The 68923-nt window shown below is 44.3% G+C and overlaps 1 protein-coding gene across 1 annotated transcript; it reads left to right on the top strand.

Annotated features, from left to right (window-relative positions):
* Nucleotides 1-18539: 18539 nt before the first annotated feature.
* Nucleotides 18540-39127, top strand: LOC119445310 (uncharacterized). The gene is made up of 5 exons (XM_049660560.1): nt 18540-18649; nt 19098-19219; nt 21599-21744; nt 38166-38728; nt 38849-39127. The coding sequence occupies exons 1-5, from the start codon at nt 18553-18555 to the stop codon at nt 38992-38994; spliced, it is 1074 nt and encodes a 357-aa protein (XP_049516517.1). The 5' UTR covers nt 18540-18552; the 3' UTR covers nt 38995-39127.
* Nucleotides 39128-68923: the final 29796 nt, after the last annotated feature.

The following is a 68923-nucleotide window of genomic DNA, read 5'->3' as shown; positions in this document are numbered from 1 at the left end:
GATGGGATGATGAAGTCAGGAAATTTGCAGGCGCAAGTTGGAAAGCGCTAGCGCAAGACAAGCGTAATTGGAGATCACAGGGAGAGGCCTTCATCCTGCAGTGGACATAAAATATAGGCTGATGATGATGATGATAACCTTCTTGACCAGGACACGAGCTCCACAAATCAAGTAGTACTCTCTGATCTGGGTAAGAGTTTCTTGTAGATCTCCGTGCAAGACTTGGTTATGAGCTCTTATGGCCACCAGAGAGGAGTAATGGTGATTTGTGGGAAAAATTATCTGATGCTTCACTGCTAGCGGTAACTTCAGAAGTGATAGACATCCACCAACTGTGAGGATTCCGTCGGCGTCCAAAAACGGGCAGAGATCGGCAATGCGCGACGTGGGTTCTAGTGGTCATCTTCGTGTTATGCAGTTGAGGTCTGCATAAAATTCTTGTTTTTGGACGTATTTAACCAAGTAGTGCTCGGCCCAAATTACTTCTGTCACTTTCAGGTGGCCAATTTCTTCTGTGGATCTGAACGGTCTGTGAATCTTAACACCCAAGCTGTTATTCTCAATAGGTGTTGAAGCTTGCTGAAATTCTCAATTCATATAACTGGACTGTGTACTTTTGCTTCCATTACTACTTGAACTGTTGCTATCTCACTTCTGCGTCGTCAAAGTCCGACGAAATGGACGGTTGGAGAGGCCACTTGTCCATCGATCCGTGTAGCCAGTCGGGACCATGCCACTATCTTGAGCACGAAGTCACTTTGTCTAATGTCACTCCCCGTGTTAGCAAATCACATGGGTTCTCCGATCCTGGGCAATATCTCCCCTGGGATGCTTCTGTTCTGCCCTAATTTCCGGGATACGTTTAGCCATAAACTGTTTTCATCTTGTGCAGGATCCTCGTATCCATGACAATACAATAGTAGAGTCGGTCCACATAATGTACTCAATACGAATGTTATTTAGGGCACTCTTCACGTATGTCAGCAGTCCTGCGCCAACCAATGCACCTAAAAGCTCCAAGCAAGGCACCATTGTTTTCTTTATAGGAGCCACACATGCCTTGGAGATCAGCAACAAGAGTCGTTCATCTCTGCCCGTAACCGTGTAAATCACTGCTCCGTATGCAGCTGGGCTGGCCTTGCAAAAGACATCCAGGTGCATCTCACTTGGCAACTTCCTTCCTCTGCCAAGGTAACGAGGAACTGCTATTTCCTGCAGTTGCGGGAGCTGTCGTACCCAACCTTGCCATCCTTCTCAAAGGTCATTGGGTATTTTCTCATCCCAGCGTATTCTTCGTGTCCACAATCTCTGGAACAATATACGTATCAATCGTGTACAGTCCAACGAGTCCGAGTGGATTGAATATTCTCGAGGTTGCTCGTAAAATAAACCGTTTAGTGTCTAGATTATCTTTCATGAACTATAACAGGCTCTCAACAGAAAAAGTGAATGCATCCTTTGCAGCATTCCAAACGATGCCGAGAACTTTTACCGACTTCTCATGCAGAACCACCATTTCGTGACTGGCAGATTCCTGCTGGCATTCCAAGGCAACCATTAGGTTGGTAGAATTTGTGATCAATTTGTGTACGACCATGCCTACCTCTTTCATAATTTCTTGCGCTTCACAACAAAACTTTTTTCTGCCTCTTCTTCCGTGTCGGCGCCTGTGACTAGGTCATCTATGTAAAACGACTCAGTCAGTTTGTTCGTAGTTTGTGCTTTGATCTTATGTGCTCTCTTCAAATGGTACAGGATGGTCGCTGTGAGCAGGAATGGGTTGCACGTAGCTCCAAAGGGAACATGCGTCATCCTCCATTCTTGGAGCGGAGTACCCATTAAGTTGCCTTCGGCAAACCACAGGAACCAAAAGGAGTCTTAGTCTTCCTCCCGTATTGATATCTGCAGGAACGCCTTTTCAATATCAGCGATTACCGCTATGGGGTGTGTCCTGAAGCGCAGTAGCATTTTCTCGAGGTCTTGGTACAGATTGTCCCCCTTTTCAAGACACTCATTGAGACCTATTATCTTTTTCATGTGATGATGCATCAAAAACCACCCGAACTTTCGTGGTCAATGCCTATTTTCTGATGACTTCTTTGTGTGGCATGTAATACACCTTGCCTTGCTCAGGAGCGAGGTCATCGACAATTTCGGCGTGTCCAGCTCGTACGTACTCACGTATGGTGTCATCGTATATCTGCAGCAGCCCTTTCTGCCTCCTTAGTCGATTAAGAAGCTTCTGCAGCCTTGTGACAGCAACCTGTTTGTTGTCCGAAAGCTCAAATCCATCCTTCTAAGGCAGTGCCACTTCATACCTTCCGTTGCAATACGTGATGGTGCTCTCAAAACATTGCATCACTTTGCTGACTTCATTGGTTCTGTCACCTGCACCAGAAATTACAAGGTGATCAAGTTCCCAAAATGTCCGTAAGAACTCGTGCGACTCGTATACTTGAGTTTTCAAAACGCAAACCATCATGCCCGTTGTTGCTGGCAGTGATGTAAAACAGGTGGTGCGTCCTTGAAAAGTTCAACCAAGCTTAGAATTCATGGCAATCAGCGATTCATTGCCTTCGCAACGTAGAACGTCGCCCGTCAAGACTCTCCACATTTTATCAGAGCCGATCAGCACGCTGATTCCGCTTTGCGTGATGACTGATGCCTGTGTCAGTTCATCGGCTACGTCTCTTCCCAGTTTCTTAAATGAAGCAACAAAAGACACTTCTATTTTAGTTTCTTCGATGTCTTGGCATATATGCAGAACCTCAATGGCGCTTAGCATAACCTCGATGTCAGAAAACTGACTTCGGAATCACAGCTCCACTATTCGTCAGTTTTCTGCCACCTGGTCTGAGGCGCTGGCAAATGTGTTGAGAGCTATCTTTATAGATCCAAAACACTTGAGACCCAGGTGTCTTGACAAGTCTTCAGTAACAAATGTGCGCTGACTGCCGCCCTCGAAGACACCTCGCACGTAGCGGCAAGTGTTGTCACTGACCGCCCAGGCTCGAAATGTTAGTAGGAAGAGGCAAGTGGATCCATCATTGCTTTGTCGTCATCCCCCTAACATTGCGCAAACTGTCGTACTTGCTCTGTCATTCTTCAGGCCTTGGTGCGAGTTCTGAGGGATCCTTTGTGGGTCGCACATACTTGAGGCATGGCGACCTTTGCACCTCGAGCAAGAGATCCTCCGTTTGAAGTCATGTGCCCTATGACCTTTGGTGGTGCATCAGAAGCACCGTTTATCATTTGATAGCACTTCCTTCTTCTGCGTCAGGGGAATACCCGCATGACACGCTTCTGTTGAGTGCTGTCATGATGTGCAGAACACACATCTCTTTGCCTGGTTGAAACCCACGATGCGAGTTCGTGTGAAGAACAGATGATGCAGGCTGCTTCCAGTAGCGACTGTGGGATGGCTGGTTTGATTGATTGATGGATATTGTTTTGTGGCGCAAGGGCCAGAAATGACCAAAGAGCATCATGACACTTGGTGATGAATGACAATGAGAAAAGTTGAATATGGTGGAAATCGAGTGGCTGTATATTGGCCAAAAATATTCACTGTACATTGTGTAAGATATGTATCTATTAAAATAATGTCAATGAAAAGTGAGTCCTATGGGTATAAAAGTACTTTATGAAGAATTAGATACTAAAACGTGGTAATTATAGCAGCACTAGTGCCTTTGCAGAGCCCTTTAGCATAAGGGCTGCGAGGCATGTGCTCGGTAAGTGACTGCATTGCAGCTACAGCCTCCAAGGAGAGGCTGTGCTACAAATAGCCTAGCCAAATGATTTCTATGGTATTCGTTTCTGCTAAGAACTTGAATACTGATTTAAAATTAAATAGAGGCTCATTGCTTAAAAAGAACACTGGGTGCAAAGGTATATTATGACGGTATAAGGAAAGGAACTTTTTTCTCTCCTCTTCTAATAATTTGACCCTGATCAGGCTCGATGGTGATCAAATGTGGACCATGCAACACCTGTATAAAAACTTTGTAGCATTGAAAGTTGTGGTGGCACACTGAAGTAATGCATGCTGGTGTTGAAATTTGTATTGTTATTGGAACTAAATCACATTTGGCTTTGATAGGGTTCTGGGTGCCAATTCATTCAATTTGGAAGTAACTGGATGAGCAATGCCATGGAACAACAAGACAGATAATAATATTAGCATGACTAGTTTTTTTTTTGTGAGCCATTGTTCTTTTGTACTGGGTCATTGATTGTCAGCAAGCAAATAGACTATTGGTTGTTCTTATAAAGCAACTTAGCGGGCTAATAGCGTATTAGTTGTTGATAACTTTTTAGAATATTTGCTTTTTTTACTGAGTTTTCTCTTGAGTGTGGATTGAAGATCGAAGCAATGCGGTGTTTTAAATGGGTGTTCTGACTACCTAAATGTTTCTTCTGGGTTACTACAAGGCTCACTGGTGGCACCTTTCCTATTCACAGTTAAAAATAATAATGTCCAGTTCTTTATGTGTCTGTCCAAATGTGCTTACTTGGTGATGATGCATAGTTTATGCAAGATTTATAAGAAGACCAACTCAAACTTCACAATTCAGTGAACTCCATGAAGAGAAGAATGAAATTGGATGCAGCAAAAATCTAAAACCTGCCGACAATGTCACACTTAGAAAATCTGGTGTTTTTATGTAATTCTTATACAAAGCTACATTGCCGTAGAAGGGGGCAGTGGGCTTACTCGCTGGCGGAGGCTATCGGGTGCGGCGGCTCTGTTACACGCCTGGGTGCCAAACAAACTACATTTACGTGAAGGATGGGCCGAAGTTGGCTTTGTTTGGCATCACGAAAAATTAAAGTAGGCAGAAAGAGTGGGAGAAGACCACAACCAGCACGTGGCCAGAAGCGACTCAAAGATTACTTACCACTTTGTGGACTGTGTTGCGTGGAAGTGTGTTGTCAATGCCAGTACAATATGCCAAGAAGGCATCAAGCTGCCTACTTACAACTGCACCAGGTGAAAGTTTTCAGCTTGCCCGGCTAACAAACTACTGCAACTGAGGAGGCCTCCTTTATCCCTCCAGTCAGTTGTACAGCTTCGTGAAAAAACTCCAGGATCTCTTTACAGAATGCTTCTGTCAGAGTGAGCTAAACTCTGACTGCATTACGGATATGCTGGCAGTTGTCCAGAGCAGAATGTCCGTCCAAGTTAGTTGCAATACACACGCCTTACCCTCACAGCTAAAATAATGAGTTTTTACGCTATCACACGTCTTCATTTTTATGGGAAAGGACGTAACAGTGACAAGGCAGGAAAGCGGCAGAGGGCCAAGCAGCTGAAGTTGAGCCATTACACATGAATTCCAGCGCATGAACCAATGGCTGAAAATTGTATTTCAGTTCTTGGAAATGAAAGCTTCGTGTCAGCAACAGCCCTGTTGTCATCATTTAGTTTATGCTTATATTGCTGTAGATAAGCATAACAAAAGTGTAACTGCATAATGATGGATAATAATAAAAGCAGAAGGCTACTGCCACACGTGAAACAACTAAAATGGTACAAGGAAATAGTTAGGCCATATATACAATTTTATTTTAGCTAAGCAAAGGCACAAATGTGGCTAGCATACCTGAATTTTTTTAGCTCGGCTATAAAGTATGTGCTGACTGTTTTCCGACTAATTAATTGGTGGACTACTGGACATAATCTTGATACAAAATCATTTCAGCTTAGGTCGACAAGGCATGAAACCGTGTATTTGGTCACCGACCCTCTAATTCAACAAGGTTTTTGTTAATTATTTTTTTTACAATTTCCCGATAATTCGGAAAATTTTAGGGCCCCTTCCACTTAAGCAAAATCCGTCGGCGACGACTTCTTTGAATAAAAAGTCTTGCAGTTAGGATAGGCAGCAGATTGCCCAAGTGTTGCCATCGACCTTTTTATACAAGGTACTATTGTGGCAAATATCATGTGGCCTCAACAAATATAGTGCTTGCTAAAGATATGCAAAGAATCTCAAGTATTCTAAAATTAAAAACAAATGAGACTGAACTGCTTTGAACTGAAATCATGAGAAGCAAATGGAAAATGACAGCTTCTGCAAGCAAAGAAAGCAAAGCTTCCATTGAAGTTGCTTGTGGCGCCACCTCTTGATGCAACGTTAACTGCATCAGAGGAGCAGCCGAGTAAGCCTACTGCCCCCTTCTAGAACCCGCCGTGGTTGCTTAGTGGTTGTGGTGTTGGGCTGCTATGCACAAAGTCGCGGGATCGAAACTAGTCCACGGCGCCGGCATTTCGATGGGGGCGAAATGCAAAAAACACCCCTGTGCTTAGATTTAGGTGCACGTTAAAGAACCCCAGGGGGTCCAAATTATTCCAGAGTCCCCCACTATGGTGTGCCTCATAATCAGATGTAGTTTTGACTCGTAAAACCCCATAATTAATTTTTTTTGCCCTTCTAGGGCACAGTCACAAACCCTAACTGGGAACCTTGTATAAATTACATCTGTGTCGCAGTATAACAAATTCTTTTCTGGGAAGCTTTGGAAACATCCCTTCTTAAGTAATGTTTAATGCCTACAGATCTCTTGCTTAGCCTGCCTCAGAGTATGCAAATATAATATCCTCCTGTGACCCTAACATAGCTACGGGATACAATCACTCTTTAAGGTGGGTTTTATTGTCTACTGTTATGTTATGAACTTGAAAAACAATTTAAAAATTTTAAATACCACAGTTAGATGCCAAAAACTGCATCTCCATGTACATCATCTTCTCATGTTTGCTATGGTAAAAACTGCATTGCATTGCCTAAAGGCAGAGATGAAGATGGAACTATGCGTAGTACATTACCATGTGGCTGCCACATCCGGTATTTTCACGTAATATCAGTGATTTCGAAGCACACCTCAAGGTTCCTTGTGGCCGTCTGGGACAACACAGAGGTCTAGATCAAATGAGTGTGAAATTATTCGAAAGCGGATGTCAAGAATATAAGTAAACCACTTCTTTACAGTTACACATGCACCATACTTCATACCCACAATGAATATTTTGCGTAATCGCTTCAGAGTGAATTTAGAAAAAAATTTGAAGGCAATGTGCAATGTATTGTACAAGGGGTCTTTGAAGGATATGGTTGCAGCAACAGAAGCCCTTAATCTAAAAATGAGACAAAATAAAAGAATTAGCATTCGCACTCTTGTGCTCATACCAGTCAAGCTTACAATACTTTGTACTAGGGCACATATAGTCATTTTCTCAGTGCTGAACAGTGTCCAAACTGAAAATCTTATACTGACTTTCCCGTTGCTACTTCAGCTTTTTTATGGTGGCAATGGTGAGCATCAGTTCTGCTAAGTTTGACATAGTGTTGTGATATTGTGACAAAAACTTTGCAAGTATTTTATTACCTATTACTGCATGCATTTCTCACATGCTAGGAAGTCCCTCTATCGGAAGTTTTGCAACATTCTATAGCATGACTTGAATATGATGTTGATATTGGTGGTGTCACAAATTGTTGCTTCTGAATACGAAGAAGCACCTTTAATCGTTAACTTTGAGTTCCATGCCAAAGTATACTGCTCTGGCTGCCGATGCACACCCTTGAGTATGGCCAGCACAATTTGTGAATGGTGAAACAGCCGTAGACTGCTTGCACCATCTACGCAGCAGTTTGTTAAAGTAAACTGTTACGGTAGATTTTGTTTTTGTAAGACTTATGGAGCAACAAAGATTCCCGACTGCTAGTGTTGCTCACATCTCCCCTTTTCCTACATGGCACAGTGGCACAAGAAGCCTGTGGGTTTTTCAAACGATGCAGAAATTCAAGAACTTCTTGTAAACCCTAATTCAGAGGACCTCAATGTTGATTATAAGGTTTATTCAAGGGACAATGACAGCGACTAAAGGGCGTCTTGCCTCATGAACAGCAGCCATCCTTATTCAAAAAGATTTAATAGCGTTAAGTCTTAAATTTTGTTTGAACTTCTAGATTAAGAAGTTTGTAATACGTTCGGCAACATATTGGCAGCAAATAGCATTTCAATTTCTTAGAAGCAGTTGAAATTTTTCCTTTTGTAATACCACTCGGGAACCAAATGGCTAAGGAATGTCCAATATTGTTAGTTCCAACAGAAAACGTCGTGGGCATGTCTGTTCATCTGTGAAAGAAAATTTTGCCACTGGCGTGGTTTGACAGTTCGTTTGTTTACCTCATAGAACAGATTTGATCTGTTTATGAATAAGTCAAGGCACCATCTTTATCCATTAAAGGGAAGTGTATTCTTCAGTAAATTTTCCTTGGCTCCATGATGAACATATGAAGTCTCAACATTTAGACTTGCTGTGGTAATTTTGTGGGTCATTTCTTTTTCTTTGGATGTAACCCAAGATTATTTAGTAGAAATTTTTCGTGCGATACAGATTGGTGAAGGTCATGCAGTTAAGGTGTTCTGAAAGATTCCTTTTGTAAGTGCACTTTTCTTTTCACACAACTTTCCCAGCACTCGTGTCACAGTAAGCCATGGTGGCAGCTGGCAGTACCTGCTGGGTGGTTCTTGTGGTGACCCCCATTATGCGCCAGGCCCAGGAGCTTCAGCTTGCAAGGGACAGCATGTTTGTGAATTCCACGGCCTCTTGTGATGCGACCAAGTACACTCTCTCGGTGGTGCTGTCCCTGTCGCAGTACTGATCCACAATGAGCACAGCGCCGATGGCTACCTGGCAGCATTCAAGCTCCTCAAGGACACCCCCATCCACTCTGCTTTCGAGGTCAACCTATGTGTGAGGTGTAAGATAAACAAATGTTTGTAAATTTTTGGTACAACAACTAGCTATCCAGCGACTACATGACAAGAAAATCCGCACTTATCTGTCATCTATGTTACACATTTAACACACACTTGCCATTAACCAGACCAGTAGAAAAAGGTGCGTAGGCCATTGCTTAATATGAAACTACACTCTAGTATAGCACATGAAACTGCTAAGCACTGAAACTTCAGAGAAATGAACTCTCCTTTGAAACTTCCAATATTGCTTTCAAACAAACCTTTGTTTTAGCATGCTCTCAGTAAAGGTGGATTCTGGACTTCATAAATGCACCGTCAGGGTTCCCATAGAACTAATGCATTTTCACGACCAATTTTTCGGACCAATTTAGGTGCCAGAGTTCGATTTTCCGGATTAAATTGCTCGTTTCGAGCTACGCTACCCGATTCAGCAGACCGCCAAGTTGGATTACCCACTGGCTCAGCCAGGCTTGGCTTCCAGTGGCCCTCTCTGTAGCCTCCAAGATTGGGAGGCGCACGCTATCAAAGAGCACACCATTCTTCGATCTTGAAGGCCATGCCTGCTCTTCCTTAGCTGACAAAATGCTCTAGGGGACCCCACTTTTTCGTTATTTCTTCGGTCAGCTCTATCATCATTATCACTTAGTGAGGGATAAGTTTCTTTTTCGGCACGCCTTCTTTTTCTCTTGGTGTTTCAGCAGTTTCAGTTGTTTTGCGTGTGGTGTCCACAGAGCAGGTATGTCTCGGAGACATTGTTGCATCTTTGTTTCAGATTTCAATTTCAGCCACTCTGCTATACTCACTGTATGTTACTGCCTGAGCATTACAGGTATAGTGAAAAAAAAAATTAAATTATGGGGGTTGTACATACCAAAACCACAATCTGATAATGAGGCACCCAGTTTAGTTTTCACCACCTGGAGTTCTTTAACGTGCACCTAAATAGAAGTACACGAGTCTTTTTTCATTTCATTCCCATCGAATTCCGCAACCTGGATTGAACCTGCGAGCTCCAGTTCAGCAGCGCCATGCCATATCCTCTAGAGATGGGTCGCTCAGGAGCGAGCCGGATCTTATGAGCCGCTCTTTTTAAAGAGCGAGTAGCCGTGGTTCGATAACTGAGCGGCGGTTGTTTCGGGTGTGCACGGGTGTTTTTGCATTTTGCCCCTGCCGAAATGCGGCCGCCGTGGCCGAGATTCGACTCCGCGACCTCGTACTTAGCAGCCCAACACTATAGTGAAAAACTGTCCAGGTGAATATTAAAATATTACCATGGCTGCCTGATGTGTGTCTGATTTCAGAAGAGTCAACTCATTTTCTTTTTGACTTCAGAAAAATGACAGTATTAGTAAATGAAGTCATCGGTGTCATAGTTGCTGCAAAGTTTACTGTGTATGAGCCTTAACCATGCTGAAAATACAAAAAGGAACTCCTCATTTGCTTCAACTTACCTCCACGTCTGAACCGTTGCCTGGACACAAGTGACAGCAAAAGAAATTTGCAGTTTTTGTTGGTGTGAAGTATACTGGGGTTAATCTGTTTTATTTCAACACCTTTTGTGCAGGTTTAAGAAGGTGCCTACGAGAGTCTGGAAATCTGTTCATGGACTGTGTGCACCATAAATGAACACAATCCTGCTCACCTTGATATCGTACAGGGCCAGCCTTGCATATGAGCTGGACCGTGTGCTGAACGGAGTCGATGCAGCTCGGCTTATGCAGGCCTTCAATTCGCAACTGCTGCTGCTAGGAGGCGCAACGTACGTCAAATACATGTGCAACCAATGAGCATTGTCAGACATCGACCAGGGCTCACGAGAGGCTCCAGAAGGGTGCCTGCAGGATGCCCATCAGCTGAGTCATTTAGCAAGAGCCAAGTAAAAAACCCCACTCCCTCCAGTACTTAGTGTAAGGCTCCACTGAACGGTCCCAGCTTCCAGCTTGGAGGGTTCTATGACCGACCTCAGAACATCATCAGTACCCCCCTGCCTACGTCAGCTGAGTTCAGAGTCAAGCGCCTCCTCGCTTGCTTCCCTCCATATGAACGAAGCAAGGCTACATCAATGTACTGCTTAATTGGACAAAAAGCTTCCTTTGCATCGCAACTTAAAATGCAGCACCAGAGCATTTGAATGAGCATAAGGCTTAAGACATCAGCATAAAACTGTAATAGCTCCCCTGCTGAAGTTACTGAAAAGCAACAATTTTACAATTGTTCAGATAGCTACATCCCTAAACATTGTAGTAGGTCATCCTCAGTGTTGATTGTGATGGAATCAGCACGAGCTCTTGCAAGGTGCATCGATTCCTGCCCCGACAAGTGTGCTGTGCTGCTCTTGAATGTGAGATTCTTCAAACGCTTGAGCTCCAGTCATTGTGAACACAAGGTATTTAGAAGAGCTATGAATTGGATTAGTTGGTGTGCATTCATTTTTTTTGCGCTAAGTACTGTAGGACGTAATAGGGATAAAACGAACACTGGATATGAAGCAGACACAAAGTGACACAGGGGAGCGTAAATTACAAACTGGTTTATTGTCAGATCATACCACAGTATTTAAAGCACACGACGCATTGCAACTCCATGAACTATGGTTATAGCAGGTCCTCTCAGATTGCGTTCTCACATGTGTATCTGGCTGTTATTATTCTATCGGTGCGTTATGTGTGTGTATGCATTCCTTGCATAAGTGACATCAGCTTTAGTAACCATGACTGAAGGTGTGCTCATGCAGTTGTCTTTTTATTCTTTTATTTCTAAAGCCCCTCGAATTTCCCTAGTCATTTTTTTTATCGACGACTGTCGTCTTGTCAAAGTCACTAATAACTTCCAGATAAGTGAGAATGCAATACGAGAGGACCTGCTATAACCATAGTTCATGCAGCTGCAATGTGTCGTGTGCTTTAAATACTGTGGTATGATCTGACAATAAACCAGTTGGTAGTTTGCGCTCCCCTGGGTCACTTTGTGTCACTCCGTGTCCGCTTCATATCCAGTGTTTGTTCCGTCCCTGTTGAGTCCTAGAGTACCTGGCGCCAAAAAATTAACATAGGGTAGCTCAAGATAAGCCTTTTCTGGAGCTCTAGGATTTTGATTAAAAGAAAGTGGGCTTCTAAGTGCCTAATGATACCAGTGATCTGGCAGTCACTACACAGGGAAATGGCATAGTAGAAATAAAAGCTGGGTTAATTGTTGCATGTTGTACATCTTACAAAAAACGGCACAAACTATACGACACACAAAGAGGAACAAATTAGAATGGCGCTAACATAGCAAGAGTAGATATACACAAATACCTAGAAGTATTGATGAAACATAGTATTTGTTATTTGGGATGACAGACATATAATGAAATTCAAAGGTAAGTGAAGCCCACTCATAACGTAACATAGGGTTACGGTGAAAGACAGCTACGAGGTAGTGTAAAAAGTGCAGAAAGTTTACTTGAACACTTGTTCTTGTATTTAAAGTGCAACTAGGACTGATGATTGTTCACAGGGCTGATGCAAGATTAGCATAATCTGCGCATAGGAAAATTACAAATGAAGCACTCCCGGGAGGCAAGCCAGGCAATGCTTTGAAGTATAGATACTCTGAGCAAGATATGCTTTGACAAACAAATGAAGAATACATAAAAAAAATCAGATAACTGGCTAGGGTAAGTACATGTACAGGAGAAACAACTCGCAGTGAACAAAGAGTTAAAAATTAATTGGCAATTAGTATGCAAATGACATGGACTGAATTGGCACCATTTAGAGGGCACTAACCCTTGAATTGTGTTGAAGAGCAAAGAATAGCGAAATGTTTTTCACCTTCTAAGCGAGGTAGCATTCTTCGACAATGCCCAAACGTGACAGCAGACCTGGCTAAGGTCCCTGTATGTTCCAAAGGTAGCGCAAACCATTGTTCGAATAGGAAAGGAGAATTTCCTCCTCGCTTTCTACCCCTCTCCTGACTTCTTCGCCGTTTTCCGCTCTTCCATTGGACGAGGCTTGACACGTGACGAATAAACCGCGCGGCTTTCGTTATGTCGCGAAAACGGCACCATTAGTGAGCGTAGAAACACCGGGACACACGTGCGCTGCACGTGAGCGTAGGCTTTTTACATTTTTGAAGACGCGCTTGGCTGCAGCACGATGCCGATTTGCTGTGCTCTTGGATGTTCGAATAGCATTGGCAAGGGGGGAAGCATTTTGCGGTTAATCGTGGCAAACGAAGCCTCAAATGGCAAGCAATATGGCTCCACCATATCGGAAGAAAGAAATTTGACTGCCACCGAGGGAGGTCATTACTGAGGGAAGTTCTGATCACTGTTCTCATCCAGTTAGTGATGAACTCGGGAAGGTGGGTGCGCTCACGAGTTCACCATCAGCCAACAACTGAGTAAAAAAAAAAAGTCCTGGTTTATGCTCTGCGGCGAACAAAAGGGTGCATTTTGGCAATATGAATACCAGCATGACTTCTAATAAAATGAGCATAATGAAAGAGTCGACAATTAAAGAGCAAAACGCAAAAGCGCGCACACACGGGAACCAAGGCATATAACTGACGGGGAAAGAAAAGTGCGCGGATGCATTTGAAAACAAAAAAAAACATGTTGAGGGTATTTAGCACATAAATGTATCCGCCTTGTTGTGTGTGCATAGTTTGATGTACCTGTTTGTTTTCGTAAATGCGTCAGGTAAACAGAACACCATTCAATTTCGAGTAACAATCAGCAGTGGTAAAGACTGCTTCGGATTGCGTTTAACTTGTTCTACCTTTCATTTTCCTCGTCCGAGCGATGCAGATTCTACTAACAATTGAAGGTACTACATATCTTACGCAGAAATCTCATGTACGAACAGCCTTGTGAAAATTCACCCAGAACAGTCGCGTTTCAAGCAAGCGCTTCAACGCGCCGCATGCGATACGAAATGAAGCGGGCGGCAGCGGCCGCGCGCTTCGCTCACTGGGCGAGGAGGAAACGGCGCGCAGAGGAGGAGTTTGCGCTACCTTTGAAAAATACAGGGACCTTAGACCTGGCAAGTTGACCTCCCCGATGTATGTACTGGGAGACGATTAGGACGATATACCTAGTTCCTTTGTTGGGTATGCGGAATGGTGCAGTAAATATATATTATGTTCAACATGTCATTGTCCAAAGCAGATGTTCCCTTTGATTGGAAATGCAGCATAATTGTACCCACACCTAAAGCAGATGACTCATCGTTACTTTCGTCTTATAGACCAGTATCATTGTTGTGCAGATGTTCTAATGTCCTTGAGCATATTATCAATCATATTTCATCATTTATTGAAAATAATTACATAATCGACAACAGGCAACATGGTTCCCAAAAAGGGTTTTAACTGCGACGATGCTCCTAGAGCTAATTCACGAGTTCTCGGCAGCAAGTGACATTCAAAGCCAAATCGACATTATATTTCTAGATTTCGAAAAAGCCTTCAATCGCATCTCACACCCTAAGCTTCTTTCAAAACTACAACCACTGTTAAAAAATAATTTGCTCCTTTCATGGATAGAAGCTTATCTGTTTGGTTGAAGCCAGTGTGTGAGAACTGAACAGTGCCCTGCTCCTGCACCTGTTATGTTGGACATCCCACAAGGATTTGTTCTCAGGCCTCTGTTCTTTTTAATTTTTATTAATGACATAGTTCACAACCTAACTGTCAAAATTTGGCTATATGCTGACTGCATAATCTATCATGACATTCACAATTCCAGCAACCAGGCTGTACTCAAAATTGCAAAAGCATTATTAAGATTGCAACATGATGCTCAGATTGGCAAATGACAATAAACATTCAGAAATCAGGTGCGATGATCATAACACTGAAGCGACAGCCGTTCAGTTTCTCATACTGCATAGGTAGCAACCCTCTAGCAGTGGTAAACAGCTATAAATATCTGGGTGTAATTATAACAGCGGATTTAAGTTGCAATGAGAACATATTGGAAGTTGTGAAGAGGGCCATGGGGAAACTTCGTTACTTAAGAAGAACCCTGCAACAGTGCACACACGAGGTTAAATTAATAGCATATAAATGTTTACTATGCCCTGTAATAGAATATGGATGAATCGTTTAGGATCTGTACATTCAAGGCAACATACACCATCTACAATCTTTGCAAAAGAAAGCGGTTAGGTTTGTATACCGTTCATATAGTTGGCATACTTCAGCGAGTGCTCTGGTAAAAAAAGCAGGTCTACATTGTTTACAAAAGTGGTACGTACCAACGTGACCAATTAAAGCACATGCACTTGCTATTCCACGATAAACTTGGTATACACAAACACATATATAGAGCCAGTGTCCTGACGAGCCACAGATTGCACCATAAAAAAAAACAATATTTCTGCCTTAATGAAACATTTGCAAATTCTTTCTTTCTGAAGACAATTCTTGAATGGAACCGAACATCAGCCAGCATTGTCGAATGCCCGACTACTGATACATTTGTGCGAGCACTTAAATTCTAAACATTTTTGCAATCAGTTGCAATTATCAAGTGTTTCAAATGCTGCGCATGTGCTTTACTTGCTCTTTTTTGCTCAGAATCTTGTAGCAGGTGTTTTTTGCGAGTGCATTTTCTAACTTCTTTTTGTCGGTTTGTGTAACGTGCTTGTTGTGTCTTGATTTCTTTTATGCATGAAGATTTTGTTCTGTTTTTTATGTCACCCACTCCTGCTTACAGTCTCATCTGGAGGCTAGCAGCACTGTGTAAATAAATAAAATAATGAAGCTAGCATAGCTTATGACGCAAAGCCAGAATCACTTGCCTTATCACTGGTGGAAAGTATGCAGAGCCCACTTTCACAGCAGCACAGGCAAACTGGCATTGAGGAAGCCAAATTTGCAGAGCGCTATCCTGCTGCTGTGCATTTTAAATGCTTTGTAATCATGGGCCAAACACTACCAGTGATGTGTGATGTCAATCTGCAGTCACCGTCTTGGGTTAATGCTTGCTTATTCCTCCTCTCATGCGTTTTTCTTTTGAAACTGTGTGTGTGTGAACTGGAATAAAGTTTTATTGAAACATATTTGTTATGTTTTTATATGTGCTAAGATCCATTTGGAGTCATCTGTGAGATAGGACCAACTGTTTGCTCTGTGCTGGTCTGCTCTGAAATTGCCTCAATGGCACTACAGTCCTGCACTATGAATTCACAGTACATGAGCCCGTCTCTGTCGAGTGGCAATTCCTATTGATGACTCCTTGAACGCCAGAGCACCACAGGTTCAGCACGGGGGTAAGCTTGACCAGGTGTAATTAATGCTGTTAACTAACCTTCAGGACAACAATCGTGCACCGTCTTTGACAGTCTCACACTGTCAAAACAAGCCCTAGCCAAGAATTCAGAAACAACAGCTTCAAAACGAAGCATGGCAATTATTCATACAAATGTCTTGCGCAACAGAATGGGGCCTTTGCCAAAAAGCTAATCTGTATTGCTATGCAGCAAGGATCTCTGACATTGCGTCTGGCCGAATCCTCTCATGACAAGAAGCCAACTTGTTGGTTACTTGACGCTAAAAGATTTTGTTTTCTTTGTTACTTGGAAAAATAAAGCTGCTAAGATGAGAAGGCTCTCATTTATGTGGATCACGTATACGTCACAAATCATTCAAGAACTTGAGGCTACAATATCGGTTAACTGTCTTGCACCACTTTTTTGGGATAGCTTTTTTTTCAGTGCATATTTTTCTCTCTGCTAAAAAACATTTCCCAATATTCCTATGCACTACAGTAGTGTCGACAAGAATGATCTACTGGGCCAGCTGGAAGAGATTCATGTCTTACAGCGCAAAGACACTCTCATGTCACCCCTTGCTTTTCTTTTTGTACGCCTTTTTACACTAAATCGGGAAGTAGGCTTGATGGCACAATAACAACATGCAAGTGTACTGTTGCTCGTGAGGACAACGCTCTGCAACATACTTTTGAATGAAAGCATTTTCATTTACCACGCTTCTGCATGCACATACAATGAATTCAAGCTTATTTCAGCATCTCTTGAGAATTAAGAGCAAATTAAGTACTGCTTCCCTGTTGGTACAGTTTCTCCTAGGCGAGTTGACTGATCTCCAAGTTATAAGACGAAGTGTACAAACTTTATGCTACTATTATTTCGATAACCTCTCCACTTGCTTTGTTTTGCAAGGTGGTTTATCTGAGGACTGTTGTTAGCCTACCAGATGTGGGTCAAGTATTTCCACTTGTGCTCGTAACCACAGGTCATTACAGAATCCTCTACACACTTTTTCAAATCATATGCCTTGTTTGACTAAGCATTGCTTTCAAACAATTGTATCTTAAACAATGCCAATAAAACCAAGACATATCCATATATCTACAAGATGAGGGATGATTCTGGAGACTACGCTCCTGTGCCTGCTACCATTTCATGGACGCCTTTTGGCATCATATTTGATCTGGTAGGTATTGTTCTTGCTCTTTTTTTTTCTTTTCTGGGAGGGGGGGAGGGTTATACGCATTTCATGATGGTGAATGCGCTGTAAAAAGCTTCTCTTCAATACTTATATGTATTGCGCTGAAATTGTATAGCAAGCTAAAATACAAATAAAACCAGCAGACGGAGACCTCAGGTGTGCACCTGAGAAAATAAAGGCGAGAACCGTGGCCAAATGGGGTTTCCAGTTTTTATAACAAGCTGCTTACACTTAGTACACGCTCAAATTCTCACTCCGCTTCACTACAACTATGTGTCACCGCCGAGGCCTCAGGTGAGCACCTGAGATAGCAAAGGCGAGAACGGTGGCCCAGTGAGGTTTAGAGCCTTTATAATAACGCGTTGTTTACACTGCAAACGCGACGCAAATTCTCACTTGGCTTCACTGCAATACACCTATTCTTCGCCGCATTACTTTAATGCATTGCGTTGAAGCCATGAGAAATTGCCGTTTTCTTGTCAAGTTCCGGGTTTCAGTAGAGTTTCCCCCTTGGCCTATGTTTATTTTAATAAGAGACGATACAATAACGTGTTGGCCGCGCGCTTTTCCTTTAATGATATGCATTATTATTGCCGCGTGAAATCATATCACATGCAGAATGAGGGGTCAGAGCTAAAAGCCGCACACGTGGCAGCAGCAAAGTGCTTATGTTTTGAAGCATGCTTTGAAGGCTTATGGTCGTACCTCTGCAAATATATTCGTGCTTCTCATTCCACATCGCATGTGCTCAGTCCCTCTGGTGTGTCACCGAATTATTTTAAACAAGTGCGCGCAATGTACGTCTGCGGCGTCTTACCAGCTGGTCGTTCTAGCGTTCTCGGAAATATGCACTTTGACCTGCAACGAAAACGTACGTGGAAGTGGCCTCTGCGCCCCCCTTCTGCGTGGGATATGTTTTTCTTATACGCGCCGGCCGGCGCGCGGGAGCGCTCATTAGTTCACGTCAAGGCGACGGTGGCGCCACCGGCGCCGCCAACCACAGAGTTTCTCCGTACAGTTTCTCATTATAACACGGTAATATAGTGAGAAACTCTATGCCACCAAGCCTTCAGTCAGGAGGAATGCCTTTAGTAGAAAACGACTCAGCGGGAAGCCCGCACTCTACTATCCCTCCTCAGAGTAGATGGGGCGCTGACTAGACCAACGTTTATAGATACTTTTTCAAACGTTGGACTGGACCTACTTGCCCACTCCCCCCATCCCCGGTATGGACGCTACTAGAACGCACACTGGTGCGCGCAAGTAGCGTCCGTTATAGTAGTGTCCGTTGGCAGACCGTCCGTTTGGCGATCGTTCATGGATTCTATTTCCGAAAAGCCAGCGGAAACTTTGGATTGGAATGCCGATACGGAGGTGCAGTTATTTCGCGCAATGAAAGGACATAAGCCAATAGGTAAGTGTAATCTTGCGACTTTCTGACATGTTTGTGCGAGTGTTGTCGTCCGTGAGCCAAGTGAAACTTATACAAAGAAACAGCGCCTTTGAACAAGAGGGAAGGGGGGGGGGGGGGGGGAGAAAAAAAAGCGACAGACTCGGCGCTTGCGTATGTCGTATACTATTTGTCCCGCTCAAAAAACGTGTTTCTTCGCATAACTATGTAACACTTAACCGACCTAATTTAGCACACTGTTGAAACAAGCTATATGCTTCCAGGTATTTTTTACTAGTTTTTATAACATTTGCTGGCGTGGTTGGAGTATGATTGACATTACCGATATATTGTCGTGCGCGTTTCATTGCCTGTAAATCGAAATTGGTACTAATTCCAATTGGTACCCAAGCAAGGCGCCACGATTTGCTGTGTTCGCACCGTGATAAATGCCTTTTCCCGCGTTACGCAGGCGTCAACAGGTACTTCCAAATGGCTTGCATCCACGAGAAGTTCAGCGCATCTCTTAACAAGGATATCTCATCACAAATAATATGGGACCGCCTCGACACATTGTATGACATGGCGGCTTTGGTGAGTGGCCTCCTTGTGCTCATGCGGAAGCATTCGGTAAAAGCATTTCTCGCGTTTTAGGTGGCTGACAAGGTGCCTAGCAGGCTACCTAGTTGTTCAAGAGTCCAGCTCGCATGGATTTAAAATGTACTTCTTTCTGGGGTTTTACGTGCCGAAACCAGTTCCGATTATGTGTCATGCCGTAGTGGAGGGCTCCGGATTAATTTTGACTACCTGGGGTTCTTTAACGTGCACTACAACGCAAGCACACGGGCGTTTTTGCATTTCGCCTTTATCGAAATGCGGCCGCCGCGGCCGCGATTCGATCCCGCGATCTCGTGCTCAGCAGCGCAGCGCCTTAGCTGACTGAGCCACCGCGGCGGGTAGGATATAAAATGTATCATTTGTTGGCAAATCACATCATTGTATGCAATCAAACATGTGCCATTGAGACCTTACACAGAATTGCATGTGCATGCTGTTGGCTTTAAGCAAGGTACTTGGCAATGTTCTCAAGCAATATGATCCCAAAGTGGAGTCATGTAGCTGCTGCAATGACTTAACCAACGATAACATATTTACAGCACCATCATCAGTATGAAGTGAAAATTGACAGTTTTTCAAAAGAAGCTGCAAATTTGGTTGTATTGGTATTCTAGACATCATTTCAAGCTGGTGACTAATTCTTGTAATGTGATTAGAATCTTAGACCAGACAGGGCACTAATAAATTGCATAGTCCAGTTTCGCAGGCATCCAATACGGGTTCATCTTGGATGCTTATCCTGGCTTTGTAATCAATGTTCTGTGAATGTTCATGAGCACTGCAGTACCGGCATTCAACAGATATGGTTATTCTTATATCCGTATCCATATGGATTACATAGGATATGGGTCAGATGGATCATATCCATGTCATCAATCAGGTAATCGAGAAATCTGCGGAGTACAATCAACCTATCTATATGGCTTTCATAGATAATGAAAATGCATTTGATTCAGTAGAGATACCAGCAGCCATAGAGGCATTGCGTAATCAAGGAGTACAGGAGGCATACATAAAGATCTTGGCAAATATACAAGGATTCCCCAGCTACCTTGGCTCTCCAAAAGTAGTAAGTTACCTATCAAGGAAGGGGTCAGGCAAGGAGACAATCTCTCTGATGCTATTCACTGCATGCTTAGAAGTATTTAAGTTCTTAGACTGGAAAGGCTTAGGAGTGAGAATCAATGATGAATATCTCAGCAGCCCTCAGTTTGCAGATGATATTGCCCTATTCAGCAACAATGGGGACTGATTACAACAAATGATTGAGAACCTTAACCAAGAAAGTGCATGTGTGGGGTTGAAGAATAATATGCAGAAAACAAAGATAATGTTCAATATAGCCTGGCAAGGGAACAAGAATTCAGAATCGCCAGTCAGCCTCTAGAGTCTGTAAAGGAATCGTTTATCTAGGTTATCCAATTACTCACAGGGGACCCTGATCATCAGAAGGAAATTTACAGAAGAATAAAATTTGGTTGGAGTTCATACAGCAGGCATTGCCAAATCCTGACTGGGAGCTTACCACTGTCATTGAAAATAAAAGTGTACAATCATTGCATTCTACCGGTGCTAACATATGGGGCAGAAACTTGGAGGTTAACAAAGAATCTTGAGAACAAGTTAAGGACCGCACAAAGAGCGATGGAACGAAAAATGTTAGGCCATACGTTAGGAGACGGGAAGAGAGTGCTGTGGATCAGAGAGCAAATGGGGTTGGCCGATATTCTAGTTGACATTCACAGGAAAAAATAGAACTGGGCAGGCCATGTAATACGTAGGATGGATAAGCAGTGGACCATTAGAGTTACAGAATGGATCCCAAGAGAATGGACGTGCAGTCGAGGACGGCAGAAAACTAGGTGGGCGGATGAAGTTAGGAAATTTGCAGGTGCAAGTTGGAATCAGCTAGCGCAAAACAGGGGTAATTGGAGATCGCGGGGAGAATCCGTCATCCTGCAGTGGAGACAAATATCGGCTGATGGTAATGATGATGATATCCTTATCCTAGGATCCCCTTTACCCTGATAATTTCTGGCATGTTTATTTTGGTGGAACCGTGGAGTTAACATGTATGTTGTGAGGGGATATTTTTTTGAAGATAGGTGTGGACGTTTCTTTTCTAAACTTCGTATTGTAATGCAGTAAGTGTAAGTGCCTCAAGGTACAGACAAAAACATGCGATTGAAACACTGGCACTCTGACCTATCACCTCAGTGGAGAACAGTGCAGAATATACAAAAAATTACGCATGGATTTTGACATTGCTGAGCAATGTACATGCCTTGATGTCATCCTTTCCTTTTCTGTACTTTTGGGGATGAAATCAACAAAGTGACAATAACTCTCTTGCAGCACGAGTCTGAGATTCTCCCATTTCCAAACCCCGAAATTGAGTTTGTGCTTCCTGACAATGATTTTGGAGACCTTCTATCCAAGCGTAAGGAAAAAAGTTCAGTTGACAAAGAATCCAGCAAGAGAGCTTCATCACCTGCTGCCAGGTAATGCTGGAGACAGCATTGCTGTCTTTTTTATCTGTATTGAACTGTTAAAAGTGCTTATGTATGCTGCATTTGCATGCAGGTTTGCATATATGTTTCTTAGCTAGTGATGCGTCTGGTGCTTGCTGTGCACAGCCTGTTGCAAGCAGAATAGAGAAGCACTGTAAGTGGCTGCTTAGAAAGGGTGTCAGATTTATTACATAAGCTTGAAAAGAAGCTTGCTGAAATAAGTCTGAAGGAAAAAATTAGAGGTTTATGGGATAACTCTGTGATGCTACATTTTATAAGACTAGTGCATTTTGTGATATAGAGGTAGCAGTACGGTCAATATTTGCATCAGGCCGTACCATGCTAATTCATCTGCACATGGTTGAATACATACAGGGTTTGTCAGTAATGAGACTGGGTCTGGTAAAAAGAATTTATTGAACCGATCGGTACATATTATTATAAGTCTTCGAAATAGTCTCCTTGGATGTCGATACACTGCTGCCAATGTGATTCCCACGCTGGAAAGGCTCCCTGGAAGTCAGCTGCCATAACCTTATTCAGAGACTCTGCGATAGCCCATTGTATGGCGAGAACATCGTCGAAATGGTGACTTTTCAGGCTTCTCTTGAGCTTTTGGTACAGGAAAAAGTTTTCCAGGCTAACATCGGGACTGTGTGGTGGCTGCGGCAAGGTCGCAACTCCTATTTGGGCCAGGTAGGCGGTCACAGCGAAGGCGGTGTGGGATGGAGCGTTGTCGTGGTGGAGCTTCCAGTGATTGGCGCTGTCCGGTTGTTTGTGTTTGACGGCTCTGTGAAGGCGCCTAAGCACTTCATTGTAGAATGAAGCGTTTGCGGTTTGTCCCGGAGGTACAAATGCAATGATTGTTCATTTGTCTTTTCAATGACAGAGGTAAGCTCCCAGTCAGGATTTGGCAATGTCTGCCGTATGCTCTCCAACCCAATTTTATTCTTGTGTAAATTTCCTTCTCATGATCAGGGTCCCCTGTGAGTAATTGCATAACCTAGATAAACGTACTCCTTTACAGACTTTAGAGGCTGACTGGCAATCCTGAATTTTTGTTCTCTTGCCAGGCTATTGAACATTATGTTTGTCTTCTGGATAATAATGTTCAACCCCACTCTTACACTTTCTCGGTAAAGGTTCCACACATAAAGCACCTCAAAGAGAAATACCTAAAAACAATGAACCCTCTTAAAATTTTGTCACATACAACATGGGGCAGTGAGTGACAGGAAGTGCCTAATGAAGGTGTACAAAAGTTTCATACGTACATGCTTAGACTATGGAGCCATAGCGTATCAATCTGCCAGTCTAAGCGCCTTGAAGATGCTTGACCCTGTTCATCTAGGTATCCACTTGGCAACTGGCGCCTTCAGGACAAGCCCTGTAGAGAGTCTCTACGTTGAATCTATTGAATGGTCACTGCATCTTCAAAGGTTGTAGACTAGTTTCATGTATTTTCTGAAAATACATGCAAACAATGAACATCAAACTTCTTAAACATAAACGATATGACCAGTGCCACCCTGTTCTACAACTGACCTGCAGTTAAACCGCCCTTCTCTCTGCATGTGAGGAACCTCAGTGATGAAATGAGTGTTCCACTCCTTGAACATAACCTAATGGCTCCAAGAAAGCTATTACTGCTGTGGCAGTGGCAGCAGATAGATTGTGACTTGTCTTTTGTAGAAGTCACAAAACATGCCCCTGACACACAGATCCGAATGCACTTCTTAGAAATTCAGGCAAAATACTCTTGCCCAGAATTCTACACAGACGCCTCAAAGTCGTTTGCCGGTGTTTCTTGTGCAGCAGTGGGCCCATCGTTCACGGAATCCGCTGCTCTGCACCCAGGAAACAAGTATTTTTACGGCTGAGGCTTGTGCGCTACTCTTGGCTGTAAAGTACATCGATATTATACAGATTCGTAACGCTGTTATTTATACTGACTCTTTAAGTGTAGTTAAAGCTCTATCATCGTTACAGAAACATAAAAATCCTGTAGTTGCAGAGTTTTGCTCGGCTCTATGCAAAGCTTACTCTCTCAACCTATCACAATATGCTGGGTTCCTGGACATAGAGGCATTGAAGGCAACATGCTTGCCGGCAAAATGGCCATATCCACAGGACAAAGTGCTAATAACACTTCCATCACTATCCCAGCCATAGATTTGAAACCATTTCTGCGGAAAAAACTGAGGTGCTATTAGCAGCGCTTGGGGGACACAAAACAAACAAGCTTCATTTAGCAAGTTGGCCACCTACAGCAAAAACATGGCAAACAGCGGTCACTCTTTGTCGACTTCGAATATGACCACACGTTCAGCACACATTCTTATCTCTTAACAGTGATCCCCCTCCCTTGCCTGTGGGAAATGTGGAGAGATGATAACTGTGCTCCACGTCTTGCTTGAATGTTGGGAAGTTGAAAATAAAAACAAAGTTCTTTCCTTCAGTCATACAGACAACGTATTGCATTACACCCGGCATTGTATCTTGGCAAAGACCTGCTCTTTGACATAAGATCATTGCTAGGCTCTTTAAATGATATTCGTCTACTAAATGTTATACGCCCATGCAAGCTGTAGCACGGTCTCGCAATACAGGCCTATGATGTGGCATTAGTATCTAGCACATGCCTCCAGGCCCTTGCACACAAGGGTCCTGGTGAGGCAGTAGTGTTGCTTGGAAATTATCAATAACTGTTTTAAACCTCTGTCATTTATATAGATAGCACACCTCACTATAGTCATTTTCATAGTTTTATCCCAAGTACATGTTTTACGCATCTATACAGTAACTAGTTTTAGGCCTCTATACAGCCGTGATACATCTACTAAGTGCTAATCATCGATTGATCACTATACCATTTCTTGGCGCTCTTTGGCCATACCTGGCCCGTGCGCCAGTAAACACTGTACATCATCATCATCATCAATTTGTTTCTATTGAAAAGAAAATAACAGAAAAAGAATACACAACGACAATTTATCACTACACTCAAGCACTTCTGGCGCACAGCAAGTGTCATCTGCTTGTGCTACTACGCAGTCAGTGTTGGTCTCGAGATTTCTTTTTGTGAGGACCATGAATCACGCTTGTGTTGTGGGCTGCAAACCTGGTGATTGGCGATATGTCAAGCTGCAACGTCCCTTTGCAAGGCAACAGGCGAGCAAAGGGGCTGCAGCAATTCAAGCTGTCAGTATCCAATCAGCACCAAAATCTACGCATTTGCGGCCATCACTTCATGGCGGAAGATTGCTACAACAATTGAGTGTTCTAGCATGTCCGGTATTCTGATAAATGCAGGCAGACTGGGCGTTGCCAGTTGGGTGGAGGCGCAAACGTGAATAGCCTGCAGGGTGCAGCATCTGGTTGCACAGAGCTCAATCAGAGCTCTGTGCACAGTGCGCCACTAGGTGGCTGCACTGTGCAGGCCTATTACGTTTATGCTAAAGCCCCTTCATCACAGTGGTAATAGTATAGAGGGGCTTTATGCCTCCGCCCACCCGTCAAAATGCCCAGCTCGCCTGCATTTACTGGAATACCGGACACGCTCGGCTCTACGACTGAACACTCGCAATGCACGCTGCTTGGATAGCTCTCACTGGTGATCGATGGCCAGGTGGCTAGTGGAGAGGTTGGAGAGGCTTCGCGTGCTGGCTCCAAGACACTGGAAGTAGATGACACGTCACATCGTGACACAGAGCCAGTGAAGGCGGAGCTTAGCCCCGATTGCTTGGAAAATGAGTTGAGAAAGAGCATGGCTTGGGCGGAGGCTAACTTGTAATTCTCCATTTCTCTCTTAATATGAGACACTTCACTTAAAGGGGCCCTGAACCACTTTTTGTCGAAGTGGAGAAAGACATTTGAAGTGAAAATAGGCTATTTTAGAAATACTTTGCCACAAAAAAGTACTTCAATGCATTCAGCAGAAGTGGAATTATTGGCAATCAAACACGGCATCCACTGTGCTCCCCTTCCTCCTTCAATGCCTTGCATTGCAAAGGCTACGGCGGAGTGGGGTGGGGCCACAACGCTCCACTTCGAACTGGGGCGGGGCCATAGTGCGCCCAGTTCAAAATTTTATTTGGATGTCAACGTAGACGCCAGGACTTCTGATTTTGGTGCCTATGACGCACTAAACGTAAGCCAAACGCGATTGTCCACAGCTAGTAAACGTAGATGCCACGACTTCCGATTCTGGTGCCTACGACGCGCTAAACGTAAGGGAAATGCGGTCGTCCACAGTGAGCAGCCAGTGGACTTGTGGCGGTACTACTCGGTGGCCGCGGTGTAGCCGACCACATCGACCAATAGCAGCCGCATATTGGAATGTGCTTTATTACATAATAAAGCACACAGAAGAGGGTGAGGATCATGGTTTCTGTTGAAATGAGAGCATTTGAAAAAACGGTTACTTCGTACTCCGCTTGCGAGCTCCACACATCGCCTACGACAGCAAAACTTGGCTGAGATGTTCACCGTAGCGTGTGCTACCCGCGGACCATGTGATTTCACCAAGCCTGAGGGGTCGGCCCCCTTAAATTGTGGCGTGAATGTTTTACTGCAGCCATACCCTACGGGTCTACAGCATTTGTCCAAATCATATCGGGGACCATATAAACATGTTAGGTGGGCATAATATGAACTATCATTGCTTACAAGAGGGTGGCTGCAAACATTGCATCAGGCTACTTTGTGTATTGGTATTGGTTTAACCCTTTTCGTGCTAATGTGTTTTTCCAGAAAAGCACCAAAATTTCCCCGCATTTTTTTGACTGATATATTGTGAACGGTGCTCGTTACTGCACGGGGGTAAGAGTCCTGCATTAATTGTGCCATTTTGTGCCAGCCCTGCACCAAAATACAAATGTCGAATGAATTTGCAGATTTTCAGACTTCATACAGAAGGTGCACATTCAGTGGCAATCACACAGCCATAGCCATGCATTGTCTAGCGTTTAGGCCTGGAATGCCTAAGGAATCCTTTTCAGCATCAGTGTCTTTGGCGTGGGTGTTTGGTGGCACCTTGGAACTTGGCCGCAGGGAAATGAAAATCGTTTTGTGCTGCAATTATAGTTGGGGAAATTTATACAAAAACATTACTAATGTTTCCACAAAATCTGGACACAAGCCACCAAGAAACCGGGACAGTACATGAAGCACCAAAATACATTGTTTTAATAGCATCAATATGTTTATCACGCTCTGGCCAGCAAAACACATGCAGCTTTATTCCCTACCATTCAAATAAAATGTTAAGTTTATCACAAGACACTGAGCTCAACTTGCTTTTTCTCCTTAAGGATAATCTTAAAGTTGGATAAACAAGAGCTCTTTTAAATGAATACTTGCCAATGGTTCTCTAAGATGCATACGTGTGGCTGACCATATAGAGCATATAGATTAAAATCGAAGGGAAGGAGCTAAGAAGTCTGAAAGGAACCCACACAAATGCTGCTTTTGTTTCTTGCATGGGCTCAGCATATGCAACATTGTGGGACTTTGCCAGAAAGCTCTTGCATGACTTCACACCCGGATATATTAGAACCATGTGCAGCATACACTACAGTACACACGAGACACAAAATACTACATGCCAAGTGGCAACATCCAGGTGGATTTATGGAAAATCTGTGACATTGCACGAGTGAATGCCCAGAATGGAAATAAAAATATGTACTAAATGCGATAAGGTCAACCTTTCATTTATTTAAGGGGGCACGCAGAGCAAATAATTGCGATTTATACCCCCCCCCCCCAAAAAAATGCGTTTTCAGATGAAAACAGTTTCAGGTTCCTTTACTATCTGATAACGTGCCGAAAAGTTTTTATCCTCATCAGCACAGTAGAAATGCTCAAAATAGCATTTTTTCACAAGCCGGTGACTCTGCCCATACAAGGATGTCCCGATTTCCTGCAGCTTTGCCGTGCTTGCGGACTGGCCACAGTTTATTCATTTATTTATTTATTTCATACTGCAGACCAAGAATTGGGCCAAGCAGGACAGGTACAAGCGGTAGGATAAACGTACAAACACAAAAGATAACATAGGAAAATATTACGCAATATGGAAACATCACATCAATTAATAGTACGTATCACCAATTAACAGTACGTAACATGGGAAAAAAATAACGCAAATGGAAATGCCAATTAACAGTACGTATCAAGGCTCTAAGTAGCAGAAAATTGGCTAAGATCAGTTAGACGGTTCCATTCTAACACAGTACGCGGCAAAAAGGAAAACTTAAACGCGTTAGTTTTAGCAAAGTACGGGGTTAAAGAATGAGTTTGGTGATGTCGTGTGTGTCTAGTGGACAGAGGAGATAAATATGCATGTGGGTCAAGGGCTAACTTATGATTAAGAAGTAGGTAAAGAAAGTTGAGGCGGTTCTTTTTTCGTCGTTGTTCAAGTTTTTCAATGTTGTTAGCAGCCATGAGTTCAGACGGTGAGTCTGTACTTTTAAATTTAGAATAAACAAACCTAACTGCCTTTCTTTGTACAGCTTCAAGTTTCTTTATGTTAGATTTAGTGAAGGGGTCCCATACAACACAAGAGTATTCTAGTTTAGGTCTTATATAGGTAAAGTAACTGAGAAGTTTAATGTTAGAAGGAGAATTTCTAAGCTTATGCTTTAGAAAACATAACTTACGAAAGGCGGCAGAACATATGTTGTCTATGTGTAGGTTCCAAGATAAGTCATTAGTTATTGTTAAGCCAAGATATTTGTAGCTGGTTACCTGTTGCAGTGATGATGAGCCAAGGTTATACGTAAAGTCAAGAGGTGTTTTTGTACGAGTTACAGAAAGATAAACAGTTTTTTGTACGTTTAGAGCCATACCATGTTCATTACGCCAGTTTAATATGTTATTAAGACTAAAATTCAATTTGTGTTGATCATTAGTACAAATAACTTGACGAAAAAGCACACAATCATCCGCGAACAGTCTGATTTGAGTTCCTGGTAGTACTACGTTAACAATGTCATTTACATAAAGTAAAAACAACAATGGCCCCAGAACACTGCCCTGGGGCACGCCTGATGTTACAGGAAGAAAGCTCGAATTGTTCCCATCTACTGAAACAAACTGGGCACGTTCCGTCAAGTAGTCTTCAATCCATGCTATAAATATATCTGGCAGATTATTGTCCTTAAGTTTCGTAATTAGTTTGTGATGAATAACTTTGTCAAACGTCTTACTGAAATCGAGGAATATGACGTCCATTTGATCATTCTTATCCAGAGCTTTTGCAAATGAATGAACCACTGTGACTAACTGATTTACGGTTGAATAACCCTTTCCGAAGCCATGCTGAAAGTTAGTATAGAGTTTTGTTCGAGGAATTCCGCAATGCGTTTAGATATTACATGTTCAAGCATTTTAGAAATTGGTGATGTTAATGAGATAGGACGGTAATTTTCTAAGAGTAAATGGTTGCGTTTCTTAAAGATGGGAACAACACGAGCCCTCTTCCAATCACTAGGTAGTTTTGCAGTTAACAGTGAACATCGAAACAGCACAATGACAAAGTGAGCAATAACTTCTGCATAGCGGCGAAGAAATACATTAGGTATGTTGTCTGGGCCACAAGATGATTTTGTGTTCAAGTTCAAAATCATTGAAACGACACCAGAGTATGATATGAATTCAACGTCAGTGCGTTGAAACACTCTTGGATGAGACGTAGTGAGACTTGTCTTAGCAAAGACACTATGAAAAAGGTGTTAAAATGCTCTGCTATGACTTTCAGATCTGTAACTGTTTTTCCGTTAATTAAGATCTGTGATACCTGCCTCTTGCCGTCACTTAGGAAGTTCCAGAACTTAGTAGGGTCATTTTTTAGAAAGTTTGGTAGGGTTGTTTTGAAGTAAAAAGCCTTTGATTCGCGTAAAGTGCGTGCCAAATTTATTTTAGGCTCATGAATAACAGCGGATCGTGGGTGACTCTTTTCAGTCGTTTCAATTTGCGTTTTAGATGGATAATTGGTCGTGTAATCCAGGGTGTGTTTTTAGCAATCTTTTTACATTTGGTCGGTACGAAAGTGTTTATGCAGTGATGGCACATTTCAGTAAATCGGCTCCATAGCGCATCAACATCACCGTCATGCTCAATAAAATCAGTGTAACAATTTTCCATGTATTCTACAATAGAGGCATCGTTAGATCTTGAATAATCCTTGAAGCTTCGTACGGTTGCACGTTTGGGAGTGACACAGTTGATTAGAGGAATAGTAACACTTACAAGATGATGATCGGACAGGCCTTTTTCAAATAAAACAGTATATTCATAAAAATCACGGCTTAGAAACACTAGGTCCAATATTGCACGAGACGAACCTTGTTCACGAGTAGGCTGTTTGACCACTTGAACTAGATCATGAGTAAGCATGATGTCAAAGATGGAGTTAGCATTTTTGTTCGATTTGCGGCTTGCCCGAAGGAGTTCCCAATCAACATTTGGTAAGTTAAAATCACCTATAAGAAATAGTTTTTATTCTGAAATTGTATCATGTGTTCTTGCAATTTTAGCAAATATTCAGGCGCAGCGTCTGGTGGCCTGTAGCATGCATATAGCACAAAGCAGTGATCCCAACAAGTTATTTTAATGCACAAACACTCAAGCTCAGTGACATCTGCTAAAACAATCGCTTGTATTGACGGCTTGATAAGAATAGCAACACCTCCACCCTTACTTGTCCGGTCCTTACGAAAGACACTGTAACTCGGCGGAAAAACTAAATCATCACTTATTTCATTTCGTAACCACGTTTCAGTGATTACTGTAATGTGTGGGTCGTATTCGAGTAGTGTAGCCTCAATAGAATCCTTTTTATTTAGAATGCTTCGTGCGTTTATATTTAAGATTCTTAAGTACTTATCCTACGTTTCGTTGCATTGTGGGTATTACGAGTAACTTTACGAGATGGATGTACATGTTTAGAGGAAGTGGAAGGGTTTATATTATCACCCTGGTATCTCAACTTTTACTTTGATTCTGCGCGTGGCATCTGGTTATCGGGCGGTTCGTGCCCGTATTGCCGTTTTTTCGCAACGGAACTTTATCATTTAAATCATGGTCCCAGACAAAAGGCACGTTGTTAATATATAGTTTATCGAATGCTAGTGAAACTTTATCTTTCTTGTCGCGGTTCAATTTCGCACTAGCCCACAATTTCTTTCTGATGTCACGAATTCTTTGTGAAAAATCTTCACCTATGGAAAGATTCGTGCCCTTTAGTTTAAAACCGCTTTTCAGTATTGCATTTTTACTTATTGTATCTAAGAGTTTGAGAATCACAGGTCTCGTCGAGTCAGGTCGTAGTTTTGCCTAGTCTATGTATACGCTCGATTTGAACGCTGTCAAGTTCAAGGACATCCTGAAAAATGCCTTTATTTACCGCAGTTTCAAGTGCTGTGTTTGTTTCGTCTTCGTTTTCTGGAAGTCCGTAAACGATCAAGTTTGACCGTCTACTATGATTTTCCATGGCATCTATTTTAGCTTCAAGTGCTTGAATTACGTTTTGCATGCAGTTAATCTGATCCTGAAACGATGTTACCCTTTCTTCGAGAGCGGAAATTGTATCTAATTTCTTCTCAATGTCTACCAGACGAGTTTCCTTGATTTCTTTAATATTCGAAGCAATTTCCTTAAGGTGTTTAGCGATTTGTGCCAAATCAGGACCCGGATTTTGTTCTATATCTCCCCCAAGCAACAATAATTTCCTGAGTGAATAAGTGAGTACATTTAGCTAGTTCACTCGTATGTAGCTGCAGGGGGCAAGGAGAAATAATGTGAGCTTACCACTGCTCGTGGTGATAGCAACCAAGGACAGTGTGAAAAGAAGGTGGCAATAGTCTTTTTTTTATAGCTGCCGCAACCTTTTCACGCCATATCACCCAGGGCCCATTTTGCATCATTTCTCTTAGCGCTCATTTCGCTCGAGCCAAAGCTCCGCTTTTGGATACCTTGTTTGGCTTCCCTGTGGGCTGGTTGTCTTATCGCTCCGCAATTCTTTCCAGGTAGTGCTTGGAAGCAGCAGCACATGCAGTGCTTGTCACGGGCAAAAGCCATGCATTTGGCAGCTCGAAAGTGGCCAGGAAAAAGAGAACGCTTACAGCTATTGTCACAGAACAAAGCCTGAATTGAAGAAGGCCCAACATATGTTGCAGAATAATTTTAGTTATGATAGATGCACATTGAATAAGATGACACACTTAAGGACTTTGGAAGTGTTCTTTCTCACAAAAGTTTGTGATTGCAAAAAAAATGTTGCGTAGCTTGCACTAGAGGCGCAATAATAAAGAGACAGCGGAGCTGATGGGCACCTAGCTGGTCTTGGCTTTTTGGCTAGGCTAAGCACTACCAAGCCATTCCCAGCATTTTCTTCAATTTATTGATTACTGATCAATTAGCCATCGAATGGCTATCGCAAGGTATGGGCCATGTATTTGGGCTAGGCTAAGCACTACTATGTCATCCCCAGCATTTACTGGAATTATTATTGATCGATTATCGATTAGGTATATATTGGATATCGCAAGATATTGGCTACGTATTTGGGCTAGGCTAAGCTTTACCCAGTCAACCCCAGCATTTTCCGGAATTTATTGCTTATTGATCGATTAGCTATTGATTGGCTATCGATGACTTACAAAGCTTAAGTAGTCTCAACCATGCTTAGCTAGACTTAGCCAGGCTCAGCTTCGCTAGTTCACAGAGGTATGTGCCATTGTGCTTGGACCCTTTCTGCACTACCGCCAGGAGCGGCCCACATTTTTTGTGGACGACTAACGGAATAACGGCTGGCTTAAACAGCTCTGCTGTTAAAGCTAGCGTTCTTGCATAAGAAAAGGAAGGCTTATCGGCAAGGTCTGCTTACTGGGGTACAGGGGCATAGCCAGAAATTTTTTTCGGGGGGGGGGGGGTTCACTGGCCCGACCGGGGGGAGGGGGGCAAGCTTCTGCTTTCCTCTACGTCACGTGATCGATAATACATATCGGTAGTTTAAGCACTCTATTCACGTATATCAAAGACATGGGACCGCCCCCCCCCTCGCGTGTGCGTGTCCTTGTGAAGAATTAAGTAAAAAGTAAAGTAAGCTCAGTAAATACAGTAAGTACGACAGGTACAGTGGGCGTTTGGAGCAATGGTCTCTCATCGCGCCACTGAATGGACCAGTCTTCGAAAACGCATCATTGAGAGGACCCGTGCGATCGGAGAAGACATCATTAATTGTAAATTTCCGTTAAGCGTAGATGGCGTCATCCTCGTCGGGGCGAAGTGCGTTTCACAAGTCAAGGACGCCTATACGCGTGAAAATGCACGTGTGACCAGGCTATACCTACTCCCATAGCAATAGCTTGTTCGCTGCGTCTTTGCGCTAGAAAACTTAAATACGCGCAAAAACGCGTGAGGCTTTTTTTTCGAAGCTTTCGTCGCCGTGCTCCCTCATACGAGAGGGTTGCATTTCGTGCGGCAAGTGCATGGGCCGCACTGTCTTCCGCTGTGTGCGAGCGCGCAGCCGTCATTTGCCTTTACGTCAACAGATTCAGAATTGTACAGAATATTTCACCGCACAGCATAGATATGACATGTGTACGCATTTTAAGTAGTGCGTGCAACTGATTTCTGCTTCACTTACGCCGGTGCAAACAGGAAGCGGCCTTGACCCTCACAGAATCTCGACTGATTGGTGTACTAGTGATGCAGGAATGAACTCCGCTCTTGTTCAGTGCATAGTGCACATAATCAATTTCTCAGGACGCGTGAACGCCGACGAGAACTGTCAGCGCCTGCAACAAGAGTTTACTTACGCTGTACTGCGCACAGCGGTAATTCATGCATGTCAGCTGTCTGTTTCGTGCATTCTGTGGCGAGTCGGTGGAATTTCACTGCTGTCATCAACCCTTTCGTGTGTACATTGCTGGTTTGGGATTCCACAATAAAACAGCAACTACCAGCCTTCCGTAATTGCTGGTTTGGGATTCAACAGCACAACAGTAATTACCAGCCTTCCGAAGGAGCGCAATCGCAAACAACAGACGTTTCTTGCGCAGACTAAGCCTACGTTCACACTTGGGAAGCGGCAAGCGGGCGGAAAGGCCAAAGCGGCCGGAAAATTTTTTCCGCGCCTGTCCAAGGTTGTTCACATTTGTTTTGCTACCGCCGCGGCCGCCGCTGCCATTTTCGTCCAGATCCATCTAGTCTGTGTACGTTTGTCGGTGTGGTGGCGCTCATTATCGCATTATTTCGAGCGGTATGTTCATTCATTGACCCACGTACCGTCATCAAAAGTGATCATCTTACGCTACTTCGCGTGTCATCTGCGACCTTCGGTAAATTCCTCGTTGGCGCTCCGTAATTCTCCTCACACGGGCACGGTAGCGCTGAGTCACAGGTTGGTGCCTAGGCGCGATAATATTTCTTCAATAGCTTTTATTTACAAGTTGTAATAACATTTCATCATTTCGTATTGTCGGCGCCTCCAGGACACCAAAGGGGCAACGGGAACACCACAGCTAAAACCCGGGCTGGCCCTTGTGTTGGGGCTCGCCAAAGCCTGCGCGTCCTACGTGAGACCTACGCTCTCAATCTATCGTCGCGACGAGAAAAGCACCCCGCGACTTCTGCAACATACCGTAGACGTGCGAGGAGAATTATGGAGCGCCAACGAGGAGTCTGCATAACTATTGTCTGCCTTGGAAGTGGAAGAAGAAATGGCTTTTATACTTCTACCTACTTGTTTTCTAGAAATGGACAATGACTAAACGGAAGACGCGGACCCCTCGGAAACGGCGGTGGTGGGTTCGCCTGGCTTTGCAAAAGCGCGAGAAGTTGGGTCGCGCCAAGGCTTCGTGCCGCACCTCCGGTCGCGCGACGTTGAATACTATCGCGAGTATTGCTGATAGTACGTTTTAGTGCCACTCTTGTCGTAGAGCAAGGGCTGGTTCTTGATCGCGTCGATCAGCATTACAGCATTCACTTTTGGTGCCATGTTCAATTTTACGACCGGTTGTTTACATGCTAATGCGGCTTCCTGTGAAGCAGAACTACTTTCCGCCGCGTTTCCGCTTCGCCATGGCGAAAAAAATCGGCCCGAGACCGATTTGGCTCGCAGCCTCTTTTTCTTCCTGTTTTGCCGCCTAGGCGGGCGGATTTTTGCAAGATTTTGCCGCTTCCGGCAGCTTCGAGACCAAGTGTGAACGTAGCCTAAGATCCTGCGCGATAGCGGCCTAACCGGCACCTGAAGGGAAGCGGCGGAAATGTATACCGGAGATTTCGACCACCTGGGGTCTTTAACGTGCACCTAAATCTAAGTGAACGGGCTTCGAGCGTTTTCGCCATCATCTAAAATGCGGCTGCCGCATTCTTTGCTTCATTTGTTGCGCATTTGTTGCTTCAGAATGCGGCCGCCACATTCTCGCCCAAAACTTCACAGAGTGTCAAAGCCTTGACAAACACCGTGACAGGTTTTTCCATATAAAGACATGATTCGCTGTAAATTACCAACCCAAACGGAAGCGCCCAGGAATGAAATTGTGATAGTAGCACCGGTTTCATGAATTATGTCAGCGCGAAGCGACGAGAACAAAGGGTGAGTAAGTGGGGGGGGGGGGGGTTGAACCCCTGCTGGGGTAGAATTTTATGCATAATGATGCTGTGGACTCAAATTATTCAGCTTCCAAAATTTTTTATATGAAAATTGAAATTTTGCCTGCAAGGTGGAAGTGCAATTCCTGGTGAAGCCAATTATGCAATTTTTATTCAAGAAAAAATTCAAGAAAGTTTGGGCTTTCTAATAATATACGCAATAATTCTAATGGATTTCAAAGAATTCCACTAGAGGGCACGTAACAACTTCCAGTGTATAACCGAAATTTTCTATGTGGCTTGGTGAGGCGCCCTTTAAAAGCTGTTCTAAAAGCAGACGCATACCTGTCATGAACCATTGTGGCAGGTATATAGGCAGAGGAAACCACTAGTGCTCCCTGACAAGGCTAAACTGTCACCTGCAGTTGAGTGGCAAAACGAGGTCAAGCATGTCTACTAAATAACTGGAAGGAATATAGAACATCTTGACAAACAGGACAATTTGTAATTTTCCGGGACACATCTTCAGGACCTTGATGAAGTTTACTACCTACCTACCCAGTGTAAATTAAGGACATTTCAGGTCCTAAATTAGTAGCTGAGAACGAGGCGCTAGCAGTTCGGTAGGTACATGCATGTACCTGACACTACCCGGCACTAACATTGGGACATTTCTTGAAACTGGGACATGTCTCAGAAATCCCAACTCTAGCTATAACACATTATGTATATTTATAGGTCTTGCACTTCTGCATGCTATGTGAATGAACTAAAAATTATTTGACCTACCGTAGTGGCTTAGTGGCTAGGGTGTTGTGCAGCTAGAAGTCACGGGATCAAATCCCAGCCATGGCAGTCACATTTCAATGGGGACAAAATTCAAAAATGCCTGTGTGCCATGCATTGGGTGCACATCTGGGAGGCCCCCCACTACGGCATGCCTCATAATCGGAGTGTGATTTTGGCATGTAAAACCCCAGAATTAAAAAAAAAATTTGAATTAGTGCTGTTTGTGGGGCAGTTGGTAAGAAAAGCTGCGCCATCAGCTGAGTGAGTAAATTTGTCATACAACATGTAGTTTATCAGTTTAGTTATACTGATGCATTTTAGTGCTCGCTTGTGTGCTGTATTGGTTAATTTGCATTTATTATTGGCGAACACCGTGCATGTAACTGTAAATGTAAATTTTTTGGCTAGTGTACCACGTTCAGTCCACTGGTATGACAGTTTAGCTCAGCAACACCTGTTTGCTTTTATGAAACTCATTGACCACCAATTTTTAATGGCAACCATGATTGTCACTCAAATTTGGATTCCATTTCAAATTTGTGAATTAATTACATTTTCTGCACAACCTAACAACACCAAATTGGACTTTTCTTCCACAGAACCTAAACCAGGGATCTTCAATTTCAGTTGTCAATTTTGGTCAGGTCTAGCAAAATGTCTTCAAAAGAGCAAATGACAAACCCACTTTATGCTACTGTGGGCTACCTGTTATAGGACGACACAATTGATTTTGAAACGACAAGAAAGGCGGCAGGATATGTGGCTTCCTCGTAGACACATACTAAGCGAGAAACATGTTTGCAGCATTCACAACAGCTTACTGTCAGAGCCAGCATAGCTAACATCATTGCCATCACAAGGTGGTAACAGCAATTTCTTGCATAGCATGACAACATTGCTCTGCTTTCAGTCTTTGATTATGAAAGCTCATTCAGAAGACAGTTATTTTACATGCGAAGCTAGTGGGTACAAGTCGCACCATGTTTTCGGCATTCTGGAGAATTGCATGCGTTGCAGGATGAACTAGAAAATTGGTTAGTCTAGGCGTGGGTCACCATCACGTTTACAATTGTTGCTGAGTCATTTGATAAATGCAGAATATCAAACACAATAGACCATACATAGGACATGTTGTGGTTCATAGACAGCAATAAAGTTCTGACCGAGAAGGATGACTGTGGACATTAAGAGTAAATAAATTTTCATTCTGTGAAGGTAAAGTGCACTGCTTTTGTCTTTTTCGTACTAAAGGAACTTACTGTCATTTCTACATTAGTTTTCAACTTTGACGCCATATAAAGTGGTGGCATGTTCATTTGGTGGCGTTTTAGAGCAAACACTGAAATGAATCAGCATTGTGTCTCGGCATTTTTCCACCTGTTGTTTAATTATTAGACTTGCCAAATAATTCGATCAGTTTTGTCCATTCTATCGGAGTCACATTAACAAAAGTCGACTGTACGATAGTGCACATCAGACGACTGCCTCCGAAACCTTTTTGAGAAAGTTGCTGCACTATTCTATTTAAGGAATTTCACACTTGTTCGCACACTGCCTTAAACATAGCAAGAACCTCACTTTCTGGCCTTCACAGATCCTCCATGGGTGGTAAATTGCGCGTAGACTTCTCAGCATCCAAGAAGCCTGAAGAAACCGGTGGCATGATGGGCAAAGGTGACTGGAATGCAGCCAAGTCTTCACCTGTATTCAGTGCAGGCGGGAAAATAAGGCGCCGTGAGGCAGAGGCAGCTTCCAGGCAAGGACCTACTTTTCTTGAACACCAAGGCATGACAAGGGTTTGCCACACTCGTTCTATAAACTTACTTACCAACGTAAATGTTTTTATTAATTGTAGCAATAAAGTGCAAGAGATTGGAGGTTACAGGAAGCTCATCGTGTCACCACAACTGTGCAACACTGTTTCTACATTATGAGCATGCAAAAAATGGCGTGACTATAATTTGCAAGAACCTGTGTTAAGCACATCTGCAGGTTGACATTTAAGTACACTTATGATGCAGGTCTGGGGCCAAGTCCACTTCAGGAACAACATCACGTAAGGCTGATGTGGGCACGCCAAAGCAGAGTGCACCCTCTACCAGCAAGTTTAAGCCAGAGCATGCACATGGCAAGGGTAAAAATGACAGCACTGGACCAAGTCACAAGTCTGGCTGGCTGGAGTCACCAACATCAAGTAATACCAAAGCACAGAGAGCTGATATCAGCAATTCAAACCAAGGTACACCAAGAATTAAAGCCAAATCAGACACAGAGCTGTCAAAGGCATCAGAGACAATGTCCGACAGTAAGCATCAAGACGGGCTGCGCGACAAGCAAAAGCAGTCCTTCACAAAGGGTTCCAAAGATGACAGCAAAGCAGATTCAAAGAATGGCAAGGCAGATTTCAAGGCTGAATCCAAGGGGGAAAGCAAGGATAATTCCAGAGGAGATCGCGAAGGTGGAGGAGGAGCCAAAAGGGACAGCACTTTAGCTGGAACCAAACGGAGTGAACCCTCTAAAGCAAAAGAACTGCCTGGGCACAAATCTGAAGGGAGAGGTAAAGCAGATGACGACACCACTCCAGGTAAGTTACTACAATGCATCACACCTGCATTGTGTTGAGCTGTCAATTTTTAATACAAAGCATGTAGCAATGCTATAGCTGTCTGTTCCATAGCCTGAATGATAGTCCGCTCTGTTTCAGTCAAGGGGTCCAGCAGGCAGGCGAAAGATGAACCACAGGAGACTGCACCCAAACGCAAACGCACCGCTCGACTCGATACTCCCAAGACCAACAGCTCGCAAGTCACCAAGTTTAGACGAAGGTGTTCCTGTTGCGACGAAAGCTAAAGAATGCTGTTTTCATAGCCATCATGTGTGTCTTTGAGGCATCGGCACCAGTGTAGCAAATACATGGGAAGTAAAGTTGAGACTTGAATAAAGCTGGAGAACCAGTGTGTGCCAATAATTAAAGCATGGTATTTAGAGTGCATGAGGCATATTTCTGGCATCCATTCTGCATGGTTTCAGGAAGGAAATCCATAATTTGAAGGCAATCGTAAGGTAACAGAAAAAAATTCAACAATTCACCAGGTATTGACAATTGAATGATTTGGTTTTCCCAGAAACACACCAGAGTGTGTCAGCTACCTGGAAGACCGGGAGAAGTTGGAGGAATTCTGGGCACCTGGGAAATTCAGGGAATGTTAAGGGAAAGTGATAGCAAACTGTCCACATTGAAAGTTCTTGTAGATTGGTTACCTCGCAGAGCTTTTCGGGGCACCCTAAGTCAGCTTTCCTGCAAAATTGTCCTCAATTGCCATTCAGAGGAAGTATTCACAAGTTGCATGCAACACTGACACACGTGTAACTTGCTATGCAGTGAAGCATCCTGTATATTGTGGGAGCACATTGATAGTGGCAGTGGTGAACCCAACATGTAGGGTAAGTGCCAGAAACAAACTGAGCAGCTTTTTAGGTTGGGCTGACTTCCCATAGCAGCCACGTAGCAGTCAATAAAGTAAGCTGTTATTTCCACCAGTTTATATTAGTGTAACAAGGCAAGTCTGTTGTGCTGTCACTCACAAAGTGAGGCAACGTGCATTGAGACATAGTCTGTAGGCCAAGGAATGGGCTGGATATAGCAGGCACTTGAAGCGCAGGGCTGCCATGACTGCTGCACTTACGGGAGCTGAAACATTGTTTTCTTTGAAACTTTTTCTTGTGTTAATGTCCGCTATTCTTTGTTACACTGTTGAAAACCGGCTGTAATGTGTCGTTCGCTACTATATAGCCACGATGTGGCATAATCTGCTGTGACGAGGGTAGCTTCAGCAGTGGTTTAAGGGGTTTTGTAAGATGTCTATTCCCTTTGAAGAAATGCCTGAATACAGCACGAGTTTCCAACATGGAGTGTGCAGTTGGAAAACACGATGGGAAGAACTGCATTGCAGTGTATTGAAAGCGACACATCTAGCACTCTTGCAGTGCTTTTTCAGGAGAAGCGCAATGGCATTGCAGTGCAGATCTGCAGTGGACCGACGACACTGCACGAGTGGAGCAGGGACCCCACTTTGTAAAGATTTTTCTCGCTTTAACCCTTTCAGACGCCACTTTATCCTGTTTGAAAACTTACTATCACCACATTTCTTGCATCTTCAAAATCATAGAAAGTTTACAGCTGCAGAAATGATTAAGAATTATCAAGTTTACAGAATGTGGACTCCACTCGAAAACTCACTACAGGAACATCAAATATGAGATCATTAACTATTTCGTGTATTTAAAGCTTGAAAAGCACTTATCCAGCCACTTATGCTTGGTGCATGACATTGTGAAAAAATGTCACAGTTTCGCCCTAAGGGCGAAGCAATGAATGCGATAGCAACACAGCAATGTCATACGAAGTAAGGTGAGCGGCTTTGGTAGCAATATGAATTGTAGTAAACATAAGCCGATTAAGTAAGCAGGTGTGCTGCGGCGTAAGTAGACCGACATGAAGAGAGACTCGATGACCACGAGGAGGCGCGTGTGAAACGGAGGTGTTGATGAGAAGCGCTTCCCGTGGGCAGCGCGTGCGAAGGGACACACCTGTAGCGCTGCACTGCCGACCCGGGCAGCATTGCATGTGTAGCGTGCGTTGGAAAATGTGGCCCGACTATTACTGATTGAACAAGCGTGGTGTGAGCGCGCACAAACAAACATGAATAGATCACACTGAAGGACTGCAGACAACGACTGTCAAAACGCTGGCAGCAAGCGCATATATACGCCGCAGCAGTGGGCGAAGGTACGTGCGGTCTATCGCTTCAACGGAAACTGAGCGGCGAATGCACGGCGCATAAAGGTCAGAGCCGTGTGGAGATAAGAGACGGTGCGGACGAGCGCGCGGTTGTTGGCAGCGTAGAAGTGCGCCCCCCCCCCCCCCCCGCGCTTCCTCCGGCGCTGGCTTCCCGCTTCCTTGCTTGCGCGTGGGTGATTGAGTGCGTTCGCTCTCCGTGATAGCGCGCGTCCCCGCACGCTTCCGCTCGGGCATACGGCGCGCGGCGAAGATTTTATCTATAGGGAACCTCACGGCGACGGCAGAAATCCGGTCGAAGTGTCCATATAATTGCTATCGCAATAAAACAATGAAAGTGAACCCACTACATACAACAACATACTCACACTAAGCAAAAACATCCAACCGTCCACCTTCCCCTGCATTTTACTAAAACATTTTCACATGTTATCCGAAATTGCAGCATAATTCCAATCATAAGTGTTTCAAGATCTATGCGACACATCTTAAATATTACTTTCATTCGTGCTTTTGCTGTTGATGCACTATCTTGGTGTACACAATTGTGTACCTAGTGTCTGAAAGGGTTAAAAAAATTAACCCTTTCAGATGCCATGTGCAAAATTTCGTACACATAATAATGCTTCAAAAGCAAAAGCACTCATTAAAGTAGTGTGGATTGTCTCGTAATATTTAAAACGTAACACATAGAACTTGAAATACTTCTGAATGAAGCTGTGCTGCAAGTTTGAGTAATATGTGTAAAGTGTTTCAATGAAATCATTTGGAAGCAAGAGGGCTGGGTGTTTGCTTCCGGTGTCAGCATGTCATGCAGCGGGTTCTCATTTATTATTTCTGACGCTGCACCATATCGGGCATCTTTTTCAAGTGGCTGGATAGAAAATTTTAAAGTATGCTAGATATGAAATAGTTGATGCACACATAACTCACATTCCAGTAAAGAGCTCTTGCATTGAGTCTACATTCTGTAAACTTGGGAAAACTTGCTGAGGAACTGAAAATACATAGTTCATTCTGCTACTCTGTTTTTTAACGATCCAGGAAATGCAATAAATCTGATGAAACTGAATTTTCAATGGACAGAACTTATTGGCTCCTGAATGCATTAAACATTGATTAAACTTCTTTAAAAAAGGTATTACATCTCCTGTTCTGAAATGCACTTTCATTGGTATTTCTATATTGAACCCAATGTGATATTTACATTACAAAAGATGGAAAGAGTGTAATTTTCTCAAATTTGGGACTATTGCTCTCCTGTATTTTGATATTTTAAGAATGCACTTCCCTATACACTATCTCAGTACCTTGCACCACTGTGGAAGCTGCAGGATGCCTTAGCTAATAGAAAGGCTGAATACCCCTCAAGATGTGTTCATCAGTGCTGCATTGTCTGCTCAGCATCCTCCTTACCCTCCTACCGACACATGCTCAACATTTAGTGAATTGACACAACAAATGTTTTGGTCTTGTAACCATAAGCTGCGTTTACAGGAATGCGACAGTGGGACTTCACTTCATATCTATGCTTTCTCAGGAGTTCTTGCAGCCTCTTTAGCTAGTAGTAAGAGCAATGCCTCTATAATTCACATACGCCGCATCATCTGCTTGGCATCTGTTCAGTGTTCGTTCACCACCATCATCCTACACCATACTAGAGCGGAGTAGTAAATTAATGATGCAGTGAACAACTGGGTCTTTATAGCATTCCACATTGTCAATGCATCATTGGTGCTAATGCTGTGACAATCTGCTAACTGCAAATCAAAACACTTTTACGGCAACAAGGTGACGAGTTGGGCTAGTAGTTTGAGGTTCATATTTGACGTAGATTGAAGCCACGGAAGACGTGGACACAGAAAGGAAGTAGACAGGACGGCGCTTGCTCCTTGTCCTGTCTAGTTCCTTTCTGTGTCCTCTTCTTCAGTGCACTTCAATCTAAGTCAAATATAAACTTTTACGACTCGGCGCCACCTGTGTAGTCCTAGCAGCATCAAAACAGTTGATCTCGATAAGACTGAGAAATACCTAATGCTTTGCGCTTGCCGCGACATGAGACTAAACGATGACAGATTTTACCACTTATTTTTTGCTGTCAGGGTGGAGAGCATGTAACAAGCTAGAAATCGGATCAAATGGGGTGGTTAGGGCTGTATGGGCGCAGCCATGCTGCTATGTAATCATGATTAGGGTGGCTATATCGGCTACTGGCGACAACTGCCACAGTAATTCGCAGTATATGACATGCATGCGCAAAGGGCCCAAGATGCCACATATTGCTGCAACGTGTTATGTACCAAGCAAAAATAAAACTCTAATCCTCCCAATAATCAGACGGTTACACTTGGGATTCTTGTCCGCTGCGCAAGGATAATGCCTGGGTACACCTCGTACGTTTGGCAGTGCTGCAGGTTAGAGTATAGGCGTAGTGATAGGCAACAATTTTAGAAATAGCAATTGGAGGACATTGAGTTCATGATGACTAGGGGGCTGGTGTTGGGCACGCAATAAACCTGCATTCATATATTCATATTCAAACATCACAAGGAATCAATTCCATCTGGAATTGAGAAGTTAGTTTTCGCAAGCGAAGAGTTGTCAATGGTTGACTTTCTCAAAGGTCTTTTGCACAATTTCAATAAGTTGTTTTGCTTTGCGAGTGGCCTTTGTAAGCAGTTGCTGTCTTATCAGGACTTCATCATGGTGTGATCACGCACCCCGTCAAGCCCGAACATAAAGGTGGTTACTTCACTTGATTTGCCACCATGGAAAGAAGGATGTCACAGTGTTGCCATTCCACGTATTGCCATGAAGGCAACACCGCTTGTAAGCGTGTACCTTACTTAGATCACAATACTGTCGCGGGCGAGACAACAGAGACAGCCAGAAGTCTACGTCTTTATCGGAACCAGACCAAAAGAACAACATTCTCTTCTACCTACCCCCCAAGCGTGTACGTGCCACAGTAGATGGCTCATATGTGTCGGCATGTGCCATTACCCCCTCTCCTAAAGAAGCATCGTCTCGATGCTGCAAATGAGGGTAAAAAATATATAAAAAAATGAGGGTTACAATAGAAACGAAAGAAATGTGTTGGAACGCGAAATAACAATCTGGCGCTGTGAAAGGAGGAAAAAAAGTAAAAAATAAAAACACTGGACACAACAAAAACGAACAAAACAAAAAGGACGACGATAAGTCGTCAATAGTCACTCGACGGTCGAGTCATGGCGCGAAAAATATGGTTTTAGTCTTGTAACATGAACCACTTCAGTTTGAGGAAGCCGACGGGAGTTTCTAGGGGTGCCTTCTGGGAGAACCTCGTAGGTAACGTCACCGAGTCGCCGTACAATCTTGTAGGGACCGAAGTAGCGACGCAGCAACTTTTCTGACCGGCCGCGCTGTCGGATGGGGTTCCACACTCACACTTCATCGCCAGGATTGTTGGCAACCTCTCGGTGGCGAAGGTTGTAGCGGCGTGCGTCTGCGGTTTGGCGACACTGAATACGGCATCGCGCGAGTTGACGGGCCTCCTCGGCGCGCTGGGCGAACATGGCCACGTCCGTGTTAAACATTCCCAAGTTGTCGGGAAGGAGCATGGCGTCGATCATCATGGTGCCTTCTCGACCGTGCACTAAGCGAAAAGGTGTGAAGCCTGTACTTTCTTGAATTGCGGTGTTGTACGCAAAAGTGACGTAAGGAAGGATCTCGTCCCAGTTCTTGTGGTCAATGGCCACATACATTGATAGCATATCCGCGATTGTCTTGTTCAGGCGTTCAGTCAGTCCATTTGTTTGGGGGTGATAAGCCATAGTTTTGCGATGTGCAGTGCCGCTTAGCCTCAAGACTTCCTGTAACATCTCGGCGGTGAAAGCTGTCCCACGATCAGTAATGACGACCGCTGGCACTCCGTGACGGAGGACAATGCTGTGCACGAAAAAATGGGCGATGTCTTTTGCAGTAGCTTTTGGGAGTGCCTTTGTTTCGCAGTACCGTGTTAGGTAATCGGTAGCGACCACAATCCACCGATTGCCGGACGAGGACGTGGGGAATGATCCCAGCAAGTCCATACCAATCTGATGAAATGGCCTCTGCGGTATTGCTATTGGTTGCAGCAGTCCCGCTGGCCTCACAGGTGGAGTCTTACGTCGTTGGCAGTCGCGACATGTGCGAACGTACTGCTTCACAGTCTTTGCGAGACGTGGCCAGTAGTAACAGCGGCGAATTCGTTCCGACGTGCGTGTGTACCCCAGGTGTCCGGACGACGGTTCGTCGTGACAGGCACGTAAAATATCGTCACGAAGCGAGGTCGGCGCAACTAGCAGGTATGTTGCTTGCGTATGGTCAAAGTTCTTATAAAGGACGCCATCTCGGAAACAAAAGGAGGCTAGCGCGCGCGGGAAATTTCGAGGAAGACTTGAAGTGCGCCCTTCCAGGTAGTCAATGAGAGGGCTGAGCTCCAAGTCGTCGCGTTGATGTTGAGCCATGTCTGTTACTGATACGGCAGAAAGAAAACTCTCGTCCTCTTCGAGGTCAGCGGAGGCACTTCCGACTGGTGCACGTGAGATACAATCAGCGTCAGCATGTTTGCGTCCTGACTTGTGAACGATGGTGACGTCAAACTCTTGCAGTCGAAGGCTCCATCGCGCTAGGTGACCTGAGGGATCTTTGAGATTCGCGAGCCAGCAAAGCGAATGATGGTCGCTGACTACTCTGAATGGGCGACCGTACAAGTATGGCCGAAACATTGTTATGGCCCAGACAACGGCTAAGCATTCTTTTATTGCGATAGCAATTATATGGACACTTCCACCGGATTTCTGCCGTCGGCGTCGTCGTCGCCGTGAGGTTCCGTATAGATAAAATCTTCGCCGCGCGCCGTATGCCCGAGCGGAAGCGTGCGGGGACGCACGCTGTCACGGAGAGCGAACGCATCAATCTTCCACGCGCAAGCAAGGAAGCCAGCGGGAAGCGAGCGCCGGAGGGAGCGTGGGGGGGGGGCGCATTTCTACTCTGCCAACAACCGCGCGCTCGTCGCTCGTCCGCACCGTCTCTTATCTCCACACGGCTGCGACCTTTACGCGCTGTGCATTCGCCGCTCAGTTTCCGTTGAAGCGATAGACCGCACGTACCTTCGCCCGCTGCGGCGTATATGCGCTTGCTGCCAGCGTTTTGACAGTCGTTGTCTGCAGTCATTCAGTGTGATCTATTCATGTTTGTTTGTGCGCACTCACACCACAGTTAGTAGTAGTCGGGCCACATTTTCCAACGCACGCTACACATGCAATGCTGCCCGGATCGGCAGTGCAGCGCTATAGGTGTGTCCCTTCGCACGCGCTGCCCACGGGCAGCGCTTCTCATCAACACCACCGTTTCACACGCGCCTTCTCGTGGTCATCGAGTCTCTCTTCATGTCGGTCTACTTACGCCGCAGCATACCTGCTTACTTAATCAGCTCATGTTTACTACAATTCATATTGCTACCAAAGCCGCTCACCTTACTTCGTATGACATTGCTGTGTTGCTATCGCATTCATTGCTTCGCCGTTAGGGCGAAACTGTGACATTTTTTTCTGTGGCAGAGTAGTTTTTCTGGGCAGCGGATAACGTTCGGCTCGCATAGGCAATCACACGCTCTACGTCATTTTGCCACTGAACCAATACAGCTCCAAGAGCGACGTTGCTGGCGTCTGTGTGCAACTCCGTGTCAGCGTTCTCGTCAAAGTGACTGAGTACAAGTGGGGCCTGGAGAAGGTTGCGGAGGGTATCAAATGCGAGGCGCTGATCCTGACCCCAAACAAACGGGATGCCTTCTTCGTAAGTTGGTTGAGCGGTTCAGTGATCTTAGAAAAGTTTTTGACAAAGCGTCGGTAGTACGCACAGAGCCCTAGAAATCAGCGGAGGTCGCGCTTATTTGTTGGCACGGGAAATGCGGCGACGGCGCTCGTTTTCTCGGGGTCTGGGCGGATGCCGGCATGGCTTACAACGTGACCTAGAAACTTCAGTTTTTATTTATTTGTTTTTTTTATTTGTACATAATGCAGCCCTATCGGGCTATGGCAGGAGTGGGTGTGAAAAGCAGAGGAATGAGAAATAATAAACAATAAAGGCAATACGAACAAAACAAATCAAAACTATTCAATGGCTGCTAAGAATAAGTTTAAAGGAAGAGAACGAGTAGGACCAGGCAAACAATTCCAGTATTAAATTACACGGGGAAATAAACTGTATTTAAAAGAGTCCGTACGGGCAAATTAAGGCGTGATGTTTAGGTGATGGTAACTTCTAGTACGAGATGGTTTTCCAGGAGATAGATAATTATCTGAAGATATACGGCAAGAGGAGTTAATAATGCAATGGAAAAACTTCAGTGATTCCGTGCGTCGGTGGTGTGAGAGCGGTTGCAAGCCTAGGGATAAAAGCGCTGTAGAAGTTGAAAAATCCCTGTCGTACCTACGGCATATGAAGCGGATCGCTTTCTTTTGGATGGCCTCAATCTGATTAATGTGGCATTGTTTGTGTGGATTCCAGACAGGAGAATCATACTCTAGTATAGGCCGGATTAGCGATTTATACATGAGTAGTTTAGTGTCCCTTGGGGCTGTGGTCAATGTGCGGCGCAGATAGCCTAACTTTTTCAATGCCTTTGAGGATATTAAATCTATGTGCTTCACCCAGGACATACTTGGTGTGAAAACAAGACCAAGGTATTTATATTCACTAATGCTCTGAATTGGAGTATTATTAGCTTTGTAAGTGAAAACGGAAGGCGTCTTTTTATTAGTGAAAGTCATAACAACCGTTTTACGGATGTTAATGGTCATTTGCCAGGTAGCGCACCAATAGCTAAAATTAGAAAAAGATTTTTGAAGCTGTAAATGGTCCTGGAAGCAGGAAATTTTATGATATAATACACAGTCATCTGCATACTAACGTATATTTGAGGTTATGTGATGAGGCAAATCATTTATAAAGACCAAGAAAAGCAACGGACCCCGCACGGAACCTTGTGGCACTTCTGAGGGCACCTCTGACACCCTGGAATTAGCTTTGTTAAAGGACACAAATTGAGATCGATCGGAAAGAAAACTAGAAATCCATCTGAGAAGGCGGGGGTTATTAAGGATTGCGTCAAGTTTATACATAAATTTCGAATGAATCACTGTATCGAATGCCTTTGAAAAGTCAATGAAGATTGCGTCAATTTGGTTGCCCGCGTCGAGGTTAATACAAATGTCATGTGTAAATTCACTTAGCTGAGTTAATGTGCTGAACCCACGTCTGAAGCCGTGCTGGGCATTAGTTAGTAATTTATGTGACTCAAGATATTACATAATGTGCTTGTAAATAATGTGCTCTAATATTTTACATGAATAAGAGGTTATAGAAATTCGTCTATAATTAGATAAAACGTTTTTGTCACCGGTCTCGAATAAAGGAAGAACTTGAGCCATTTTCCAGGATGAGGGTACTGTAGAGGATGCCAGGGACTTGCGGAATATGACAGTGAGGTAGCGACAGGTCCATAAAGAGTACCGTACCAAAAACAAGTTAGGAATGCCATCTGGCCCTGCAGACTTTTTAATATCGAGTTTCAATATTAGGTTCAAGACACCTTCTTCGGTAATGTTAATTTCATTGATGGATACGTCGCTACGAGCAATGGTGTCTGGATGACGTTGTTGTCACAAGTGAAAACTGACTGGAAATACTCATTAAAAGCGTTTGATATATGAAGTGGATCATTGGTAGAATCATTGTTAATCACCATAGAAGTAGCCGTCGTATCACGTGGCAAGACAGATGACCAAAATTAACGCGGGTTGGTTTTTAGTAGGTCCTGCAGCTGCACACGAAAGAAGAAATCCTTAGCGCAGTTAATTTTCAGTCTAATCTCTTCTTTTGCCTTAACGAAATTCATGACTGCTTGATTGTTTGAGCGTCTCTTACACCTAAGTCTATTTACTCGACGTGTCAGATGCAATATATCTCTCGTCATCCAGGGAATTTTCACATTTTTCTTCTTTGTTTTGAAAGGAATAAAACACTGAATACTTTTTTTAACCAAGCATTCGAAATAGGTTACCAATGCGTTAACATCAGAAGTAGAACTTAGTGCAACGAATTGTTCAAAACCATGAGACAGAGTGTCTATTATTGAAACATAATCAGCGCGATTAAAATCTGGAAATGTAGAGAAAACAAAATTCTGCTTAGTAACCGAGAAATTTAAGGAGACAAGAACGGCCTGGTGATCAGAAATTCCTTGAATGACATCACTTCTGTAGCCTTTTGCAACAATGTTAGAACTAACGAAAACCAAATCAAACAGAGCGCCACATCGTGTAGGTTTATCGGTAATCTGGACAAGGTCGAATAAAAGGAAAAGGCAACTAGTTCTCTATTTATGGAAGTCTCTTTCGCAAGGGTTAATGTAGGCCAATGAATGCCGGGGGCGTTGAAGTCACCCATGCAAATGAGGTTACCCGTATTTAGCAGCTGCTCGTTAATATAGCGACTAAGAGTTACAACGTGGTCTACAGAGGAACTTGGTGGACGGTAAACGACGCCTATCACGACATGTGCTTTGTCTAGATAAACTTTACACCAGACTGATTCTATGTCACCTGGTGGTGACAATCGTGAAAACTTGAGATCCGATCGAAAAAGCAACGCAACGCCGCCACCTTTGGAATGACGCAGATCTGCGCGAACCGCAACATAGCCAGGAGGAGTGAACTCAGAGTCCAGTATATCATCATGCAGCCAAGTCTCTGTGATACCAACCACACGAGGTGAGTGCGCAGAAGTTAAAGACAAAAAGTTTCCGAACTTGTTAGTTATGCTCCTGGCATTGAGGTTTAAAATTGAAAGGTTACAATTGGAATGATGGGGCAGTCAGTTAGGGGAAGTGAAACGTAGTGACTTAGAAGGTTCAGCTGCAGGAGAAGAATCAGGCGGTGTTGAACGATATGTTCTGTTATTGAGAGATTTCGGGTCTCTGATAAGGGCATTGGACACACCATCCCAATTGTAGCGCACTTTGTCGATAAAAACGTAATCGTAGCGTAGCTTGACAACGGAGCCTTGTCTTCGAAAAGGTGCTGAGGCATCCCAAATTTTTTTCCGGACTGCACGAACGCTGGCTGAAAAATCTTCAGTGATGTAATATTGCGATCCTTTAAGCTTCGATACGTTTTTCATCACCGCAGACTTTTCCCGAAAATCCAGCAGCTTAAGAATAACTGGGCGTGGACGCTCTCTGCGCTTTCCGCCGATCCTGTGGCAACACTCAGTATGTGGGGGCGTGATTTGCAGTACACCAGAGAATATCTGTCCAACCCCATCTAGCAAAGTCTTCTCATTTTCATCTGGTTTTTCGTCCAAGCCGTGTATAATAATGTTGTTGCGACGGGATCGGTTATCAAGGTCGTCATTCTTCGCAACCAACTGAGCCACAGTTCCAGTTAGTGTTTTAACCTCGGAGCAGAGAAGATCGGCAACATTGTCATCGACCCTCTGGGCTGTTCTAGGCGATTCAAGTACTGCTACACGGGTTTCTAGCGCGTCAAAACGCGAGTTTACAAAAGCTTGGAATGACTTAATTTTGGCAAGGTCCTCAGCCATCAGTTTTTGTCGTTCAAGAACCTCCGTAAGCATAGTGACAATGTCAGCGTTTTCGGTCGAAGATGCCGCAGTAGCCGAAAGTTGAGTGGTCATTGTGGAGCGTGTAGAGCGTTCAGAACAACTTTTACTACTAGAATCAATACTTTTCGAAGAATTACCGAGCTTTTTTGAGGGATCAACTTTGGGGGGACCCAGATTCAGCTCCACGTCTCCGCTCAACAAAAGGCAACTGATACAGTACAAGGCATTCAAACATAAATCAACCGCGTCTTGTGGGCAAATAAACAGCAGCAATGATCGATTGTCGGATTTCAAGCACCGAGAATTTTCGAAATAACATACCTGCACAATGAAGAAACAGCGTTTTAACATCGTGTCGCCGCCGCTGTCACTTTGCCCACTGACGAGCGAAGCCTTGAGCGCCGCTCTTAAACCCTTGAATGTTGACGTCGAGTTGTCGCTGCAGATATCGATGGTTCATCGTACCCAAAATGACATTTCTTGCGTTTTAGAGAAAGTCCAGCTGTTCGAATTGCCTGAAGAACTGTCTGAAGGCGCTGTACGTGCTGTGCAAGCGTGTCCGAAAAGACCACCACGTCGTTGAGGTAAACGAAACACGATTGCCATTTCAGCCCAGAGAGAACCGTGTCCATCATTGTTTGAAAAGTAGCTGGCGCTGAGCATAATCCAAAAGGAAGCACCTTGACCTCGTAGAGTCCGTCAGGAGTAATAAAAGCGGTCTTTTCACGATCACGCGCGTCGACTGCGATTTGCCAGTAGCCACTGCGCAAATCCATGCATGGAAGAAAAGTAGCGAGCGTTGCGTATACGATCCAAGGAGTCATCTATTCGGGGCAGGGGATAGACGTCTTTCTTCGTGATCTTATTTAATTTTTGATAATCCACGCAAAAGCGCAAGGTACCATCTTTCTTTTTTACTAACACAACTGGCGAAGCCCAGGGACTGGTCGATGGCTGGATGACGTCATCTTTAAGCATCTGCTGAACTTGGTGACATATGGCGTCTTGTTCCTTTTGCGATACCCGATAGGCATGTTGTCGAACGGGCCTTCCGGTAGGTTCGGTAATGATACGATGCTGGGCAAGCGGCGTCTGGTTAACCTTCGTCGTTGCAGCGAAACAATCTCGAAAAGAACCGAGTACATCGAGAAGCCTTTCTCGTTGTTCTGATGGTAGGCTCGGGTTCACATCGAGAGTGCTCGCAAACGCCATGGCAGAATGGTCACACGGCGAAAGAGCAGCTAATACTGGCGGACAGTTGACGTCGGCAATTTCTGCAAAGTATGCAATCGCGGTGCGTCTTGTGAGATGACGATATTCCTCACTAAAGGTCGTGATCAGCAGGTGAGCCTGTCTGTTTCGAGGCTGAATAACTCCTCTGGCAACGCATATTTGTCGTGCAAGGAGGAAAGACAAATTTGCCTCCGCAATTACAGCGTGGGGAACGTCTTGTTCACATTCCACACCGACAAAGAGGCTGCTGCGAGGAGGCAGAGTCACGGATTCATCGGACACATCGGACGCGGTCTTCGGTAATTGGGTGATGTCAGTTTCAGAAGTAACAGGGTCCTCGAACGACACGAGCAACTCATGTAAGTCAATGATTGCGCCGTATTCACAAAGAAAGTCCATTCCACAGATTATTGGGCGGGAGCACACAGGTAATACGAGGAAAGACCCCGTGAACGTCGACGCACGGATTCGAATACGTGCCGTACACATTCCAGTTGGCATCACCAGATGGCCACCTGCCGTGCGTAACTGGGGACCCTTGCCATGTTTGTGGTGACCTTCCTCAATTTAGATGCGAGTGCGCCGCTCATAACTGAATAATCCGCACCGGTGTCGAAGAGGGCAGTAACAGCATGATTATCAACAACTACAGCGATGTCGGCAGAAATAACCCTAGTACGGTCAGAAAATAAAGAAAAACCGGAAGGATCGTCGTCGGGTCCTTCCGTCGAGGGAGGTTCTTGGAATGTTCGTTGGAAAGTGACTTCACCCCCAGAAGTTTCCCCCGTGGGGACTCGGTGAGCGGTTCCTTAGGGGAGCGTAAGACGACGAGGGCAAGCTAGGTGACACGGACCGGTGAGGGGATGGTGATCGCGATTGGGGGGACGCTGAATGCCCGTTAGATAGGCTTCGATTTCGCGGGGACGCTCACCGTAACGTGGGCACCGCGCGCCGGGATGGAAGCCGCGGACACCCACCTGACGGTACTGGCAGTCGCGGTACACGTGACACGTCCGCTATGCTACCACTGTTGCTTCTCCACAGTGGTAGCATAGCGGACGGTTATCCGACGAGCGCCATACGCTTGCCTTAGTAGCGCTCTGTCTTGAGTGACCAGGGGGTCGATACGTAGGTACGCTCGGGCACCTAGAGCCGGGTAGCGGATGTGAAGAGGTGTCCGGGAACAGATGTGTGGCCTGGTCCACTGTACGCATTATGGGATCTGTAGATGGTGGTGCAGGAGCCCTCAATGCCGCCGCATATGTTAGCACAGGGACCTCGGGTCTCAGGGGTGCGAGTGGTTGCACCACCTGTCTGATTTCACTCCGGATGACGCCCGCAAGTGCTGTCATAGGTGGTTGGGGTCCCACTGGTGCCACTGCTTGGAGTTGCCGCAGTTCGTCACGCACAACGCTTCGTATGAAGTCTGCGAGGGCCTGTTTCTCGCTGTCGGACCCAAGAGAGCACGCAGTAGCCGTTATGTCGTGGCGTTCGTACTGTGACGACCGATGCTGAAGAGCACGCTCCATCGTGGTTGCCTCACTCACGAACACGGCCACAGTTGTTGGTGGATTGCGTACGAGTCCGGCGAAAAGCTGTTCCTTGAGTCCACGCATTAAATGTCGCACCTTCTTTTCCTCGGGCATTGCAGGGTCTGCGCGTCTGAAAAGACGAAGCATGTCCTCGACAAACATCGAGACTCTCTCGTTGGGCCGCTGGTTCCTTGAAGAGATGGCTTGTTTAGCTCTCTCCTTTCTTTCGGCGTTGCGGTACGCATCGCGGAGCTGTCGGCTAAACTCTTGCCATGTCGCAAAGGACATGGCACGCAAAGGACATGGCAAGGACATGCCACGTCTTCGCAGAGTCTTCTAGCGCGAAGTAAACTCTCCGCAGCTTGCGAACATCATCCCACTCCTTGATGCTGGCAACCCGATCGAAGTGGTCCAGCCAGTCTTCAAGATCTTCAAAAGTGTCCCCGCGGAACGGTCTGGGTGTCTGTGGCGCATGAAAAACATTCAGGAGAGAATACTGGGAATCGTGGGTTTGGCTCGCCTGGTTTGTAGTGGTTGTTGACATTGTTATTTTCTGTCTCGGTGACAAGGGAACGAATTTGGGTGGTAGTCCTTGCAGGCGGCGGCTGCTTCTTGCTGTGGGAGCTGTGGCTGTCTGTAAGGTGCTAGGAGTGACGGCAGAAACTTGGGAGCGAAGGTGCATTTACCCAGCATCTCCACCAGTAATGTCGCGGGCGAGACAACAGAGACAGCCAGAAGTCCACGTCTTTATCGGAACCAGACCAAAAGAATAACGTTCTCTTCTTCTACCTACCCCCCAAGCGTGTACGTGCCACAGTAGATGGCTCATATGTATCGGCAGGTGCCAATACGTACAGGATAAGGTGCAGCAAACACTTATAATGCATAAACAATGCAATTTTAAACAATACATGCGGTGCATTTAATAACAACAGAATTACGTACAGTTATCTGGGGTCATGCAAAGCATGACGTTTAACAGTGCGAACTTAGACAAAAGACGGCGATAGAGACAGGCGTAGACAAGCGCTTCTTCATAGGCAAGAACATTGTTCTGAGTGCGGGTGTAAGCCTCTCTTCTAAGTTATTGCTAGGCACAGACATGACCACACCAGACTCGTAGTAGAAGCAGTGACAATTGAAGAGAATGTGGTAAGCAAGCCTTCACTAGCCCTATTGAGCAAGGAGCTATCACTTTTGGGATGCACAAGAATAGATGCGCCCACTCTTTGACAATGTCTGGTGCTGGGTACTGATGTTTTGATTTGTGTTGTCATAGGTATGAGCTAGCGCTGGTGTAAAATCATGCATTTGCAGCCCATATACATGTTTGTGTTTTATGGAATAAAAATTCAGTTGGAAGTACAGTGCTTGTCTACGTCTGTCTCTTTCGCCGTCCTTTGTCCAAGTTTGCACTGTTAAACGTCATGGATCAACACCAAGTAGCCCAGTCGCATACCTTACTACAGTCATGCGATGGCCTGAAACGCTAATACCAAAGTTTAATTGAAGAGCTTTGTCACATATCTTTTTTCAGCTTATTGCTCTGCCAATTTAAAATAATAATCCCTACTTAAACCCATAACAGCATGTTCCGTTCTGTCAGTATAAATTGTGGTCTTTTCATTTCTACTAAAGTCTCCTCACACTTTCCGAGTGGTTTTCGGTCTCTCAATGCTTGAGAAGCTCTCAGAAACAGAAAAAAGCTCGTCTCTTGTTGCCTGGGTAGGCCTCACTCCAGGGCAAAAGGGACCCTTGCATTGTAGGTCACATTCTTGAAGAGCAAATAAGTAAATAAAGATTTGAGCATTTGTTATAGTTTCTGTTCTCCAATCTCAAGTGCTGTGCTTCCCTGTGGGTTTAGGTGACTGGTAGTGATGTGGTTGCTTAGAAGCGCTTGCGATGTCACTTTCCCCACCGGACACAAAGGTGTGGGGGCATAACATTTTAGAATTATTGTCAACGCAGGTAAACACCATTGATAGGTACGGGTGCAGGACTGTGTAGCTGCTCAGTGCTGCTGCTCGTAGCTGGGATGGCATCTGTAGTGACACTCGTTTCATTGGCTGGCTTCAGGTTCAAAGATGGCTTAAATCGCCAGCACTTGGTGGCAGCTCCTCGGCCCAAGAGCCAGTTAGTTCCAGCTCTTCTTATTTGACATGGTGCAGGTTGTTACCATGTCAGCTGGTAGTGACCTATTCACTGTGCTTGGCTCCACAGTGTTCAGAGTTGGAAGGTTACTTGCATAAAAGACCTTTCTCTTGCAAAGTTCCCTCTCGCATCAAGGACCTCTGTGGTATCCATTGTATGCTCCTGCATAGCATCATCATGGCGCTGATGTTGTGTTGCAGCAGGTTGGCATGTGTTGCTACACATTCCTCCGCAGAATGTGCGAAGCAGCGAAAGTTTTCAAACCTAGGCATTGTGTAATGCGATGGATGTGACTGGTCTTCTAAAATGTAGACAAAGAGGTGTTCTCCCACAAATGAAGACAAGACTTCGTATGCCACAGACGGGAATGTTTGCCGCAGTGATGCCGTCGGCAAGTTAGAGCACAATATCCTGGTTAGGGGGACATGCAAGTTGAAAAGTTTCAATTTTTTAAATTTATTTTTTAGCAGTTTATCACAAAGTTATGCTTCAACATTCTATGTTCATGTGTAAAAAATCCAAGGCATTTCTCCAACCGTAAGATTGTGTAAAATGATTCTAAATAATGCATAATAGCCGTAGGGGCTTCATTTTTTCATTCATTCTCGAATCCTTGCTCCAAGCAATGTGATGTCTGCCTCCAAGGATCTTTCATCACCTCCCCTCTCTCACTCTCCTGGGCAGGGCAGGCTCCATGCTGTTCACATGGGTTGGTGGTGTCTTGCTAACGGTTGCTACATTTGCTTTTTTCTGTTGTGGGGATTATGTGCACCGTTTTGACAGTGCGTCAGCATGCAAGAATAGAACATGTTCATGGCTGCGTGTTCTGTGTGCTTTGGATATGTACACTGTCTTTTTTATATTTAGCATTTTCTCATCTGCGAGTACTGCATGCTTAGTGTGCCATGTGCATTGAATTTAGCTTGCTAGTATTCTTCCGTATGACTTAGCCAATATGCTTGTTGACGTGTCTTGAGTAGTGTTCATTCACTGTCAAGGCTTTGGCGAGGATTTAAATAGTGTTCATCTTCTGCAAAAATGTCTGTATATATCAATACGGTACAAGGTCGACACCTCTTTCATTGACATGTAGTTTTTGTTTAAACAAGGTTGAACAAAATTGATTTCATGATACACAGTGTCTGCATCTAGTGCCATAATCTGCATATAATAAAATTTTGGCAATTTGAAGCGCTCGTCTTGCTTAGCCTGACACTGCTATGTCACATGCTACGCTCCATTGCTCAAAGCACATCATTTCCATATTGTGCTACTGCCTGCTCAATTTTCGGAAAGCAGCGATGTTAACATTGACTTTTCCAAAAGTTGGTACATGCGTTGGGCAGTTGTTAACAAAATGCCTGTATTGTTGGCTGTATTATTGGAAATAACTGAAATGCCTGTGAAGTGCTTGTAAACTGGCTTTTCAATTGGGGGGGGGGGGGTGCACGGAGGGTATTGCTTCTGCTGCTAGACCTGTGTTTTGAGATATTGCTGGTTTCAAAATGGCTGTTTTTTGGGGAGCTCTCCTAAAATGTAGGAGGCCCTTTCTCACGAAATGTGCACTTCATAACTGAGAGTTTCATAAAATAATTACTAGAGGGAAATGTGGCGCTAGTGTTTACAGCTGAGCGCTCAGCTAGCATACACGTTTTCACCGGCGGTGGATGGAGGGGCTTAAATTTAATTCAGCATGAGAATGATGGGTTGTACATGGATTCGCCTGAACTTCGTTCTTCTGGATTCTAACAGCTTCGTGTCTTTATAAACTCGTTATTTTCAACAAAGTACTGTGCAATAAATGTTTAAATAAACATTAAAATTGCCCGACGGCATGATTCGAATGCAGGACCTCAATCAAATAATTCCAATGTTGAAACCATTACGCCACAGATGCATGCATCGACAAGCGGCATATTCATAATAATACTACTTTATTCGTACTCACAAAGGGTGAGTCCAGACATACAGGGTCGCAGAACGCAGAACTGCCCATACCGGAGTGGTTTGTGTGCTCAACTTGGGGGTGTGGGATTGAATGCCTAAGGTCAGTTCACATGGTCGTGAAGGCCAAGTTCAAATGCGGTTCAAAGCTAATGAACAGCGACATCAAATATGACCGTGCGAATGAAGTGCTACTTCATCTCGTGTGGCAAAACACTAGTTAATAAAAAATATAAGCATGAAATACGTCACCAATGGAAACATACCCAGGCCGCACGACAGCACTAGGCCAAGCATGGTCCAATGCTCGCAGAAATTGGTACGAACTTTGGCCCAATCCTGGCATCATGGCAAAGTGCAACCCGATCCAAGGTTCACCCACTGTTCGAGCCAAGATTGGCCGTTGTAGAATCCAATGTAGTTCTAGCATAGAGCCAGTGCACAGCCATCCTGTATCCAGTCTTTCAAGAACGTCCAGTGCTCAGCCATTCTGTATCCAACATGTTTCAAGAACATCCAGTGCTCAGCCATTCTGTATCCAATGTGTTCCAAGAATACCCAGTGCTCAGCCATTCTGTATCCAACGTGTTTCAAGAATACCCAGTGCTGAGCCATTCTGTATGCAACGTGTTTCAAGAATACCCAGTGCTTAGCCATTTTGTACCCAATGAGTTTCAAGAAAATCCGGTGCTCAGCCAGTGTGTTTCAAGCATAGCCTGTACTTAGCCATTCTGTTGCTTGTATGCTAGCTTACTGCCTATACAATTAGTAGCGAAGAAAATGTGATGGAAATAAGTGCGGGAAGGAAACTTTCTGCAGACACACGCAAAGCGTAAACGAAAATATAATTTATTTAGTATACTATTTACAGTACTATTTTTACTATTTACAGTACTATTTTACTATTTACAATACAATTCTTGAACTGATCCAGGCATCAGTAGGGGTGCTCAGCTCCAGGGGCAGCAGCAGGAGGAGGGGCAGGGGCGGCAGGGGCTGCAGCAGGGGAAGGAGCAGGGGCAGCAGCAGCCGGACAGGTGGGGCCGACGGTGGACTTGTCAGGGACCTGAGGGCAAGGGTGGGGCAGGGAGAGGGCAGCAGTGGGCAGGCAATGATTCCTGCCCTGAAGGGAGAGATCATCGGGCTGCTCTGCTGCAAACGTTGCTGTGAAACGCCTCTTCCTGCCACCACCGCTATCCACAGACCCTGGCAACCACTTAATGAAGTCCTGTGCTTGTGTCAGGTCGCCCCCCCCCCTTTCGCACAGATGCCATCTGCACACAAACATGCAAAGACCACAATTAGTACATACAGCATGCACCGTAAAGATCACCCACAATAGAGCAGGCAAACACATTCAACAAAAGAAAACCTTCAAGAGACTTAGTGAAATAAGTTGCTAAGTCTTTAGCACACAGTTTATCTGACAGAATTTGCAACCGCAGCCAACCTTATTGAATCCGAGGTTCACAGCATGCTCAGCGGTGAAATGCAGGATACGCAAAGTAATGCTGCGGAAATTAAATGCTATCGCCTTCCCCGCCATGAAAATTCTTGATCCATTTACAGGATCTTCATCCCTGTTGCCTTCGTTGACATTCTTGTTTTTTCACCCTAACATAGCGTTAACGTCATCAGTGATGATCACACCATGTCTTTACTAACCGAGACATATTCAACTGTCTCACCCGCTGATGCTAAACGTGTAAGCTGCCTGGTGTGATGCAATTCATCGGCATGCTCGTCAAGCAATTCACCTAAGCTGCCATTGGTGCTAGTGCAGAGCACACTTTCGCAATTTCTGCAAGGGCAGTGGTGACTGAGTATGTGGCTTTCATTGTAAAAAAATGAAATCAGCCAACAGGGACGGCCAAATTTCTTCGTAGTAGAAGTTGAAAATTTATATGAAAGACACGATTTTGGCAAGGACAACCTCTTGTTATGCAAGCCATTTCGCTGTAGAGGAGTTCGGCTGTACACACAATACTTCAACAATGCAAAAGGATGACTGAGGAAGCTTTACCTGTGACTATCCGGCATAACTTCAAATTGATGAATGCCCTCTTCCCCTTCCTGCTATGAAGGCTGTAAAGCACTTGGACGGGGTGCGCCATTACAGCCTTCATGGCATACGATGCCACCTCGCGCAGTGACTTCCCTCCTATTTGCAGGAGGTGCTTGCGCTGCAAAAGACAAAAATTGCCAGAGATGTGGAAATGAGCATTGTATGCGGCAATGTTTTCAAGTTGAAAAATCTACCCAATACTACCAGAATATAATTTATTGCCAAGTGAAGTGAATTTTTAGCTGAGTGCAAAGCAAAACATTTTTGCTGGAAGAGGTTTGTGACGCAATGCCCTTTAATTGTAAATGTGCTCTACAACACCTTAGCGTTACTGGAATAAACACAAACACGAAGTGCATCAGGTCTTGTCTGTTCTGTGCATTTCATGTTTGTGTTTCATAACCCTTAGCACTAGTAACTATGTTTCATAGTAACTACCTCTCCAAGCTTTCACTATCACTTGTAAGCGCACCAACTCTACTCCCATGCAAATTCCCAATGCATAATTAGGGGATGTGACATTAGAGTGCAGGAAAGCCAGATCTACATACGTGTGGCACAAAACAGCTTAAAGGCATACCGACATGATATTTTCAGACCTTCACATTTTGCGTTAAAGCGACTGACAACCAGTTTTTAAAGACGTAGTTTTGTGGTAACCAAAAGTTAACCCTCAGCAATGTTTGCACCTGCAGCTTCGCAAATTGTGAAAGCAGCCTATCATTCTGCTTCACAGGAGTGAGTGTAACTGCAGTTAACTGCCTACATTTTGGCCTTTTCAACCACTTTTGAAGATATAAAGCTGGTACAATAAGTTTGCATTGTCGTACAGACCTTCTTACATTTGTACAGCGTTTTTCCCCAAAAATACACACCTACATCATGGCTGCCTGGCCCCCGTTATCATTATTCTGTCGATAGACTTACCAAGCCAACTCATCAAAAACAAAGGCAGTGCCACTTTCACTACAAACGAAGGCTTATCAGCATATTGTAAGGTAAAAAAATAACAGAAAAATGTGGACTGCATTTCAATACTAATAAGAATACCATGAAACCCATACAATAATAGAAAGCCATGTGATAGGCCTCTTATTCATAGTATATAAGGAACAGTGTCCTGAAAGCGTAGGGAGACGTAGACACACCCCAAGTGCGGACTTTCAACTGGTAAGTTTATTGAATGAACGAGTTCATGAACAGTTGAACTGCACATACACCTGGAAGGCAGTGAACAATTTATGACATGCACTCGTGGTTAGATCAGGTGATATTAAACAATAATGAATTAACAAAAATAAAAACCATCGCGCTGCTCCGCTGTCAACGATTTGCGTGGTCTAAAAAGGAAATTTCTTCTAAGAAGACTATTGCAGGCTGACTAATGCAACCTGGTCCTGCTTTCTGTATTCTATAGGCCTCGCAAATTTCATGCATCAATTGGTCTGTGAGGCGAAAAAGAATCTCGGTCCGACAGAATTCTGCAGTGCACTCTCAGTCATGGCAATGCATTGCGAAATGCAAGGTGCAAACAGTGCATTTTGGTGCTCCCTGAGGCCCACGTTTACACACTGCCCCGATTGTCCCACGTACATTCGGCCACAGGTGAGGGGGATCCTGTACACGATTGCAGTGGCGCAAGGCAAACACACATGTTAGTGTGCCTTACAGGGCAGACACTACCTACTTTCTTTCTGGCTGAAAAGAACAAAACAAATCTATGCCATGCCACGATCCCCCCCCCCCCTTCAACCTGTGCGAACGCTAGTGGATGTATGGCTAACGGCTTGCTTCTTGGTGCCGCATCTTTACTCTCCAAACTTTACTCTTCGCACAAGCTTTCCTTAAGACGCCAATAGCATGCTGTCTTGTGGAAAGTTCGTGCAAGAATTGAAGCATGCTATGGACACTGGCGTTCGCACAGGTTGAAACAAAAAAAAGGGGGGGGGGATCGTGGCATGGCAAAGATTTTTTTTTCAGCCAGAAAGTGGGTAGCATCTGCACAGCAGTTACAAAATGTGTGGAGAAAGGTGCAAATGCAAAAAAAGTCTGCCCTGTAAGGCACACTAATATGCGTGTGCCTTGCGCCACTGCAATCATGTACAGCAACCCCCTCACCTGTGGCCGAGTGTACGTGGGACAATCAGGGCGGTGTGTAAACGTGCGCCTCAGGGAGCACCAAAATGCACTGTTTGCGCCTCGCTTTTGGCAATTCGGGTGCACTGCAGAATTCTCTCAGACCGAGACGCTTTTTCGCCACACAGACCAATTGACTCATGAAATTTGCGAGGCCTATAGAATACAGAAAGCAGGACGAGGTTGCATTAGTCAGCCTACAATAGTCTTCCAAGAAAGAGAAATTTCCTTTTTAGACCCCGCAAATCGTTGACAGCCGAGCAGTGTGATGTTTTTTTTAAAATTCATTCTTGTTTAGTATCACCTGATCTAACCACGAGTGCATGTCATGAATTGTTCACTGCCTTGCAAGTGCATGCACAGCTCAAGTGTTCATAAACTCGTTCATTCAATAAGTTTTCTAGTTGAAAGTCAGCACTTGTGGTGTGTCAAGTCTCCCTTCGTCTACGTTTTCAGTGCGCTGTTCCTTATTTACCATGAATCAATACCAAGTTGTTCCAGTTTGCCCTCCTCTTAGGCGGGAGCGACTAAATCCCCACCAGAACACACCAGTGTTGCCAGATGTCGTCTTGTGCGGTTCCCTAGATTTGCGAGGCGGAGATGTCCCTAGTGAAGTCACGCGTCTGCGTGCCGCGCTCGCCTTCTTATCGCCTCCCCCTCCTCGTACGTGCGTGCGCCAGATTTCAACGTGTGTGCACGCAGGAGATGAACGTGGGCGCAAGGTTGACACTTGCAGCTTATTCTGAAGAGAAATGAAACTATGTTGCATTTATTTATGAGAAATCTAAGTTAGCACGTGTAACGACAGGGTAGGTGAGCCTTAGCTATGCGACTGGCCACGGCCGTCTGGTGTTGAGCGATCGGGCAGTGACGAGACGCTCTCTCGAATCGTTTTTGACGCCTTTTATACGGTCCCCACCCCCCATTCTTAAAATTATTTTCTGTTACGTTAGTCACTGTCGCATTCTTCAACATTCACCTGATTTTTTAACGGCGTGGCGGCGCCTAGCATGAAATCCTATTTGTTTCTGCGTGGACTTCAAAGCCATTCACCTACTCGCCCTCCCACCTGTTGTGGCGGTTTCTTCCCTGGCCCAGCCCACCCGTCCTTGACATATCTTGCTGTGCGTAAATCAGCGTTCTGTAGGTCGTTCGATCTTGTCGATGCTCAAAACATTTAGCAAATGTAATGCTATCTATTCCGCAAGGCAGTTGCTAAGCTTATTGTGGTGCAGTTTATTTTGCAATCAGCATGTCATCAGCACTGCATGGTTCCAGCTAGCAGGCTGACCTGAACCGATTATTGTAAAAATTTTGCACGTCTGAGAAAACTCGATCTCGGTTCCGTTTGTGCCTTTGCATATTCTGCATCTCATAGCAGCACACACTGCGCGACTTATCGATTCACAAGTTCAAATAAAGTCAGCCTATAATCTGCGTTGACAAACGCGCTCACGATCTACAGGTGCATTGCAACAGTCGATCGCCTTACTTTTTCGACCTGCCACGCGGACTTCCCGTAGCTCTAACCGGCAACAGCTTACTGGTTCAAGAAAACGGAAAGTTCATGTTTCTAACGTGACTTTTTGGAATCATGAGGTTAGTGGGCGCACAGATGTGAACAGATTGCGCAATTTGAGAACATAGAAAGAGCCTGAAGCATTGCGGCGGAGCGAACTGTGAGCGCTCGCGAAATAACGCAGTCCTGGCTAAAACAAACAAACACAGAAAATATTATAAACAGAACAATGCGCATTGGCGGGTCCATCATTAATCATATGGGCAGCAGCGAAAAAATATGCACAGCGAGTTTCACTTCGCCTGTTCAACTGGTCGACTTGACTAGGGAATTTCGGCCTCCATTCTGGGTACATAAAAGAGCTAGTTTTGGTGAGCAGCCCAGAGTTGCCAGCATGATGTTTTCTATACCGCTAACTTTGGGCGATGTTGTGGTCGGTATTTAGTCTCGCGCCTCTTAGGCCACTTATGCATCTTCATGTTTTTGCCATGTGGCGCGCCAAGGGTCATTTTTCGCAACTTTTGGGGAAGAATTAAAAATATAAATCCCCATTTAATGAGAAAAACATGGCTTATTTTAACCAGTAGGATAGGTCATTTTTGCACAAGCGGTTTTCTCAATTCACGTTCCGAGCAGTTGTCTGTGCGTTTACGTGAAGCTTCCGGACTCTAAAACCCCAGAAATATACTAGCAAACCCCAGAGTGCACTAAATACCTCATTTATACTAGTTTTTCTACAGCCAGGTTTCGTTTAGCTTTCTCCCTCTCATAAAATCATGGCACAGAAGGCAACCACGTAAGACATCGGAAGGTTTGACACTTGCTTTGACTTGCTTGTCGAAAGGATGTTTTGGCTGCTAGACAGAAGCCTTGTTCACTGACTATTATTGATTTCATTTAGCTACAACAGGCATATGGCCAACGACTATGTCAGTGAACAAGTCTTCATGGGGAAGGCAGAACATATAACCCCTTCAACAACACTATTTTGGTCTGCATTACATTCATTGTGGATTTAAACTGGGTGGGAAAAAGCCTGTCAAAAAGCAAAACGGATGGCAACCAAGGTGAAAAAACATTAAACAATGCTATTTCCCCTTCACGGGGGCCATGTTCTCTCTATGGCCAGCATCTGTTTTTGCCATGAATGTTCAATGCAATGGTTCGAGCTGTTCGCAATTTGACCAACTTTCCCAACCCTTGTCATTACGGCATGGAAAATGGGGCACCCCCATTACAATACCGTATTTACTCTCATAATGAACGCACTTTTTTCCTTTGAAAATATGCGCAAGTTGGGGGGGGTGCGTTTATTGTGCAGGGTAAAATTTTGAATGATTTGTTTTGAATGATTTGTTTGAATGAAAGCCACAATTTCGTCCGCAAGGCGAACCATCGATTGCGATAGCAAATGCGCAGAGAGCTATACAAAGTAAGGATAGTAGTTCTATAGCCCGTATAAACTTCCAAAGTAATGTAACCAGCATGGTGTCAGCGCGCACAGGCAAACATGAACCAATCACACTCGATGACCGCGGACACTCACAGTCGAAATGCTGGTGCGAGGAAGCGCTGCAGCAACAGCGAGCGAAGTGACCTTCATGCCATGTATCACTTCAACGCAAACTGAGCGGCGATAACGGAGTACGCTCAAAAGTATAAGCTGCCGTCGCACTTAGACTCAGCCTCCGACGCAGATCGTTTTCAAGATAGGGCACGCCCGGCCGTGCAATGTGCAGTTGCTGTGCCGCCTCCCTCCCCTCCCAACGGCGCCATGCACACGACGAAATACGGCGCGTTTCTTACCCGCTTTCTTCCCTCCAACGCGGGATAAAGCCGCGATCATTGGCGCCGTCTTCAAAAATGCACCTGGAGTGTCCATATGATGCTACCGCTATAAAGGTAGGAGACACACGTACAATTCAGCGTCTGATACACTGAATGCCATATCGGACGCCGCATCGTACTGTGTCTCTCCTACTTCACGGCAGCAAGTTCAGGGTGTGTTTATTTCGCGGGAGAAAAAAATTTTGAAATTTTGACAACGAAAGTTGGGGGTGCGTTCATTATGCGAGCGTGTCCATTACATAAGTAAATAGGGTATTTCACTTATTCAATATGAAGGGCATAAATTCTCTTACATAATGTAGAATCTACCATTACATAATGGTAGATAAAACAAAGCACAGAAAAATCAGAGTAGTGGAATAAAAAGTAACAGGGGCCACAGGGTATGTGGGTTTACATTCTTAAAGTAATTGCTAGTGCTCTAGAAAATGCTTTGAACCATTGCATGAAACTGGATAGTTTAGGAGTTTGTTTCATGGGCTTGTAGCACAAGAAAAAAAATGTTAGTGCAATCAGGCAATTCGACAACAGGTACACTAGACTTGCTGCAAATGTGGTTTTCATTACATATCCGACTGCAATGCAATTTTCAATCTCTATTATTTAGAAAACAAAACTGTAGATTAAAATTAGGTAAATACAGTATATACAGAGCATCATTGCACCCCTTTTCCTGTACTGTGTCCCACTTGTTTGCACTGCTATTTATCATTCACGATGTGCCAACTCGTCTAACAAAAAGAATTTATTCACAAGTGCTCTACATTGTGTCCTTCTATAGAAAGCTGCCACAGTTTGCATTTTATATCAGCAATAGATTTTTATTAACTTAACGATTTACTCCTGTCTTCATGAATGTATCTCTACAGAGAGCTGTTGGAAATCACCGATTCAGCAAGCCACTATGGCAGCTCAGTGCCTATGGCGTTGCGGTGCTGAGCTCGAGGTGAAAGATTTGATTCTGGCAGTCAGGGTCACATTTCGTTGAGGTCTCATTGCAAGAACACTAGTGTACGCTTAGATGCATGTTAAAGAAACTAAGGTCCAGTCCAAATATGTCATTAGAAACTATACAGCAGGGAACAAATTATTTCCATGAACTCTTTAGTGTGTGCGATGCAATGTTCCTTCACATAGAACCCACACCATGTTTCATGAAACAGCACAGAACTTCCGCATGTTTCATAGCCTCATAATTACAAATAAAAGGGCAGTACAAACCAAAGTGGCAGCCGCAGCCTCATCCCGCACGGCTGCCTCTAATTCTTTAATATTGTCGGCAGGTAGCCGAGGAAGAACTGGAGGCACCGTCGACAAGGCAGGCTGAGACACTGCACAGGTCTTGTTAAGAGGCTCAGTTTCATCCAGCCTCTCAGACACGACCTGTACTTCATGCCTCAGCTGCACCCGCAGCAGCATCGCTGAAACACAAAAATATTTACTTCACAGCAGAAGCGGTAGATTTATGGCATATTTGGTTGTTTCAGAGCACTCTGGTAAATGCAAAGTATCAGGATTTGTACAGGTCTCGGTGACAAAATTTCATAGGTATTTAAAGACCTTCAAGGGTACCTCCAGCAATAGAAGGAGAGGTGGAACCATTCTATTGTGTCCTAATGGGGAGTACCATATTTTCTGGTCTATAAGTCGCATCTTTTATAAGACTCAACCCCTCAAACCGGCAGCTTTTCCAGAAAAATCTTTTGCATGCACTTCGACTTGCCACTTTAGCCTGACGCTGTCACCTCTAGCTTCCTGTTCAGCCCAGTTGGCAGAGCGACTGCTCTGTAAATGTAACCCTGCTCCAAGTTTGCCTTCCCCTTTCACATAAGCATGAGCATAAAAAACAAAAATCACTAGCAATTACCCGACAGCTCCGTGGTGTCCACAGCCAACTCGCATTCCGCCTTCTTGGGCCTCCTCTTTGCCTTGTCATAAGTGCCTTTGAACAAAGTAAAAAATTCAAAACAGATTATAATAGACACTAGAACGACAAGCAACCTGTTAAGCTGTGCAGGCTACATTCAACGGACAAATGTCACGAATAAGATATTTGTGACCTCTGTGAATGCCCAAAGCAAACTGCGCAGACATTCTGAACAAGCTGGCACAGCTTTGATGACGTCAAAGTATCAGTGGTACAAGTTAACATAACTCAGGAACTGTAGAATGCCACTAAAGAATTAGTTTGTCATTGTTTTTATATTCTTTGCAAATTTTCAGTTGCACCCACCGCCACCAACAGTCAATGTTATGACATATCGGAGACAGTCAAGAACCTGCAAATCTCAATAAACAATGAATCATTTATTATTACAAACCCCTTTCAATGCAAAAATGCAGATTGCATTTGGTATAACTTGGGATGGGCAACATTCAAACTGGCCAAAAGGTGCAAGCCTCTTGATGCACAGTTTTTAAAGTTAGATGTTTAACAAACTATGCAACCTTCTAAGGCAGGTTTACACCTGCAAGATATCAGCCATAAAATGGCAAGAGTGCTGTTAATATTCAAGCTATTGCTAATTTTACAGATGTAGGCATTGCAAGCTAGGCGGGGGAAAATTATGCATAATAATAAACAGCGAAGGCTTGATTACTTTCCTGTATGTGCAACAATGGTGCTTGTCAACAATAATTACAACATTTTCAACAGCTATACCAGAGTGCATCATACACAAACTTTAAAGAAAAAGGGGGGGGGGGGGAGGCAAACGAACTGTGTTGGTCCTGACCACCGTGGTCTTAAAGGGGCACTAAAGAGAAAAATACTTCTGCATCAGTAAATTACTGTTAAGTCTACACAAACAAAACAAAGTGCATGTTCTTTGGAGTTTGGTAGAAAAAGTGCTAGTATTCATGATGCACGTCATCCAAGTAGCAAAGCAATGAGCCAACTTTTTATTTGTTCTAATTGTCAAGATGTTAATTTGGGAGATGAGCATCATAAGTGACACCAAAACAAACCGTTTCCAGTGAGGAACACATTGTGTGCTTATTTTTTCCGGCATTGAACCCCCCACCCCATGAAATTTGAAAAAGATCATGTGCATGGAATTGCAGGGCCCTGAAACTGTCTTAGTGGGTAAGCAAGCTGGCCCTGTCATTGACAATAACATAAATATTCTTTACACAATGCACCAACAGCTCCCCAACAGCTCCTCGGAACTGATTTTGGCACGTAAAACCCCAGAAAGGACAGTTAACTTTCCCCGCTGAGACTGTTGGATGGCACAGCAACCTTTTGCACACGAGTGCATTGACGCATGGCAGTTTTCATACTTGCAGGCTTCTCTCCACGAGAAAAAAAAAACGTGATGTGGACCTTGCTAAAAGCATGTCACTCTAATATATCATACAACTTCCTGATCAACACCCTAACAGATAGATGACTAAATTAAAAGCGTTAGCTATAACTAATTAGGTGCCAAGGGCTAATAAATTACTAGCCATTTCTCAACTGGACTCTGAATAACATGCACTTGGTTTTATTTGTGTAAAATTATCTGTGTATTTTTAAAGCTCGTTACATAACAGCTGGGACACTATACCATCAGGGTTTTTTTGTTACAGAGGGTAGTGGTCACAGGTACAAGGATTAGGTACAACACAATGTCATTCCTACTTATCCAATGTTAGCTGTTGCCATAATACGAGAAAAAAGAACCGTATTAATGCGACACAATATTAGGTCAAAAGAAAAGGAAAGCGTCGTACAGTAATTGGTACATTTAGCATATGAGCACTTAATACAGCCATGAAACAGTGAAAGGGCTGCAACAATACATTGCAGTTACTGCCCTCATAAACTCATAATCTTGAACTTAAACTGTTTGAATGAGATGACAATACTACTCTTTTGATTTACTTGGTATATACGAGTTCAAGGTACAAGTTCAACA

The sequence above is a fragment of the Dermacentor silvarum genome, chromosome 1, assembly GCF_013339745.2.
Source record: "Dermacentor silvarum isolate Dsil-2018 chromosome 1, BIME_Dsil_1.4, whole genome shotgun sequence".
In the NCBI taxonomy this organism is placed as follows: Eukaryota; Metazoa; Arthropoda; class Arachnida; order Ixodida; family Ixodidae; genus Dermacentor; species Dermacentor silvarum.
The sequence above is the reverse complement of the archived record's forward strand: the minus strand, read 5'-3'. Positions and strand labels throughout refer to the sequence as shown.

Bases quoted from the DNA above. Each gene is read 5' to 3' on its own strand.
- LOC119445310 (XM_049660560.1), top strand. From the start codon at position 18,553: ATGGATTCTATTTCCGAAAAGCCAGCGGAAACTTTGGATTGGAATGCC. The intron at 18,650-19,097 runs GTAAGTGTAATC...CGCGTTACGCAG, and splicing joins GAAAGGACATAAGCCAATAG to GCGTCAACAGGTACTTCCAA. The intron at 38,729-38,848 runs GTAAGTTACTAC...GCTCTGTTTCAG, and splicing joins AGATGACGACACCACTCCAG to TCAAGGGGTCCAGCAGGCAG.